Consider the following 69542-nt stretch of genomic DNA (forward strand, 5'->3'; position numbering starts at 1 on the left):
AGATCTCCCTTTTGTAAGGGTGTCTCCCTCTCTGTACCAGGAAGAGAAGGACAAGGCTCTAAATCCTGAGAATCTTACTAACCCAGAGGCACCCACGTCAGTCTGCGTAACAAACCTTACTCTTATTTGCCTTACTTTTCCTGGTCACCTCTCCATTACTGGCCTTCCCCCACGCCTTTCTTTCTTTTGTCTTTAGCTGAAGATAGTATTCAGGACTGAATTCTAAGTCACCTCTTGAAGTTACTCATTTCCCCTGTATACACATTCTCTCCGAAAACTTGTTTGTTTTCCTCTTGTTAACGTGTCTTTTGTTAAAGGGTTCCCAGCAGAGAACCTAGAAGGGTAGAGGGAAAATCGTCTTCCCTCTCCTACTTCACCATGACCCCAAATCCCCCACACCAACAGCCAAGGCTCCCATGTCACTTCAGCTGATTTGCTTTTTCTCTGGAGTCTTACCATTTCTAGAAAGATGAGGTTGGTTATGAAAAGGGAAGACCAGACATCAGCAGAAAATAATTGAATGATGGCTGCCTCTGACCTCCAGGAAGAGGAAACCTACAAGGGGTCAGCTCCAGAAAAATGTGTATGAGGGCTTGTCGTTGGGACTGGCTCACATTTTTGTTTTGAGTTCTGCCCCCTTCCCGCCTTCGGGATCCTCACCTTCCAACAGACAAGGGTCCGGCCAGTGCTTATCACTGCAGTGCTGCCCCCACTGGGGATGCCACACCCTGCACTCTCACTGCTTGTCTCCCCAACAAGACCCCGTTCCCAAGAGTGTGTCCATCTAACCAGACTGCTCTGTGACCACACACCCTCATCAGCAACAGCCCCTCAGCCCCCAGTCCTGCCCATCACTTTACCCTCCAGTGAAGTCTTCAAGGTAGATTTGTATTTTGGTGGCTCTTACACTTTATCAGCATCACCATCATCTAGAGCACTTGTTAAAAGAGAGTCTGAGTGAGCCTTGAGCTCTGAGGAACCGTTCCCTCATTAGGATGACTTCAGACAGAGCTGGAAAATATTAGGGGAAGGAGCAGGAGGGCAAGACAAAGGAGGAAAAGCCTCATAGCAACTTCCTGACCCTTAATCATGCCTTTAACACAGGAGGGGCCCCGAGGGTAGGTGTGGGGAGGAATAGAGAAAACTGCAAGGCTCTCGTTTCCTGGAACCACTTCCGCTGGGGATCCGCTCTGTGCTTCCCTAACCCTGGCGCCACCCTTGCACTCACATTCCCAAGTCCCTCATTCCGGAGAAGCAGGGAACCTGATCCTTCACGGAGCCTGCATGCCTTTTGTATTGTGCCTGCATTTCCCCTTCCTTTCCTCATAGCTGACTGGAACAATTCTTGGTTTAACCTTGCCTCCCTGGTTCTTAAGGTCAGTGTGCATCACTAATCACACTTGGGGGGCGTGCACCTTGTAGAACAGGCTCTTAGGCTTCTTGGCTAGAGATTGGGTTCCATATCCAGAATGGGACCCCGGAAATCTGCTTTTTATTTTTTAAAGATTTTATTTATTTATTTATTTATTTATTTATTTATTTATTTATTTATTTATTTATTTATGGGTGGGGGAGTATGCATGCGAGGGAGGAGTAAAGGGAGATGGAGAGGGAGAGAGAGCATCCCATGCAGACTCACCTGGAGCAGGGAGCCCTCAATCTCACATCTCACGACCCTGAGATCATGACCTGGGCCAAAATCCAGAGTTGGTGGCTCCACCACTGAGCCACCCAGGCGTCCCGAAATCTGCTTTTTATACGAACAATGCAACTGGTTCTGAAGCCGTACACTGCGGTTGGAGAAAGCCTAAGAACCAGCCTCAACACTGTTTCTGTGAGATGCTCTCTCCCTACACAGACCGGGCCATGGAGATGAGCCTAGGGGCAGAAGGTCCCAAATCACGGGCATTCTGGCCAAGGGCTCTCGGATCTGTGGTTTGGCATAATCTTCACAGCAATCACAGGGGACGGGGATTATTACCCTGTTTCACAGACGAGCAAGTTCTGTGCTCTCTGGACAACTCTGCTGCTCCTTCTAGTTCTAAAAGTACAGTTTCATGACAGGAGGTCAAATGCCACCCCTAAGCCTTATGTCCATCACCTTGTGACCTTGGGTGGGCTCTCTTCCCATCCAGGCCTCCAGCTCCCACATGAGGATAATAAAGCCAGCTGCATCATCTCCAGGGCCTTCTATACAGGCTATCGAGAAATAGGTTAATCAATGGGGGCTTAACTTTGTCGTCACTGGGTTTGATTATGACTCTAATCTTCTGTCACCCAAACTCAGTCTTCATACTTTATTGCTTACATTGCAGAATTAAGTCATACAGTCTCAATTAAAAAAAAAAAAAAGGAAGAAGAAGAAGGAAGAAAACAAGGTCTCAGAGGAATTCCACCACTGGCTTTATCTGGGAGGGACTGTGCCATTAAGCCTGAGAGCGGGTTAATGCTACAGGGTGGGTATGGGGCCAGATAGTAAAAGTAAAGAAGCACGGCTCTGGTCTGGCCGACTGGCAGCGAGAACACAGGCCTTTGCATCAGCAGGCTCAAGTGTACGTGGTTTATGGCCAGGTCCCACTTTAGCATAACCACAGCTGCTATTAAGACCCTCAAATGCACCATCCGTGGTTCTGAACTTTGCGTAATGCCTGAACTCTGCCTTACCATCAGAGGGGAGGAGAAGAACAGCGTTGGAAACCAAAGGGGCTGAAATTTCAGCTGCTGCCAGGCAGCCCGGAGCTCCAGCACAGTCCCAGAATAGCGCGGCTAGGTTCCCGGCAGCGTCGGGCTGCACGGCAGCTGGCCTTCCGGCAAGGGAGCCCCAAGCTGAGCGGGGGGGATCAGCTGGGACTGGACACCACCCAGAAGCCAGCTGGCTGGGCCTGCCCCGCTGGAGCGCCGTCTCTGGTGAGTGCCGTGAGTCTGGCTGTCCTGTGGCACCCTGGCTTTCTCCATCACCTCGGGGTCCTGGCTGAGTTCAAGAGTCAGGGTGCCCTCTGATCCCAGGCAAGCGGGTGGGGGCAGCGACTCGGTCTTTTGAATGCTGTTGAGAGAATTGTGTTGGTGGCTGGCGGGGCTGGTGAGCGGGCCCGAAGGCAGGGCGGGCTGCAGTGTGTGCGGAGGGGACGGGAGTGACCGTAGGGGCCAGCGGCCACCCAGAGAACAGGGCTGGAGAAGGAAGAAGGGGTTAGAGAGGGAGACAGGTGGCCCTGCCGTAGGCCGGGCAACTGTCTAGCACAGCACTGGCGGGAGGCTGGCTTCAGAGGGTGAAGGGACTGTCAGGAGAAGGGACAGAGTCAGCTCGACGCCAGGGGCTCTGTTGCCAATGTCTCTCCTGTGCAGGCCTGTCCAGATCCTTCCTCTATTTCCTCCCTCACAAATATTGATTGAGGCCCTACTATGGGCAGGGCACCAAGGGAACCAAGACGGATCAGGTACACATCTTTCCCTCAAAGAGCTCACACCCTGGTTGGGGACATAAGACACATACATTAATAAGGTGGAAAAGCTAAGAACCATAGGAGAGATGAGAAAAAGCACTTTGCGGGCACCCCACAGAGAAATGCAAGTCCAGTGGAGTTCAAACAAATGGGTTTTAATCCACGGCACATTGCTTGGCCTTTATGAACCTCAGTTTTTACATCTATAAAATGGAGAGTGTATCTGCTTTATTGAACTCATATGGTTATAAGGATCGAATATATATAAAAGACACTTGAAAATCATACAGCGCTACACAGAGGCAAGCTGTGATGAGGATTGCATTATCAGACCAGCTAGCATTTCTCTGAACTTCCTGGCCTGGAATTCTGGGAGCCAGAGGGAGCCAGGGATCTGAGTAGGGGGTTCATGACCACCGCAAGGCCAAGGCTAGACCCTGAGCCTGCCCTTCCCCTTCAAGAAGGCAGCCTTACTCAGCTCCCAGCCGGTCCGTCCGCTATTCTGCTGATATTTATTGCCTTATTTTATTGTGTGTATAAAGCACTATCCTAGGGGCTGCAAGGAAGGACAGACATGAAATCTGAATCCAATCCCCACCAAGCATATCAGCAATTAGAAAGGCAAGATATTTATGCATAAGATACAATTAATGATGCAGAGTAGTACTAGGCTAGCAAATTCGCCTTAGAAGGGGAGCTCTAGGAGAGAGTGGGAGGAGGACTGAGGGGTGGGGTCACCAGCCAAAAATTCTGGGAGAAGCACAGGACTTTAAAAGGGGACTGGAGCAGAGAGATCCAGAGGGGGCTTTCCGGACTGAGACTTGGGCGGGGCGTGTGAGTAAAGCCACAGGAAGGCAAGTCCAGTGGCCAGACTGGGAGCTGACCTCTCAGGCTGGAGTGGGGAAGAAGAGGGGTTGAGGCTGGCGCCCGGGGTTGAGTGCAGGTTGCAGAGGTCTTGACTGCTGAGCAAACAAGCTTAGTCTTTCACTTCAAGGCAGTGGGAGCCGGCCAAGTTGTCGGCAGAGCGAGGGGGTGAAGTCAGGGAATGTCCCCTGATGGACGGCAGTTTGCAGGGTGACTGGAGGTGTTGAGGAGTGGAAGACTGTAAGCGAGGTAATCAGCTTGGGGCCAGGTAGCCGCTGGAGTGAGGTAAAAGGTACCCCATCCCTGAAATGTTCTCAGATGGGGGTGAGACCCTCCCTCCCCCGAAGGTAAGGGGGAACTAGATGCAGCACTGTGTGCACATTTGTTTTTCATTTTTGGAAGGGGCTCATGGGGGGAGGGGCCTGACTCCTTGGACCCTCTGCTTTGACCCTGCTTCCTAGATCCACTGTGTGTTGATGGACACTCTCCAGACCTGGGCAGCTCAGAAAATCCAGTTCTCTCCTCCACAGGGAAGTGGTCAGTGGCCACTGAGCCATGGACAGGGAGAGGGGATAAGGAGAAGCAGATTTGTGGCCACTGAGGATGGGCTTGGCAGCAGGTGACATTCCAGCAGGCTCTGCCCAAGGCCCACTTCCGGGTACATTTCTAGAGGGATCATCCATGGGTAACCAGTTGTGGGGAATTGCTGTTCAACTTGCCCGCTCCCAGACCCCTGGCTTCCTGTTTCTTAAGGTGCCACCTTGGGACCTGGGTCCTTAAAAAAAAAAAAAACGGGGGTACCGACTAGTGCAAGCGTCAGTCCTATAAACCTAAGAGAAAAGGAGACTTAGCCAGACACCATAGGCTGGGCAGTAACCAGTTAATATGGAGCCTGGGAGCAAGGAGAAGTCAAATGCACAGTCTGTTTACCAGCCAGTTGTGGGGCACCCAGCCGCCTGGTACAGGATTCCAGGCACCTACCTGTCAGGGAGCCAAGAGCCTCCACCCTCAGCTCAGGGAGGGACTGTTCTCGCTTCACTGGGGCCAGGCCACAAGACCAAGGGCACTCAACCCTGGTGGGGGTGAGGGGGCAGCCCTCCCCCTCCCCGGAGAAGGAAATGGCTCCTGAGAGCAATTCCACCAGCTGAAGCTGCAATGTGTACTCCTGCTCCCCATGCAAAAGGAAGTCCCTCTACAGAGCAAAACTGACCTCTAGCCTCCTCACCCCCTGTGCCCCAAGCCAGGTGGTCAAGTTCCTCTACCTGGACTCTGAATGGAGGGCATTGTTGGCTCAGGGGCAGTGGACTTCTCCAAAAGGCAATGGGGCTTGCCTGCTTCCCAGGAAGGCCTTGTGCCGTGGGCAGGGCAGGTGTGGTGGGCAGGGCAGGTGCATACGGCTTGCTCGAGGCCCGTGGTTTGAGGGGAAGGTCGGCGCAGTGGTTTGAGGGGAAGGTCGGCGGCAGACTACTCTCCAGGGGCTGGATCCCCACTCTTACCACTACGGTCCTGACCTTAAGACAATGGAGCTACCCCCAAGTGACCGGCTCTGTGCCAGATGTCAGGGACCACAAGATGCGTGAAACATGTCCCCCTCTTGAGAAGGGCACAGTCTAATTGTGGAGACAACAATTGACAGGCCTGATGAAGATACACTGGGCTAATGATAAATAAACAAATGCATCAAAAGCTGTAGGTAAAGCAACTCCCATGGTTCTTTCTGGGGAAGGTGAGGAAAACTTCACAGAGGGACACTGGGGCTGACCTTTGAGGCAGAGGTGATTTTTGCAAGAATTTTGGTCAGAGAAGGGGGGGGTGGGAGGGAGAGGATGTTGGAGGAAAAAGAAACAGCAGAGGCGAAGGCCCAGAGCATGGCATGATAAGGGTATTCCGATAACCGTAAAACAGAATTGAAAGGTCAGAGAAGACAGGACTTTAACTTGACAGGACTAAGATTAGAGGGGATGCACCAGGAAAGGAGAGGCTGACTGCTGGGCACCTGGGGCACCTGTGAGGGGCCAGCTTGTGTGAGGAACATTCTAGACTCGGAGTCATCTGGATGTTACAGCAAGATGGAAGGGTGGGGTTATCGTGCCCATTGTACAGGAGAGGAAAGTAGGGCCCAGGGTGATGCAGTGACCCATCCAGATCACAGATGGCAGGTGACAGAGCTGCTTCTGACCCTGGGGCCTTGTCAGTCCCTAAGCCTCTAGCAGCTCAGAGAAGGAAGGCTGGGATGGATGAAAGGAGTTTCCATGGCCCAAAAGGAACTCAAGCACCAAATATAAGGGGAGGGAGGGATCCAGACACTCCCCGACAACCCATTAATCCAGGATCTCTCTGCACAGTGGGTGGGCAGTATCCATAGGGGCTTACTTCACAAACCGTTATTTTCTGGTTAAAACGGGAGTTCATAAAGGCTTATATGCCTACGGGTCATTAAACTGGGTGAATGGCATTTGGGGACACAGACAACGCTGTACCCGGAGTTTTGGAAAACAACACACCTCTCACATGACATCCCTTCTAACCAAGGAAGGCTGCTGGTGTCCAGAAGCACCCCCCACCCTCACAGTGGGACTCAGGGGGGCTGGAGTGGGGTGGCGCTCTCAAGATCTGGACCTCCAGTCCCACCACCCCACAGCCAGCCAGGCCCTGCCCCAGGGACTAAAGCAGAAGGCACCAGGGATCCTGGAGGCTCAAAGGGCTGGGTCATCTGCCCCGAGGGCCTTGCTTTGTTTTGAAGGCAGATCTTGTTCCAGAACGAGACGGGGTGAAAAGGGACCCAGCAAACCTTTCTCAGAAAGCTGTCCTACATTTCCAGTGGTGCCTACTGCTCAGGGCTGGCAGGCCTCTTGGCCCACTCCCAGTGGGTGGCCAGGCACCCCATACCCCAACCTTACCCCTGCCTGGGCAGGAACTGATGGGGGAAAACTTGCCTCTTGGGAGAGTCCTCTGTACCTAAAGGAGTTCCAGAAGCTTGAGAGCAACCTGAGAAGATGGGTTGGATCCACAACTCATCTGCCCCCGGCCCACTTCCCCTACACCCATCCCCGGCTCTCAGAATTGGCTTTTCACATATGCTAAGGAGCAACCCTCCCAGCAAACTGATATGGACAATACCTGCCTTGTTAATGAAAGCTACAGTCAGAGGCCAGAGGGACTTACCCGCTCACTTAGGGCTTGCCTTCCCAGCGCCGGCACCTGCCTGCTACACCCTCACAGGAGGGTCCGGGAGACGTGGGACCGGGGTGGAGTTAGGGGAGGGAGACCGAGAGTAACGCACAAAACTTTGCACCAGAAACGCGCTCTTAATCTTAATATTTAAAAAGAACGGAAACAATTCAGTGATCACCGCACTTCCCAGACTTGCAAGCGAGAGCAAGACACAGGGAGGGAGGCAGGTTCTAGAAAACGCAGGGCCCCACCGCCGACCCCGGCCGCGAAGCACACGTTCCCTCCTGGACTGCGAAAAGCCGGTGCGCGAGGGGAGGGGCAGGCCTGAGGTTTATCGCTCCAGCAGCTCCTGGTGATTCATTGAGTTTGACTTCTGCCTGTCGTAGATTGAGGCACACAAACAGCCCCGGAGGTACCCCTCCCCTTTCCCCGCGCCCTCCCCCCAACCTTCCCACCCCCGAGCCCGGGACCAGCCGCTCCCCCCGCCTCCCGCGCGCTCCGGGCTGTGCAAACACGCCCCCCCTGCAGCCCCGCCGCCGGCTGGCTCCGACCGCGCGCTGCTGGCGATCCCCCAGGCAACTCGGCGTCACGAGAACCAGCACCCCGGAGACCCGGCGCCCTGCCCTCCCTCCGCGTCCCCTGGGCCCCGGCCAGGCCCAACAACATCTCCCTTCCCGGTGCGCCGCGGCCCCTCCCGGCCTCCCGTGCAGGCCAACTAGGCCCCGCTGGGAGCCCCCCGGACCGCTCAGCCCACCTCCCGCGGAGCCCGCCAGCCCCAGGGGAAGGCGGCCGGAAAAAATCTGTTGTTTACTGGGCCGGGGAGGTCCCAGACTGGATTCACTAGCCCAGTTCTGCGGTTCCCTTTCTGCTGAATCCTGGGGCCGGAGGGGAAAGGGTGGCAGCTGGCTGATCCACCCCGGGGCAGGGAGTGGGGGTGGGACGCGGAGTGGGGCGGAGGATACCCGAACTCGTGGAAAAGTCCGCGGGCGGCGGGAGGGCTGGACTCGGAGTCAGGGCCGTTGCGTCCCAGAGCGCAGGGACCGCGGGGGCCGGGTTAAACACTGTACCCCGGGGAACATGACCGTGAAGGCTAATTAGGACAAGTCGGAACAGGGAACGGGGACGCGGGGAGGGGAGCGCGCGCTCAGAGTCGGACCGTGTCTGAGGCGGTCGCAGGAAATCCGGGCGCAGGGGAGTCCGGCCCAGGGCGACGTTTGCTCACGGTTCCGAGGGGTTCCGGGCCCGGCCCACGGCGGTAGGGGCGCTCGCGGTGTCCCCCCCCCATGCATGTTTGGTGACCCAGGTGCTGGGGAAAGGCCGCGCGTGTTAGAGGCGAAACAGTCGGCGTGTGGTGTGTCCACGTGTGCAAGCTCGGGGAGGGGAGGGGGCGCAGAAGGCGTGACAAAGACGGACTTTGTGTCTTGAGTGTGCGCCTCGCTCTAGCCCAGAGCAGCGAACTGTGCCCGGCGTGTGTCCCTCACGGGAGAGCCAGGACGAAGGTGACGAAGGCTCGGTGAGACGCACCAAGGTGGCCCCCGCGCGTGTTCGTGTGTGTGCGCTGGGACATGCGGGGCAGGAGAGGTTGCCCCAAACCGCTTTCCGGAGGGAAAGCCGAATCGTGAAAGTGAGTGCGCGTGAGTGCGCGTGAGTGCGCGCGCCCGCGTGCGGGGGCGTGGCAGTAAACAGCAGCAACACTCTGGCCAGCTCCGCCAGAAACTCCGAGCTCCCTCCCCGGCCGGAAAGTGCGCCTAGCCGGAGCCTGGAGGTGAGTCGGCGGGGGGGAGGGTCTGGCGGGCTTTGTTGCTGTGCAAACGGATTGCACATACCTGGTGCGCTGCGGCCGCCCGATCAGCTCCTGAATGGAGGTGATGTCACGGTGATGCAGGCGCCGGCCCACCCTCGCCCGGAGAAAGGAGCCGAGTGCGGGGAGAGGCCAGCGCCAGAAGGAGGGACCGAGAGCGGCCAGCCCAGCCCAGCCCAGGCTCCCGGGAGAGGCAGGCCCTGCGCCCCGAGCCCCCGCCCGTGCCCCGCCATCCCAGGCCCGGGCTTCGCCTGGCTCCGCGCCCTCCGCCGAGCCCTTCTCACCCCGCCCGCGCTCCGCTTGGAGCTGGAGGTGGCCCCAAACGCCGCGCCGAGTGGGGCGGGCGGCGCGTCCCAGGTAAGGGCTGCTGCCTTCCCGCTCCGCCCTCCCCTCCGCCGCCCGGAAGAGCCGGGTCGGGCCGGCGGGCCGTGGGCGAGGGCAGAAGCCCGACTGTGGAGGACCGGGGGAGGGGGAGCGCGGAGGACGCCGCGCCAACTCTGCTTGGTCGCAGAAACTTTACAAACCCGCGCAAGCTGGGGACCGGGGGTGGGGGAAGCCCGGCGCTGTCCCGAACTCCACAGTCGGTGCCCCCTCCACTCCCGCTGCCTCTCTGCGTGAGTCCGCGGTTAGCAGCGACTGGTGGGCCAGCCTCCTCTCCGGTGCCCGAGGATGGGGAGAGCAGGTTTCTGTGGCCAGAGGGAATGCGTGAGACAGGCTGGGGTCCCTACTCATTCTGCATCCAAGGCCTGGGGAGCGCCAGTGTAGACCCCCGGGGTGAGGAGGGAAATTCTCAGAATCTTCCTGTAGGAAGTTTGGATTCAGACCATAAAAGAGCCGCTACTTCTGGCAGCTTGGCTTCTAGATCCCTCCTACCCCCCAGGGCTTTTCCAGGGCCCTTTGCAGCCGCAGGGGTTGGGTAGCGCCCCTCCATCCTGAAGCCCGCAGTTTTACACCCTGGAAAAGCCAATCATTTAAAAGCTCCATGATCTTGATCCTAAAGCACAGGAACCAGAATGTGTCAAAATAGGTTTTTTTGCACTTGGTGGTCCCCACCTTGTGTCTTATTACGTGTGTGGGGGGGGTTGGGGTGTGGGGCGCATTCCAGAGTGGCATTCCAGAGCAGACCCTTGGGTTGAAGACTTCCACGTTTCAGAATGCTCAGGAAATTTTGGCCCAAATGTCCACGTAATGCGGAGGTCTAGGCTGAGGTTCCCGGAAGCCCCTCCCTTCCCAACCTGATCTCTGATCCCTCTTATTGGTGGGTTTAGTCGCCAGAGCCCCTGGACAGGAGTAAAATGATAAGGCATAAGTACAGGACTCCAGACAGGGGGGTGGGATGGGGGAGAAGGGGAGGGGGTGGGAGGGCTGTTGGTGGGTCCATCCATCTCTCCTGATAGGCTGCTGAGTGCTGGCAGTCGAGGAATGAGGATGCTCTGTGGTATCCCTGGGTGAGCCTAGGTGCCTTTGAGAGGGGGCTGTCAGGGGTCATGGCACCCTTATATGTAACCACAGGCTGTGTGTCTCTATCTTACTCTGTCCTTGAGCCTGGGAGATGCAGACCAGGGCGGCACTGTGAAGCCCATGGTGTCCTCTTCAGGGTGGTCTCCTATGCCCTGGGGGTTCTTGGGTTCTGGTGTGAATGGTGGGAGGTTAGGAGGGGGTTGTTCTGGAAAGATGAGAGGGCCTGACCGCCTCTGATCAAGCCAGTCAGTGCCAGCTCGCCTCTGAACCCACCCCACTGCTGAGGCCTCTCTGCTCCTCCTGGAGAGGGAAACTGGGAGGAAGGGGATTCTGGAACTGGATTGGGCTGACTCAGACCAGAGCTGGGGTGCTGAGTGGCTGAGCTGGGGAGAGGCCGATTTCAGAGGTGATTAAAAATATCTGTATGACTGATTCCAGGGAGGTGAAGCAAAAGGGCCCCTTTGTCCAGGAAATAATCCGAGACTGGGCTGTGCTGCAGTGTTGGTGTTGGAGAAATTCATGGGGCGGGAGGTGGTCCCCCTCCCACTCCCCTCCTTGGTCCCACTGAGAACCCTGAAACAGAAGATGTGACTCCACACTGAAGAAGGCAGGGGAGAAGGGGGCACTGAGTCTGTTCAGCGAAGTCTTTTTTAAGTGCATGCTCAAATGTCTACTCTGTTCAAGGCACAGCACGAGGTGTTTGCAGGGATGCTAAGTTAATAATACGTCTTGTTCACTACCCTCACACACCTTCCAGCTTGGTAGGGGAGACTCATGCACAGAAGAGCCCTCAAGGCTCAGAAGACAGCCAGGAAGTGCAGGCTTTAGGGACCCGCGGGAGGGAGAGCCTCTTAGGCAGAGCTGGGTCCCTCTCTTTGCCGTGCTCTTCCCCTTCTCCGCCGTGTAAAAAGTGGCATGGGTTGCCTGGCTGAATCTGCACTCGGGGAGGTCAAAGGACAAATGCAGAACTCTGCTGAGCTTCCTTTAAATCTGCTGGCCTCCACGGATCACTGCCCTAGGACTGAGTAGGTGTATTCCTGTCTCCATACTCACCCTTGCATTTTTCCGGGGAACAGAGAAATGGATTGTGTCCGGTGGGAATGGTTTGTTTCATCTGGGGCTGGTAAGTTTCAGAGCCGCCCAGCAGCCAGGTACCTGGGCGGGGAGGAGCAACAGCAAGAACAGGTAGGTTCCTCTTTCCTTCTTGGGAGTTCTCCCCGCATTGGTGGGGCGGCCAGAGAGCTGCGAGGTTGCTGGATGCTGGCAGGGTAAAGGCGTGTACTTCTAAGAGCAAGATGGCTCAAGAAGAGTAAGTGACCAGAAGGGTTGTGGAGCTAAATGGGACCTGGCTTGGTTTTGTTTTGTTTTTGCCATGACATGGCTGTTACCAGATTTAAACTTGTAGTGTGGGCTTTGATATCCTTTCCCCCTACGTCCAGTCAGTCCTTAGATTTTATCCGGGAAAGGATCTCTCAGATCTGGCCATTATGGCTTTACCTTTGGCCTCGATCTTTAAACGGGTGAATGTGTCCTCAGTAAATCGATTGCCTGTGCTTTTGGCCAGATTCAGATCTGAAAGCACAACCCTAGTTATGCCGTGTTTGTGCAAAACACAGCTTTCAGTTGACTCCCCATTGCCTTTAGAATGATACCCCAACCTCCTTCCCTGTAGCATTTCTAGTCTGTGTCTCCCCTTACAAACTCAGTTCATACTTGAAGGTGATAAAATACTGAATAAAATGCTGTTGAAAGGTCTTCTCCGTTCTGTCTTTTCTGACCCCTCAGTGGGAAGAGCTTCCTCCTCTGTGTTCTTGGAGCACCTTTCCCTCCCCCAGAGGCAAATTCTGTTGTGTGGCACTTACCATTTTCTCACAGACCTACCTTCTCTCTCGTACTGGATTTTAAAAACCATCAAGTCAGGGAGAAAAACAAAAACAAAAAACAAACCGTCAGGCCAGGGACCGTATTTGTTCATCTTTGTATTTCCCAGAGCTCTGAGAACGACTGGCTTTGTCGTCCCCACCCCCCCACCCCCGCCGCCAAAATGCACAGTAAATATTTTCTGATTGGGAATAATTGCCTGTATCTAATCTGATACCTGGGGGCTAACTCAGGGTGGCCTTTCTCAGGGCTCACTTCCACATCTCCAACTTTACCAGGAGTTCTGGCTGCTTTGCTATGAGCCCCAAACACCCAAGATGGGGTTGAAGGCTTAGGAACCCATAGCGTGTAATTTGCAAATTACCTCTTCCCTGGAGTGGTTCATTGTTTCTCCTTACCCATCAATCCTCCACCCTTCTTTTTTCTTTTCCAGCACTTGTAAATACAGTTTATGCTTTATTGATTTACGATTGCACAAAGTCCCCTACGAAAGCTTATTTAAATCTCGATGCAGGGGAAACGTGCTTTTGCGTTAGAAGTCAAGAGAAACTGAGTTCTGACCCTGCAGTTACTTAGGAAAACAACAAAGATGTTAGCTTATTAAGATTTTATTTATTTATTTTTTAACAGAGAGAGGGAACACAAGCAGGGAGAGTGGGAGAGGGAGAAGCAGGCTTCCCGCCGAGCAGGGAGCCCGATGTGGGACTCGATCCCAGGACCCTGGGATCATGACCTGAGCCCAAGGCAGACGCTTAACGACTGAGCCACCCAGGCGCCCAAGATGTTAGCTTATTAAGAGTTAATGATAGGTAGTATTTGGAGGAAAAGCAAGCTTAACTGAAAAATGAAGTACCTGAGGGCACCTGGATGACTCAGTGGGTTAGGCCTCTGCCCTCGGCTCAGGTTATGATCCCAGGGTCCTGGGATTGAGCCCCACGTCAGGCTCTCTGATCCACGGGGGGCCTGCTTCTCCCTCTCCCTCTGCCCGCAACTCTGCCTGCTTGTGCTGTCAAATAAATAAACAAAATCTTAAAAAAATTTTAAAAAATGAAGTAGCTGAGAAGGTCGAGATACCTGCAGTATTTTCAAGGGGCACTTTGGGTCTGTAGGATACGTTAAAGGACTTTGAAAATTGACGATCTTTATTATGTGGGTTTCACTTAATTTATGGGTTTTGTTTTCCTTGATCCGATAGCACGTACTCTTCCGCTTATCAATTACAGAGAGACAGTTTCCATTGACTGAGATTTAGTACTTTTGTTCGCCTGTTAGAAATTAGGTAACTAGGAATGGTGAAAACTTAAGGGGGTAGACTATGCATCGCTACCCCCAAGGGAAGAAGAAAAGAGGTGGGAAGAGGTGGAACGTGCCATTCCCCTGAGAGCCACTAGTGGTCACGGTCATCCTGGAAAGCTTGGTTGCCGTCTTTCCGGAGAGTTCCGGGGACCCAAGAAGTGCGAGAGGAAGAAGCAGGGTTATAACTAGTTACTTGAAGTGTAAGGGGTAATTTAATGTGCATATCTGTATTCTGCAGTACTTTTGAACTTGGCTGTTTCGAACATCGAGATTCTCTGTTCTCCAAGTAAATTTAAAGTCTTTCACTGATTGGATATTTAATTTCTCTTAACCTGCCACCTTCTTTATCTCTACACCACACAAGGACAGTCCAGCTGGTGTTGAGAGCAGGGGTTCCGTTTTCTTCGCTGCTCATCTACAGGCCTTGGTAGAGCCGCCGTCATCGGGACTGGTCAAATGAGGAGTACGTAGAGTAATAGGGTACCTTCCTGGTGTGAACGAAAGATCCCTTTTTTGCCTTCTGGCTACAGTGCCTTAACGTCTTCCATGACAGATGAGTTCCTTTGGGCGTTGTAGTGCCCTTCCCCACTCTTGCTTTTAAAAATGTTAATGCCTCGGGCGCCTGGGTGGCTCAGTTGGTTGGGCGACTGCCTTCGGCTCAGGTCATGATCCTGGAGTCCCGGGATCGAGTCCCGCGTCGGGCTCCCTGCTCGGCGGGGAGTCTGCTTCTCCCTCTGACCCTCTTCCCTCTCGTGCTCTCTATCTCTCATTCTCTCTCAAATAAATAAATAAAATCTTTAAAAAAAATAAAAAAATAAAAATGTTAATGCCTCACAGGAGGATTTTTGCATGAAGTCATTAACTCCCTAGCTAGGAAATTATTTTATCCTTCGCTTCAGCAACCGAGCTAGACAAAGAAGTTTGGATTCTGAAGAGGAGAGCTGGTGTGAAAAGTGGGCAAATGAAGGGCAGAAAAGGGAGGTGGTAGGGAGGAATCCCAGAGAACTGTCTCTTCGTTTGCTGTGGCTGCAGGTCATGCTTTTCGGGTGCTTGTGAAGTACCTGCTGTGTGAATGAGTGTGTGGCAGGTTGGCCATGGATGTGGGCATCACAGGGGCAGAGTTGAAGGGCACAGTGTCAAGGCTTCTTGAACTCTGAGAGTGTTAGGGCAGGGAGAAAGTGTGGAGTGGCTTGGTTTTGACTTGCTCTCAAACCCTATCACCCTCAACCCAAACCTCAAGAGCTCAGGGAAGGTTCAGATGCTGGTTATGATAGGGGAGGGGGAAACCTGAAAATTTCAGTGACAGATTCCTCCTTTTCCGTGAGTAGGACCAGAGATGACAAATGGGCTTCATCGCATTTGCCTCTCTGGTCAGTTGATATGCCTCCCAGGAGTGCTGTGTCAAGAAGGAATCCGAAGCCCGTGGGGACGGTCTCGTGATCAGCTCGCACTGTCTGCCCCGGTTCAGGACGGGGGCAAGCAAGCGACTTGGGTGTCAGAGCCTGGCCTTGAAGGACTGATTTTGCCTTCTCCCTCTCTGTCTCTAGGGACCCAGCCGGAGCCTGGCCTGGGAGCCAGCATGGCCATCCCCAAAGCCTTGCTGACGTGCCTGGGGCTGCCTGTCTTCCTAATCGCAGGCGCCCAGGCCCAGAACCACGTGCCACCTGGCTGCAGCCCGGACCTCAACCCCCTGTACTACAACCTGTGTGACCGTTCCGGGGCCTGGGGCATCATTTTGGAGGCAGTGGCTGGGGCGGGAGTTGTCACTGCTTTTGTCCTCACCATCATCCTTGTGGCCAGCCTCCCCTTTGTGCAGGACACCAAGAAGCGGAGCCTCCTGGGGACCCAGGTCTTCTTCCTGCTGGGGACGCTGGGCCTCTTCTGCCTCGTCTTTGCCTGCGTGGTGAAGCCTGACTTCTCCACCTGTGCCTCTCGGCGCTTCCTCTTTGGAGTCCTGTTCGCCATCTGCTTCTCCTGCCTGGTGGCGCATGTCTTTGCCCTCAACTTTCTGGCGCGGAAGAACCACGGGCCGCGGGGCTGGCTGATCTTCACAGTGGCGCTGCTGCTGACCCTCGTGGAGGTGATCATCAACACCGAGTGGCTGATCATCACGCTGGTCCGCGGCGGCGGCGAGGGTGGCCCTCTGGGCAATGACAGTGCCGCCTGGGCCACGGCCTCCCCCTGCGCCATTGCCAACATGGACTTCGTCATGGCGCTCATCTACGTCATGCTTCTGCTGCTGTGTGCCTTCACGGGGGCCTGGCCTGCCCTGTGTGGCCGCTTCAAGCGCTGGCGGAAGCACGGGGTCTTCGTGCTGCTCACCACGGCCACCTCCATTGCCATATGGGTGGTGTGGATTGTCATGTACACGTACGGCAACAAACAGCGCAACAGCCCCACCTGGGATGACCCCACGCTGGCCATCGCCCTCGCTGCCAACGCCTGGGCCTTTGTCCTCTTCTACGTCATCCCGGAGGTCTCCCAGGTGACCAAGGCCAGCCCAGAGCAGAGCTACCAGGGGGACATGTACCCCACCCGCGGCGTCGGCTACGAGACCATCCTGAAAGAGCAGAAGGGCCAGAGCATGTTTGTGGAGAACAAGGCGTTTTCCATGGACGAACCAGCCTCAGGTAGGCGGAGGGATACCCTCCCCGCGTCCCCCGTCTGTCATTCTGCATCCTGGACGGCAGGATGGGGGGGGGGTGCTGGTCTCCTGAGGGAGATGGAAGGTTCTCGAATGATCACTGGTGTTCTGCCTTCAAGCCCCTAAATTCCATTTTTAAGTTTTTGTTTTGTTTTGTTTCTAGTACTCCTGTAGTTCATGAATATATTTTCATTGTAAAATTTCAAAGACCACAGATAAAATTCCCCCCAGCTGGCTCCTCCCAGTTCTACCCTGTTCTTTCCTATTCTGGGCCACCTCTGACTGGTATTTTACCTCCACGTGCCTCCGTTTCCTCATCTGTAAAATGGGGATGATAATGGTTCCTGTTAAATAGGGTTCTTGTGAAGATTAAGTTAATGCACGTGCCCAGCACTTAGAAATTACAAGTATTAGCTGTTAGCTGTGTGTATTCCCATCCTTTTACTGTGATTACAACCACCCTTCCCGGACTTGTTTCTCCATTGTGTACGTATTCATAGTCTTAGTTTCCTTTAAAAGTCTTCTCAGTTAAGATTTTGTTCTTTTTTTTTTTTTTTTAAGATTTATTTCTGTATTTTAGAGAGAGTGCGCCAGAGCACATGTGCAAGCTAGGGGAGGGGCAGAAAGAGAGGGAGAGAGAGAGAAGCAGACCTCCCTGCTGAGTGCAGAGCCCCACACAGGGCTCCATCTCACGACCCTGAGATCATGACCTGAGCCCAAATCAAAAGTTAGTTGGATGCTTAACCAACTGAGCCACCCAGGTGTCCTGATTTCGTTCTTTTTAATAAAAGCACTGTGCCACATCCTGATCTCAGCAGCACCCACTCTCCAGCTGGCTTGTCCCCAGGCTCCTGTCCCGGCTCGTTGTTAATGGGATGGGGCTTTCCTGTTGGAGCCCAGCACTAGGGACACCGGCCAGCCGTACAGCCTCGGAGGGGTCAGGCTGAGGGTGTCTGGAAGTGGAAGAGGCAGAAATGGGTGAAGCTTCTGCAGCCTGTGCCAAGCTCCCCTCCTCCCCTTTGGAAGCAGCTTGAGAAGCAGGTGGGCTGGGGGGGCGGCGTGAGGGGAGATGCTTCTCTGGGACACTTGGCCAGTTGAGCTCCTGGCTTCCAAAGGGAAGAGTATTTCTCTGGCATTTGTTAACTGTAAGTAAGGACCCCTAGCATTCATTGAGCACCTACTATGTGCTCGGTGTGCATGCATTTCCTGATGTGTCCTGTGGCGTACTGTCCTTAGTCAGCTGCCTACAGCCCCTTTATCCGATGTGACTGGGAACTGGAGAGCAGAAAGCCCAGGACAGACCCCTGACCCCAGCCGCGGACTGGGCTGAGCAGGATGTTTGGGGGCTTAAGACTTCAGCTGCTTGACTGTCGGTCACCAGCTCTGGGGTCCCTGCCAGAGGGCTGAGTCAGCGATGGGAAGTTCCAGAAGCAGAACTCCCTGCCTCCTCTCTACAAACTGGGGACCCCCCCATCATCTCTGTTTTGGGGAAAGGAGTGACCTTTGTCCTGTCTGGCACCTGATCTGTGATCTGCCCACGGGGTCCACATAACAGAGTGGGACCAGTTGAGTGGGGGTGGGGCTTGTGCACCCACGTCTGCTCCCGCCCTGTGTCTGGCCATGAGGCCCACGTAGTACTACTCATCCTTTGTCCTCGCAAGGCAAACATTCCTGGGGCTGTGAGGGTTTTTTTCTTTTCTTTTTTTTTTTTTTCTCTAAATGGAAAAATCAATCGAGTGGGCCCAGCACTTAGGAAGCCAGCCCTGTATAGTTGTGGTCCCTCGGAGCTGCAGTCCAGCAGCCTGCAGGAGACAGACATCCTTCCACCTGCCCTCACGGCACAGCCTGCCCTCGGGCCCCAGGTGTTGGTCGTCAGCTTTCCTCGGACACCCTGGGAACCCCAGCAGGGTAGAACAGATCGGGACACCAACACACCTGAAGGCACGGGGAGGTATTCTTGGAGCTGAAAACAGTACCGGAATCTTGCCAGGGTGCCACAGGACAGGAGGAATGTACATTCAGTCCTCCTGGTGGGGCTCTGGGTTGTGGGGTCCTGGAGGATCAGCTGTGCCCCTGGGCAACTGGGAGTCTCAGGCTGTGGGGTGTTTGCTCTGCTTACCCTAGCGCCTTGCAGCTGTGGTCTGCAGTGGTAGAGGCCAGAGCTGGAGCCTGGCTGTCTTGGAAGGCCGCCGAAGGCCCATGTGCCCCTCTTGGCCTCTGGCCCCGGAGGGCGCACGGGGATATGAAGGTTGCTGACAGGAGCATTTTTCTTGGCTAAAGGTGGGGGAGGGGTCCTCGCACTGCAGGAAAGCCCGAGCAGAAAGCAGGCAGCATCATGCTCTTCTTGACTCCTGACAAAGGCATGTTGGACTCTGGAGGGGCCCCCACGCCTGCAACCCTGCCCCCCAAGTGGGCCACCCCTGGCCAGGCTTCCTCCCTGGGTTAGATGCTATCCCAGGGCAGGTGAGCCCCCTCTTCCTTGCCCGAGCCCCCTGGGGAGCCCTGCCTGAGAACGCAGCCTCCAAACGGCTCTATGTTTCTTTACAGCTAAGAGACCGGTGTCACCATATAGTGGGTACAACGGGCAGCTGCTGACCAGTGTGTACCAGCCCACCGAGATGGCCCTGATGCACAAAGGCCCGGTGAGTGGGGTCCCCGGGTCTCTGTGACCCCACTGGGGGCCGTGGAGCTCAGCCTGAGCCGGCTGGTGCAGAGGCCCTGTGGCCGGTACAGGCTGGGGTGGAGGTGGTAGGGAGAAGGCAGGCTTCTCTGTCTGGTGCATCAGCCTCAGGGAACAGAGCCCCTCGGCTCCTAATGCTCTTTTCCTGGAGTTGATGTCTCTACTGCCTTCAGCTGCACTGCAGTGGGACCCGCCCTGTGTCATGGGGCATCACACAGGACTGGGGCCCCGGGCTGCGGAGAATGCAGAACAGGTCCTCTTTGAGCTGATGGGAGAGTCCAGCTTTACCCTAAAGGAGCTTAGGGAGGGACAAAGGAAGGTCTCAGCCAGGTAGGGAGGTGGCAATCTTTGGTGCCCCCGTAAAGGCACAGAGGACCAAAAAGTAGGTCTGGGTGTGTATTTACTCCTCAACCACAGCTGTCCCAAGAGGGCCTTGGCTCCCCTCCCCCCACAAGCAGGCTGCAGCTCTCAACCTCATACCTCCCCTGGGTTCTGGAAACCAGATGCTCCATTAGCCAGTGGGCGGTGGGAACAGGAAGACTGTTGGGTTAGATTCTCCCTCCGTATATGTTCCTCCCCCTGGGCTGGCAGTCGCTGTGGGGAGATGTCAGTGACCTGCCTTGGCAGGATGCTGGGAACAGGAAGCCAGGGAGGTCAGCCGGGTGCTGTTCTCATCCCCCTCTGTGCCACGAGCCCCCGGGGCACGGTGCAGTAAATATCAGAAACTTCTGATTTAGATATGAAGGGGCTCCAGCCCCTTCCCTCTCCCTAAGCTGAACCTGCTGCCAGGCGCAGGGGAGGGGCAAGGAGTCTCTGGAGGACAGCAGCAGAGTCTGCTGGTCCCAGCCACTCAGACTGTGGAACCCCCCCCTCCCCAGGGTCCTTCCTCCAGCAGCTGTCTCACCCTGGCCACCCCTCATTTGCCTGGCCACATTCAGTCCTGCTGCCCCAGGGGCCCGAGGATCTGGGTGAACAAGGATATTTTATCTGACCCGGTGATTCTCAAAACATGGTCCCCAGACCCCCCAGCCTTACCATCACTAGGGAACTTGCAGAAAATAGAAGTTGTGTGGGGCCAGGGGTGGGAAGGGCTGATGGTTAGCATCTCTTCAGTGGCATCATCGTGATAACTTGGAATCTGCCGGGTTGGGAGTACCCACCCACGGAGATGAGTGGTGACTGCAGATGGTGGCTCCCTGCCGCCCCGCCCCAGTTAAACATTGACCAGGCCACCACTGGGTAGAGCCTGACTAGGTGTGGCTGTGGCTGAACCAACTGCCCAGGTGATTCTGAGGCACACCCAGGGTTTGAGCCCCACCCGCCTAGATGTTCCAGGAGCTTCCAGGGGCCTGCAAGCTGGGGATTGCAAACCAGCGGGAGGACCACCCGGGTCTGATTCGACTGAAGGTGGTGGGTGGCTTGGGGCCCTGGGGTTAGGGATAAGGCAGGTGGGGCCAGGAGTTCAGCTTGCCTTCAGGCCAGGAGCTGGGATGGGGGCCTTTGGACCTTCCCCACCCCACAGCCATCTCTACCCCACACAGGAGCAGGGCACTGCAGCTCTAGCCAGGGTCCAGGCAGAGAATTTGGGTTTTAAGTCTCCACATCTGATTAACCCGCCCAGGCTTCAAGATAGGAAGTGTGGGCATGCCCAAGGCCTGCCGGCTGTCCTCAGCCACACAGACCTGCCGCTCTGATTGCCACTGGGTGTCCTATTGCCATTTGAGGGCTCGGGGAAGGGTCTGGGGAGAAGGGAGCCTGGGACCATTACAGGCACGTAGTAGCAACTCAGTGTGGTTCACTCTGCCTAGGGCCCCAGGATTCCCCCCCAGGAGTTAGGAGCAGGAGGGGGGAGGCTTGAGAAGAGGATCCTTCTGAAAACAGGGATGCCCTGGGGCCATCCGAGGTGACCAGAGCCCCCTTCTCATGCCTAGAGGCCTGGCGCTCTGCAGGGTGAGGGAAGGGGCTCGAGGTCAGAGGCCAGCCCCTCCGTTTCCAGAGGTGGAGTTACCTATTCCAGGCAGCCGCTGAGGCCCTGCTGGGGGGGCTTGGGGCGGGGGGGGCTGCTGGCAGGCACAGCCCTGCAGGAAGCAGAGTGTTTGTGCATCCGCCCTGGCGGAACCTGGCTGTGAGACCTCCTGTCCTTCCTTCCAGTCCGAAGGAGCTTACGACGTCATCCTCCCACGAGCCACCGCCAACAGCCAGGTGATGGGCAGTGCCAACTCCACCCTGAGGGCTGAAGACATGTATGCGGCCCAGAGCCACCGGGCCACCACACCGCCGAGAGACAGCAAGAACTCCCAGGTCTTTAGAAACCCCTACGTGTGGGATTGAGTCGGCGGTCAGGAGGAGGCAGGCAGATTTCGGAAAGGCCCTTGGGACATGGCCTGGGTGAGGAGCCCCTGGCTCTCCTACTGCCCCTGCCCCCTCCGTGGCTCAGGGCAACTGTGCCTTGGAGCCAGGAAGGCCATCCCTGTCTGCCAATGTCTGTGTGGGTGTCCCAGGGGCTCCTACTCGCGCCTCAGTGTTTGTGGAGCTTCGTGCTCCAGCCAGATAGTGTTCTTCTTGGGGTGGTGGCCGGTCAGTGCCAACATTTTCTGGAGTCTTAAGAGAGATTCCTGCAACCTCGAGAGATTTCTCAGGCGCGTCTGTCCTGGGTCTTGCTCCTCTGTGAGGAGCAAGGGTGCCTAATAAACACGTTTTTGCTTTACGAGCCCTTCCTCTGGGAATGTCGTTTCTGACCCCAGGCTCTTGGTCACTGATGAGCCTCCTCCTCCGTGGGCTGGGGGTGGTTCCTCTTTCTCCTTCCGAATCCGGTTCACAGGAACGTTGCTGCTGATTTTTCCTTCCGTGCAATTAAGTAGCTGACACCTGCCCACAGGGAAGGAGTCTTCAGCGGAGCCTGTGTACCGTGTCGTGTCGCGGGCAGTCAGAATGAACTTCCGGGCCCAGCGCCTGTCCAGGGTCTAGTCCAGCATCTGGGCTTATCTGAGATCAGGCAGCTTTTCCTCCGGGACCCCTTCCCATCCCTCCCCCCCCCCCCCCCCCCCCCCCCCGCCCACAGCCATGCGCAAGGCCAGAGTTGGGAGGGCAGGCCCACCATAGGGCAGCTCTGCAGAGGGTGTGTGTAAGGGAAGGCGGACCAACTTCAGACCCTCTTAGCGGGGATGGCCATTCAAGTGCTCCAAGAGACGTGGTGGAGAGTCACCGGCCTGTGCTGTTAGATGGTGCTGTGCCGAGCATGGGTGGAAGCGGACAGCTTGGAGAACATTGGCACTTATTTACAAAGTGGGTTTCCAAAGGTGGGAAAGGGTGGGCCGGTTCCGGTTGGTTTCATTCCTGGACAGTTATTAACGTGTCCACTGGCTCAGTCCTTTATGGTAAACAAAGCCTTCCCATATCAGCTCCTTTTAAACCTCGTGGCTGCCAAGAAAGGTGGACAGCGCAGCATTCTGTCCTCTTTCCCGAGTCAGAATCCCAGAATCGTGCCATTTTAGGGTCAGACATGGCCTTAGAGGCAAAAGGTGGGGGCTGTCCCTCTCCCGGCCCCTGACAGAGGTAAGCAGACTGACCCACCGAGGCCACAACAGCCTCTAGAGGTGGCCCCACCAGTCAGGTTTTGTTGAGCTCTGTCTTCGAGGCCCACCCTGGGGCCGAGCCAGTGGCCTGGGCTTGGATGAGCAGCAGTGCCGTGACCCTTGGACACTGGCTCCGGGCTTTGCAAAGGGGCTGCCAAGCCCGCCCCTCCCGAGCTTGGGAATGTTTCTACCCAACGAGTCAGAAGCTATTTTCTGACACTGGTCGTAGTGGGGGGAGGAAAAAAAAAGTCTCTGTTGGAAGGGAGAGAAAGGTTGCCGGAAGAAAAACAAACTTCTCCCAGAGTTTCCCTTCTATGTCAGATTGCACCAGCCCCGCTGGGACTCAGACACTGTTTTTAGTAGAAGCCAGAGCTTGGGCCCCTGAGCGGTAGGGTCCCCTTTGACTCTTGTTCTTTCTGGTTACTTTAGGCTCAGTCCCCGCAAAATAAAACGAGATGGTAGAAGCCCTCTTCCCTGAGCCACACGTCCATCCTGATGTCCTCATAACTCTGTCTGGGCTGGGCAGGGCCCAGCACCTTTCCCGCCCTTGTCATTGGAGCTGGGAGGGACCGGAGGCCACCAGCCAGAAGCAGGGGACTGAGTGGGGGCCTGTGAAGCCCTGAGGTGCGTGGCTGGGGCCCTGGGGCCATTCCCTTTGCCTCTCCTGCGTCCCACGTGACTGAGGCCACAAGGATCTACAGAACTGCCCAGCCTGCCTCCATCCCCCGTCGACGCCCTTCCCCTAGTCACAGCCCATGTGTCCCATGCTGTGGTTCTCCAGATGGCCATCCTCAGATGCCCTGTCTTCACACCACGGGCCTTCCTGGCTGTCTTGGTGTCCAGCATCAGCTTGTCCTGCCTGCGCCTACGTGTTTGGAGCCAAGCCCTGGTGGAAGTGGGCTTTCTCATCAGGGCTTCCTGCTACCACCTGGACCGCGGAAGGCCCCTGAGCTGGGACAGAGCTTGGCCCGAGGCCTGGGCAGACGCTGCTCCCCTTCGTGGCCTGTGGGTGCTGGATCTTAGCCCCTTTGGTGCTTCCCTCACGTGCCCCCTTATGCCATGGCCCCATGCCTTCCCCACCTGCAATGAACTGGGGCCCATCAAGACACAAGGTGGGGTTGGGGCTGCATCCTCAGGGGCCAGCTGAGAGTCTTGGATCACATGGGCTGGGGTCTCAGCTGCTCACAGAACTGGGACTCGTGCCATGTCCTGCTGGGCAGGTGTACAGATTTCTGCCTCACCTTGGGCACCGCAAACGTGCTGGCACTCTTCTCTCCCACGACATGCTCCAGAGGGTCCTGACGGCCACCCAGGGAAGTGGGGGGCATCCTTTAGGACCCGATGATGGTGGTAGCAAGGGCGGAGATGTGCACAGCTCCAGACTCACGGGAATGAGATCTCTGTAGCATCATCTCCTGGTTTTGTCCTGCGCTCGGGTACCAGGCAGAGCTGGCTGCCCCAAGGGGGCTTCCCCAGGCGTGCCCCTGGAGCTCTGTGCTCAGCGCAGAGTCACCTCCGGGTGCCCAGGGTGGGGGGAGAGAACAAGAGCAGGGCCCGACCTCACCCTGTGGTCAGCCCACAGCTCTCCAGCACCACCCTCCTGCCCCCAGCAACCTGTGCCTTTGTTACTGGAATATTTCTCAGGCCCCACAGAGAGAGTAGGGCCAGACAGCTGCCTGTGACAGCCCCCTACCCCCCATTGCCACCATTGACTGATCATGTGCTGGGTTGCTTAGCTCCACAAACAGAGTATTACTTCTCTCTGATGGAGGGACGAGGGAGCTCTCTGCACCTCAGACTTTTCTTGATCTAGGTTAGTGGCCCCAAGATCCCTTACAGTGAATAAAGGCACTGTCTTGCTTTTTGAAGTGATAGTCTCATGTGAGTCCTGGCCTTGCCAGGCGGCCATGAAGAGCAGCCTGCAGTGAATGTGGGTTTGTTCGTCTGAGTTCTTTGGGGATCTGGGTGTTGGCTTGGGAAGGATGGGCTCCTGAAAGCTGCAGGCCACCCTGGCTCAGGGACACCCAGTGGCCCTGCTCCCTCCAGGCCTTGGCCAAGTGGAGAAGACAGAAGACAGGTGTGTTTTTAGGAGAGAGGTGCCTTACCCCAAGTGGTCCAGCCGCATCACAAATGAGCCTGGGATGGAAAAAACTAGAAGAGGCCAGAACCTATTGCAGGTAACGTCAGACCAATACCTTGGTAAATTTCACACCCACTCTGTCAAGCTGGTTCAGCTCGAAGCAGAGTAGTTTGGACCCTAACTGCTCAGAATTAAAGGACCTTGTCCTCTGTTACTGAGGAATTCCTGTCACAGAATCCCCATGTGTTCACTGAGATTTTTTCTGGGATTTAATGCATATTTTTAACCTAGTCTCTTCCCTTATAGACCAACAAAGGCTGTTTGATTCCAACTAACTTTTTCTCGGTTGGGGATTTATTCTAAGGGAGGAAACCAAGCCTCCAAAAACAGCCAAGATTTGTGCCTGTGCCTCTCCCCCCTGTCCCCCCAAGGTCTGGGAATGTAGGGATGGGGCAAGAGAGGGGGACGAGCCCTATCATAGTTCTGCTGCGGCCTGGCGTGCTGGAGGCGCACCACTGAGTGACATCCTGGGCTCGTGGGAAGACAGACGGGGCCAGGGGGATGATCAATACCTCCCCTGAGGACCTGCCAAGGGCCACATCCACTATTCTGGTTTACACACTGGTTTCCTGCACTTGATCACACCTCGCATAAGAGCTAGAGGCAGCAAGAAACAGGTGAAGTCACTTGCCTGGGGTCATGCCCTCCAACCCTTTGTTACCAAACGAGGCACTTTCTCCAGCCCCATGGGGTTTGCAGAGATCAGACTCAGGTGCAAGTAACCAGATTTTGTTTCCTGTCTGCTGTGTGCCTTCTACACCCTCCCGGAAGCTGCAGCCCCCGCTTCACAGCAGACCCATGAATTATTTAGCATCTGCTCCAGCCGGGCAATGCTCTGACCTCATCCTCATCCTTGGGCTGAGGGCGCGGCTCTGACCTTCGTCTCCTTGAAGAAGGGATATTGATGGATGGAGGCTGGGGTGGTGGGTCTCTCTGTGGGCTGTGGGTGACTGAAAGGTACAGGGAAGGAAGTGAGGACCAGAAACCAAATGCCCTTTTAGCAGGAGGCAGTTCTGCAGAGAGAACATGACCTAGGAATCCAACAGCTATGGGTTCGGATCCCAACTCTTGCTTACTAGCTTTGTAACCTTGGGCAGCTCAGTTTCCTCGTCTGTAAAATGGAAGTACTAACACCCTGAGTTCATATTTAGTGTCTAGTTCCTCAGGGTCACTCCGTGAAAGTCACAGTCAAGGCAGAGCATCCAGGAGCTAGCTGTCCAGTGTTTTCTGCCCAGACACACTGCCTTCAGGGCCAGATTTCACTGTGTTTTTCCCCTCCGGAGATGCCTCCTTCCCTCATGCATGAGGTCCCCAGCGTGGGAGGGAGAACAGGTTGCTAGGATTGGAGGGGGATGCTACAGAGAGAGACAGACCCTGACTGGCAGGGGTTGACCATCAAGGTGTTAAGAGGGTCACTTGTGGCACAGGGAAGTCAAGAAACTAGGTTGAAGATGGGGGATTGGACTGCTTTCAGTCGACAGCAAATGTTAACCAATACTGAGTTCCTACTCTGGGGACAGAGAGAAGCAAGATCTGGTCCCTGCCCTCTGGGGGCTCGCAGCCTAACTCCTTCTTTGGCAGGTCAGTCCCAAGGGCTGAAGTGGACGGGGTGTTAGTGGGCTCCCTCCTGGATCCATACGGGTTGGCATCCCGCTTTCACCAGCACCCCTCACCCCGCTCCTCGCGTGGGACCTAGTTCTTACTAGCTCCCCTGACTCACTTCCCTCATCTATAAATTGGACCCTGAGCTTCCAGCTCTGCGTAAGCCTTGGAATTGGGACCCCCCGAGTAGCTGAAAGGGGACCCTAAAGCACAGGCTGTGCTGAGGGTGAGACCTCCCAGCCCGGATTCAAGGGCTGGTGCAGAACTGGGGGGAAGCAGAGACGCGTGGGGGGCCAAATCCCAGCGGCTCTCCGCTCGCACCTGGGGCCTCTCCAAGCCAGGGCCCCGGGGCGCCCCGTTCTGACTCGGTCGCCCCGAGAGCACGAAGAGGTCGGCTTCAGCATCCGACGGCGCCGGCTGGGGCCCGGGGGACAGCGAAGGTTTTATGGCGTCCCTAACAGAGCCCTCCCGCCGCCGCCCTGCCCTCCCGGGCTTGGGGCTGACAGCGCGGGTTCGCGACTCCCTCCCGCCGCCTCCGCACCCAATCCACCTTCCCCCACGCACCTGGGGGGCTGGGACGTAGGGGTGGAGACCGACTCAGGGCTCTCACGTCACTCCAGCGGGGGCCCGCCCCCAGCCCCCAGCCAACCCGAGGCCCCTCCTGCGCCCCGCCTCCTGCGCCCCGCCTCCTGCGCCCCGCCTCCTGCGCCCCGCCTCCTGCGCCCCGCCTCCTGCGCCCCGCCTCCTGCGCCCCGCCTCCTGCGCCCCGCCCCGCCATCTCTGCAACCTGATCCCCGCCACCCCGAGGAGCCGGCCCCGACCGGCTGGCTCCGCTTCCGCGGCCGGCTGGGGTTTGGTGGTGATGCAGGTCCCTCCCCAGCCTGGGGCCTAGCCGAGACCCTCTGCTTCCGCTCAACCTCCCCTCTGGGGATCGCGGTCGCCTGTGACCTTTTTCCTGTTCCCTCCCAGGCTGTGAGCCCCAGACCCAGGCCAATAGCTATAGCATTCATCCCTGTGTCTCTGGGCCCAGCACCAAGCAGGGGGCCCAGGCAAGTGGGTCTTTGTCCCCAAAGGGAGGAGGCCCACTGGACTCATTATGCTTGCATGGATGGGTGCAATGGGGACCAGCGCACAGAGAGCCCCCGTGCTGCCTTGGGTCTGCTTCTAGGACAGGGTCCCTCAGCCTTGAACCACTGACATTGGGCCCGGATCCTTCTTTGCGCTGGGTGTTATCCTATGCATTGCAGGATGCTGAGCAGCAATCCCTGGCCTCCCATCTACTAGATACTCAGTAGCAACACCATCCCCCTAGGTGAGACAACCAAAAATATCCCCAGATATTGCCCAGTGTCCCCTGGGGGCAAACTGTCTTGGGTTGAGAAAACACTGCTCTGGGGTGTTACAGGGATCGCGAAGCCTGCTGCACACAGGGCACCGGGTCCAAAGCCGGAGGCTTCTGCTAGCCAGGACTCTGTAATGCTGTTCCCAGGTCCGCTTCTCCACGCTGGTTTACAGACGCCTCCGGCCAGCCTAGGGACTGTGACCTTTAGCCTGACAACATTTGGGCAGCATGTGACCAACCAGCTCCTCTCACTGTGCAAACAGCTTCCGGGCTCCTGCCTTGATGTGGGTGCTGAGCGGAGTCCTGGGACAGAGAAACTTTTTCTGTCCCTGGCAGTCAGTGTCGTTGTGTTAGAGGTTAATTGGACCCTTAGGTAGTCAGGGTCAGGGTCCCCAACAAGAAAGCAAAAAACCGGGACAGCTAAGACAAAACCGCACTAGCATCCTGTTTTACAGCTTAGACAGGACCACAATGGCATCCTGTCTAGTGGCCTCTGCAGGAGTCACTTCTGCAAAACATCCTGAAACAAAACAATGAACCATAAAACACGGGTCACTATCACAAGCTGAGGCAGTTAGTCTCCAGATGTCAGCCCCAAAGACCAGCAACATGTGAACAATAACCCCTTATGTAGACAGGTGCATGATCAAAGCCCTTTCAGCCCCAAAGACCAGCAACATGTGAACAATAACCCGTTAGGTAGACAGGTGCATGATCAAAGCCCTGATTGGCACACCTTAGCGGTAAATCCACAGGGGTCCACACTCAGGATGCTCAAGATAGTTCCTCAAAAGAGCTTATAAATTTGAACACCAAAACGGCAACCCTCTCGGGTCCCCTCCCTCCCCGGGAGCTTTGTACTCTTGCTCAGTAAACTTTGCTTTGCTGCCCAACACTCTTCCTCTGGTCTACCTCTTCATTCTTCGAAGCAGCAGACAAAGAACCGAGGGCACTAAGGGAACAAAAATCCTGTAATAGTCGGTACCTGAAAGAGACCGGAGGTGTCTAATCCCATATTTAGGATCCAATCCCATACTTAAAGGGGAAGGTTTTAACAGTGCCCCCTCCCCTTGGATATTCATATTCACCTGTATTTGCACAAAGAGTCAAAAGACACTATAACAGGTTAAAGTGGAGGTGTTTGTGTGGGGGTGTCCCTGGAGCCAGGCAGATGAGGGTCAGGAAGACTTTTTACTGGTTCTTTCTCCCTCTCTCCTTCCTCTTACTCTTTACTTCTCCATGAAAATCAATTTCATATATATATATATATATATATATATAAATTCATCTGAAAAAAGAAAAGGAACCCCAAGGTGAGCTCAGCCTGTAGCAGCTCCCCCCCAACCTATCAGTGTTACCACTGCCCACCCTTCACGAAGGCCAGACCCCAGCAGTGCTTGGCCACACCTCTCACTCCACACCCTCCAAGAAAGATAGGCAGCTTTCACCCTGCCAATTTTTTCCAGCGCATTCTGCCCTTGAGAGGACTTCGGAGGAGGCTGAAGATGGAGGCTGGGGGAAGACAGAGTGTGTTCTTTGCATGTAGGTACATGGGACCCCCAAAGTCCATTGCCCACCCCAACCTAGCTAAATAACTGCAATTTTGAGAAGACCGAGTTAAATTTGCGTTCACAGACCATGCAGGCGCATCAACACCGCTTGTAGGGTTTATGTGTGTTGCTCATGGTTAGAAAGCGTGGTGTGTCCCTCAGGGCAGAGAATACAGCCGGGATTGACAGCTGACCCATTCATTCATTTGCTCATCGGCTCTTCATCAATATTCATTAAAAGCTGTTCCCTGCCTGCCACCATGTCATCAACATCAGTCCCCACCGTGAACTCTGGCACATAATTCTCCCTCCCCCATCATCCGTGGACCCCACCTCCCATGTCTGTTCAGCCCCGTGCCTGCCCAGTGTCTCTGGGAGGAGCTACCTACTCAGCTACTTTACCATATCGATAAGGTCCTGGCCTGGCCTGAGTGGGGTGGGGGGGAGCAAAGCCACCGTGTGTGTGGCTCTGCGCACACATGCGCACGTGCATGCACCAGTGTACTTGTGTTGGGGGGTGAGGGCTTACCTGGGAGAGGTTGTGTCTCAGATTGCAAAGTGGAGCCATGGGGGCAGCCTGATCTGGGTGAGAGTTTCTCCCTTGGTCATAATCGCGGAAGTCAAGAGGGGAGTCTCTGAGTCATCGGGAGGTCCCTTCCTCTTGGGGACCAGTGAGCAGGGAACCTGGTGTATTAGTTTGGGAGAGCCATCTGACAAAGCAGCACAGACGGAGTGGATTCAACAACAGAAATTTGTCGTCTCAGTTCTGGAGGCTGGGAGTCTGAAATCAAGGTGTGGGCAGGGTGAGCTCCTTCTGAGGGCCTCAAGGGAAGGATGTGTCCAGGCCTTGCTCCTCAGCTTGCAGGTGGCCGTCTTGTCCCCGTGGCTCTTCATGTCATCTTTCCTCTATGTGTATCCCTGTGTCCAAATGTTCTCTTTTTACAAGGACACCAGACATACTGGATGAAGGCCCACACTAATGACCTCCTGGTAACTTGATTATTCCTGTAAAGACCCCCATTGCTAAGTCGTGTCCCCTTCTGAGGTACTAAGACTTCACCATATGAATGGGGTAAAGATGGAATTCAGCCTCTCACACCTGGGCCGGTCCTGGGCGAGGTGAAAGGAGAGTGGGCCTGTCGACGCAGGCCATAACCAAAGCAGCTTGAGGAATGCAGTGGGCCCTGGGGAGAGGTTCCGTGCCCAGAGTATGTCCTTCACAAGTGTAGTCTTGCAAATGTGGGGGCTTGGTTCTCTCAGGCGGGCCATGGGATACCCCCACATGGGGGGCTGAGTCTCCCTGGCACCGTGTTGAGATTATTTTTCTCCTCCAGGGAAGCAGATGGCATTAGGAAATGGAGAGAATTATCTATTGTCCATAGGCCAAGAACATTGAGATCTGTGTACCCCTTCCCAGATATGGGCAACAGATCTGGGTCAAGGGAGGGCTGTTGGTGAGCAAACGTGAAGAGTGAAGTCCCTCCGTTGAGAAAGTGTGCTTCCTCATCTTTCATGTTTCAATAAAAGAATAGAGAAGTAACTGCCCCCTCAGCATCCCACATGAGGCAAGAGAGCTGTGATTGGATGACGATGGGCCCACAGTCACCCCCCAGGAAAGCCATAAAAGCCAGGGGCATCTGCCCACCTCGGGTCAGAGAGGTGCCGCTGTGTCAACCACTCCCAGGAGTGAGCCGTGCCAGCCAGCTCTGGGCCTAAGACCACCTGGCAGGAGGTTGGAGAACCCCGTCTTCCAAGGAGACAGGAGCCTGAGGTAATACCTGGATGCAGTGTTGTGCTCCCACTGGAAGGCACAGGGACAGCTGGTCCTCCTTACCGGTTTCTGGCTCATTGTGATCATAAAGGGAGTTCAGCCTTGCAGGGCAGAAGGGAGGTCCCCCAGCCCGGCATTCCCAGGTACAAGGTGCTGACTAAATGCCCTTTAAAATGGCCGTCCTGGGGCATCTGGGTGGCTCAGTCCGTTAAGCGTCCAACTCTTGATTTCGACTCAAGTCATGATCTCAGGGTCATGAGATTGAGCCCCCAGTCGGGCTCCATGCTCTGTGCTGAGTCTGCTTAAGGATTCTCTCTCTCCCTCTGCCCCTCCCCCTGCTCGCTCTCTCTCTCTAAATAAATAAATAAAATCTCAAAAAAAAAAAAAAAAAAAAAAGGCCATTCTGCCTCAGCTGTCCTAACTATGACCAGGGAAAGTTTTCTGGCCACCCTTGGGCCAGCTAGGAGGAGGGACCTGGGGACAGAGTCAGGACTTCTTGGAGGAATCTTTTTTTTTTTTAAGATTTTATTTATTTACTTGACAGAGACAGAGAGACAGCTAGAGAGGGAACACAAGCAGAGGGAGTGGGAGAGGGAGAAGCAGGCTCCTGGCTGAGCAGGGAGCCCAATGTGGGGCTTGATCCCCAGGACCCTGGGATCGTGACCTGAGCCGAAGGCAGACGCTTAACAACTGAGCCACCCAGGCGCCCCTCTTGGAGGAATCTTGACAAGAACCTGGGAAGTTCTGGGTTTTATCTTTCCGAGGGCCATAGTTTCTTTAGGAATTCCCTCCGTGTGCAAATTTCAAATCTTGAAATCCTTAAAGAGGCCATAACCTCTTTACCTCCAGCTGCCCTTCTGGGGCTTACTTCCCCCTCACTGGGGTCTCCCAGCTCCTCCTCGCTCCCAATCCACAGTCTGCCAGGACACCGGCCTGGACAGAGTCCACCGAGCATCCCTGAGCAAGCTGCATGCCCAGGCTTACGGTCTGTAAACAGGGATGTTGCCAGCCACAACCTCACCCATGACCCAAAGGTGGTCCTAGACATCCTACACTGTTCCCTATTTTTTTTAGAAAATACTTTATTTATTTTTATTTATTTTTAAAAGATTTTATTTATTTATTTGAGAGAGACAGAGAGAAACAGCATGAGGGGGGGAGGGTCAGAGGGAGAAGCAGACTCCCCGCTGAGCAGGGAGCCCGATGCGGGACTCGATCCCAGGACTCTGGGATCATGACCTGAGCCGAAGGCAGTTGCTTAACCGACTGAGCCACCCAGGCGCCCAAATATTTTATTTATTTTAGAGGCAGATAGAGAGCACAAGCAGGGGGAGGGGCAGAGGGAGAGGGAAAGAGAGACTCTCAAGCAGGACGTGGGGCTCCATCTCATGACCCTAAGATCATGACCTGAGCCGAAATCAAGCGTTGGAGTCTTAACTGACTGAGCCCCCCCAGGCGCCCCCTGTTCCCTATTTTTAACACAGCTTTGAAAGGATCTGGACTGCCAAACCACAACCATTAGATAGCTTTCCATTGCTCGCATAAGGCTTTAACAAATACTTCTGACGCTCGAGGACGCAGAGGCACAGTGAGTGCAGCACTTAGCTCCTCACTAAGACTCCAAGACCCTCCTTCTGGATGGGACTCTCACCCTAATGCCCCCAAGCTCAAGGGAAATCCAGAGAGACTGTCCGGGGGAAGCTGCGGAGCTGCCCATCTCCATCCCCCTGCACGGTCCCGAGAGCTCTTCTCACCGGTCGTGTCATTCCACAAGCATCTGTTGAGTTGCCTGTCAAGTGCAAGGCACGGCCCCGTCCTGTTCTATTCTATTTTCCCGGGATCCAGGACCCCGGGGCCACTTGTCTACACCATTTCCTGTGTCCGATAGAAGGGAGAAGCCCTCTCCCACTCGGGCCACTGGGATTTTTTTTAAGTAAAGATTTTATTTATTTACTTAGAGAGGGAGGGAGAGAGAAAGAGAGAGAGAGAGGAAGAGTGCACCAGCGGGGGGGTGGGGGGTGGGGGTGGGGGGGTGGTGGCGGAGAGGGGCAGAGAGAGAGGAGAGAGAGACTTTCAAGGAGACTGTGTGCTGAGCATGGAGCCCAACCTCACAACCCTGAGTTGAAACCCAGAGTCAGATGCCCAAGTGACTGAGCCCCCCAGGCGCCCCTGTCCTATCCTAACCTATCTACCACCTCTGAGGACAAGTAGAGCCCCAGGCATGCCAAATTCTGCACAGTAGAGTTTCCTAAATGTGTTTGATTATGGGCATCATCTTGGGGAGCTTGTTGAAACGACAGATTCCCAGCCCCAGTCCTGGAGAATCCTGATGCTGGAGGTCTGAGGTGGGCCCGGGCATCAGTATTCCTACCCAGGACCCCCGTGACTGTTACAGTTAGCCAAGCCTGGGGCCCTGTGGTGGGGACCCAGATGAGCTGTCCACCGTCCCCACCCCTGGCTTCCTTGACGCTCCTATGAAGGTTGCTTGGGAGCGTTGGGGCTGCTGGGGCACTGGCCCACAGGGAAACTTTCAACCACTTTGTCACCCTTTGGGGATTGCTGTGGGGGCAGGGCATGTGTGGTAGAAAGGGGAAGCGTCAAATGACCTTAGGCCTGTCTTCCCCTCACACCTCCCAAGAACTGAGGCTCCCTTTGGGCTCAGGCTGGATATCCTTCTGGAATTTTCAAGGGCTCTGTTCATCCTCCTCCCAGAATTCCTGGAGAACAGAAATCAGATGGGACTGAGAGGGGTAGGGTCGCAGGGCTGGGATCCAGGACCCCGGGGCCACTTGTCTGCACCATTTCCTGTGTCCCATAGAAGGGAGAAGCCCTCTCCCACTCGGGCCACTGGGATTTTTGCCTTGACCTTACCTTGTAAGGTAAGCCTTTGTTTTCCTATCTATGTGCTTCCTACCAAACTGTGAGCTCCCAGAAAGGAGAATTGTCACCATTTTATCTTCATGTCCCCAGCACTTGGCACAATGTAGGCGGTCATTAAGTATTTGTCAGGTAAGCCAATACACTGTGCCTGGGCATAGAGTGCCCCCTGGTGGATTCGGGAATACGGCGGTGTCTTGGGTCTTGGCCCGAGCAGTCACCCTGGAGGGACGCATCCTGACCCTCTGGTTCTGGGCAGCCCATCCAAGTGTGAGGTCATGTGGGGCTGGAGTCCGTATAGTGGTCCCTGGAAAGGCATGGCTATCCTAGGATGATGAGGGACAGATGAGGAAGGGACACCAAAGGCAATGGGGAAAAAAGAGTGGGGAAAAGAAGGGTTGAAAGGAGTCTGAACTGTGGTGCAGAAGAGCGAGGACCAGGAGGGCTGCTCTGTTGGCCTTGGATGTTAAGGAAGTGGCACAAGCTGTGGCCCATTTCACTTTCCCCTCGAGCACCGCAGGATGGTGGTGATGTGCTAAAGCCAGTAGAAATAACAACCCCAAACCTTTATGGAGCACGGACACTGGGGAGTCTTGTGATCATTAGCTTCATTTTATAGGGGGAGAAGCTGAGGCTCAGAGAAGTTAATAAGTCAACCAAGATCACACAGCTTGTCAGTGGCAGGACTGGAATTCAAAGCCAGGCCATGAGTATAAGTCCCTGCTCCTTATCATCATCAGCATATTCATTTGCTTTCAGAGACAACCTGGTGGGTCAGATGCCAGGGAAGGGTTGGGGCTGGGACACCAGATCCCATGAGCTTTGCTGTTATGTCGAGTTCCCCTGTACGAACGCCTGCCCTCTGTCTCTGGAGAGTTTTGGTTATCCAGGGGTTAGAGTGGCTCCCTGAAGTCAAGTGCATGGCTAACTTCTGTGCCTCCTGCCCCTGCTCCTGGGCATGTCCAGGGTCTGTCTGAAACCTCTCTTCTCTCCTGCATCCTCCCTCTTCCCCAGGGCGTGGGTGCCGTGCCAGGGCTCCACCCAAATCAACGGAGTCAGAACTTCAGGGTGCGCTTGGGTGGGGGAAGGGGAAGGAAGCTGGAAAGGTGGCCCAGGCATGGGTATTTTTTTTAAAAAGCTCCCCAAGGGAGTCTAATATGCATCCATGTTCGAGAACCCTTGCGGGCTTCCGTGTAAATAACTTTAGTCAGTGGGACTGGAAAGCTGTATGGGGATCACTCCCCTTTCTGCTTCATCCGCGGGCCCACCCTAGTGCTGCGCTGTCTCTTCTCCATCCCCACCCCTCCCTGGACAGACACACACGTGCACCCCTGAAGCCACCCACCACGAAAGCCGAGCCTCCTATTTCCTAGAGCTGGAAACTCAGGAACGTGCGAGCTCTCATCCTCGGGTCTCCTCCCCGCGTGGCCGAAACACACGTTCAGAAAGGGGCTCCAGAAAGGCAGCCTTGGCATGCTCGGGCCTTGAACCCAGAGCCTTCCAGGAGAGAGCTTAACTGGGAGAGAGGGCAGGGAGGTTGACGCGTTTCCCTGCCTCTGCCTTCTCAGTCCCGGAGCTGAGGCTGCTGCTCTGCCACCCCCACCTGCAGCCTCAGCCCCGCCCCTCTTCTAGAACAGTCCAGTGGGGCAACCGCCTGCTCAACCTAACAGGCAGCTAGGCAGTCCCAGGTGGGCCTCAGAGCTGGCCGTCTGGATGAGCATCTGAGCGTCCCCTGGGTCTCCCGGGCTGGGAGCCAGGAGCCCGAGAGACCCCCGAGCCTGAGTTCCGGCGTCTTCCATCCCCCCTGGGCAGCCCGGCCCGAGAGTGGGCTCTGTCCTGTTCTCTCCATACCTGCCCTCCTCCCTGCCCCGGGTCCTCGTCCCCCACAGAGGATCCCCCTGCCTCTCTGAAGCCCTCACGTTCTCTCTCCAAGGGGCTGGAGCCTTCCCCTTCTTCCTGGTCTACTAGGCTGGAGGATCTGGAGGGATCAGGGCCACACACCTGGATATGTGTACAGAAGCCTCTCGGCTTCCTGGCTTAAGAAACAAAGTTACCATCATGGTGATTAACATAACAATAAAAAATTTAAAAAAAAAAGAAACAAAGTTACCTGAGAAAGCCGGCAGTGCTGGCAGCCACCGACAGAGGGCGCTATGGACCGCCCATAGCTGGCCAATTCCAACTTTTCCTGGATTTCCTTAGGATTCTAGGGAGAGCAACTTCTCTCTACCGGCAGCCCATTGCACTGCCGCTTGGCTGCCGGGTCCGCTGCCTGATTTGTGTTCTCTAGTTCTGGCCACCTGTTGGATCTCCCTGGCACCGCCCCACAGCCTGCCTACTCCAAGACTGGGTTTGGCCATCAGGCTCACCCCAGCTCTACTCTGTCCAGTCTGTGCTCACTCCCCACCCCACCAGCCCATTCTCTGGGGCCTTTATGTGTTCCCTAGGGCCAACCAGAGCCGGGGCAGACAGGCAGGGATGGGCTGGGGTGGAGCCCAGGTGGAGCCAGGGGGCAGTCAGGAGTTGAGCATGGAAGGTGCTAGAATTCAGGAGTGCAATGGAGCCAGAGAGGAGTGAGCTGGGCACACGAGAGGCCAGGCCAGGGCAGTGGCTCTTGCCTTCAGCGCTACTGACGAGCAGACCCTGCACTTCTGCACTTTTTCCCTCACTTCCTTGGGAGAGGTAGACACCCATTCCTTCTGTTGAAGTTTTAACGACTTTGGTGCTTGGTTTGTAGACAGCCTTCCCCATTCCTCTCACGTTGCAGGAAGGAGGGAATCAGCTCTTTGAAATATTAACATTTGGTTAGTGCCAGGTAGGGTCTGAGGGGGATTGGGGCAGAGGAGGGAATAAAAAACAAGAGGGACCTGGGACGCCTGGGTGGCTCAGTTGGTGAAGCGTCTGCCTTCGGCTTGGGTCACGATCCCGGGGTCCTGGGATCGAGCCCCGTATCGGGCTCCCTGCTCATCGGAGAGCCTGCTTCTCCCTCTGCCTGCCACTCCCCCTGCTTGTGTGCTCTCTCTCTCTGATAAATAAATGAATAAAATTTTTTAAAAAGATAAAAAAAAGAAGGACATACAAAGATCAAGATGGATAGATGGCTGGGGGTGGTGGTGGAGAGAAGGTCTTTGGGCTCACATTCACAATGGGCTTCAAATTTGTTTTTTAAAGATTTTTTTATTTATTTGATAAAGACAGAGTGTGTTGGGGGGTGCAGAGGGAGAAGGAGAGAGAATCCCAAGCAGACTCCATGCTGAGTGCAGAGCCCAATGTGGGGCTTGATCTCACCACCCTGAGATCATGACCTGAGCTGAAACCAAGCATCAGACGCTTAACCGATGGTGGCCCCAAGGTGCCCTGAAATTTGTTTTTTTTTTTTAATTTAGGTATAACACCATAATATTTACTCATTTTGTATGTGTACTTCAATAATTATAAGTAAATTTACAGTCGTGCAACCATCACCAGAACTCAATTTTAGAATATTTCTTCAAATTTAGTATTGACATTATTCCTAAGTGAGTTTGTCCTTAAAGTCCCAGAGTTTATGGGACTTTCCCTGCTGGGAAGGAGAGAAGGTATCGTTCCCATAAGCTCTGCACCTGGGTCCCATTGCCAGCCCACACCGTGTGTTAATATTTTATAAACTTTGTAACTGTGTGTGTGCTGCATGTCAAAAGCCTTGATTTGTTAAATGCTCTCATTTTCATTAATCCTTTTTTGGACTTTTCATTTTGTAATATACTAAGAGACTCAGGTAATGGAAGTGGGTCAGACCTGTCTGGATCCTGGGGAGGCACAGAAAAACCAGAAAGAAATAAAGAACACACCAGACTCAGGCAAGGCGAGGCAACACGATGAGCTTCACGTTCACTACCAGGCAGCATGTATATTCCTCACCTGCTGCCTTGGAACAGGGAGGAAGACACGGTCCTGTCTATAGTTGCCGCTCACCTACTGCAAAGTCCTATGAACTCTCGGCTTGCCTGAGTTCTTGGCTTTGAAATACATGCATTCTGGGCAACCCTCTTGGGTCCCCTCCCTCTTCCAGAGCTCCGTACTCTCAATAAACTTGGCTTTGCTGCCCACCAAAAAAACAAAAACCACATGCATTCTACCAGCTTCTGGAAATGTCTGTGGGAAGGCTGCCATGGGTGCTGGGACAGAAAAGCAGGGGGGTCAAGGAGGTTATAGGAGTGTGTACGTGTGTTTGAGGAAGCTGCTGACCTTCCTGAGGTGGGGTCATTTCCAGAGTGTCAGAAACTCACATATTCTGGGTGCCTGGGTGGCTCAGATGGTTAAGCGTCTGCCTTCGGCTCAGGTCATGATCCCAGGGTCCTGGGATCGAGTCCCGCATCGGGCTCCCGGCTCAGCGGGAAGCCTGCTTCTCCCTCTGCCTCTCTCCCTCTCTCTCTCTCTCTCTCTCTCTCTCTCTGTCTGTCTCTCATGAATAAATAAATTTAAAAAAAATCTTTAAAAAAAAAAAGAAACTCACATATTCAAGCCAAATGTGCTTCCCGAAGCCAATATTAGAAGTGTTTGAACGGACCGCTTGTTGGTTCTTTCCACACCCACCCTCTGTCAGGAGAGGGGCAAGAGCCCACAGGGACTGTTTTCCATTTGTCTGGCATCATTCTAAGAGGCCTGGGGCTGCCCTTGGGTGAGGAAGGAGGAGGAAGCAGAAGGTGGAGATGGGGAGTCTGAGGGGAATGAGAACTCCCGGGCAAGCCCATCGATTTGTCGGCCGCAATTGCCCAACATCCTCTTCCCCATCGCACTCCCAGGGTGGCCGTTTGGTGCCCTCCACTGCTTTCTAGAACCAGCTCTCCCCCTGCCCTGAGCAGTCACCCACCGGAGAGGCGTGGTATGGCGGACAGAAGTTGGGGTTCTTGCAAGTAAGTCATCTCATCTCTCTGAGCGTGAGGGGCAGAGGTGAGCACGGTTCAGGGCGTGACTTCAGTAACCAGCAGCCTAAGTGACGGACAGGTACAGTCACCTCTCTGCTGTCGTGGTGAGCCTCCCGTGGGGGGTGGGGCGCAGGGCCGGCAGCACAGCTCCCATTTCACAGGAGGAAGCACTGATGACCGGCTGAGGCTGCGCCTGCAGCTGGGATGCAGCTCAGGGCCAGGACACAAGGGCCGGACCTCCGTACTCTGCTAACCCCCGTGTCACAGGCAGGGGTCCTCCGGGGCTGGCTCCCCTCACCCACCCCCTAGGCTATCAGCTGTGATTCAGGAGACACAGGAGGCCACTGCTGGCTGGAGGCTGCCCCTGGGCATCTGCCCACTTCGTGTGTCCCTGGGGCTTCGGGAGAGGACAGCCCATGAGCACTGGATGCTGCCCCTGCCACCCCCTCTAGGTGTGCAGACTGCTGGTCTCTGTCGGGCCTAGTTTCTGCTGAGCAGTAGCTTAGGGTAAGTGCACAAACCCTAAGCGCTCTGTTGGATGGATCTTAACATGCTTGCACCATTTTAAGTTCTATTGCCTTTCCTCCTCCCGAGGATGGACTTTGGCACGAGGACGAGAGAGGCCTTGACGGCCTGGGTTCTCTGTATCAATCCCCCCAGTTCTGGGCAGTGTGGTGGGCATGTGAGCCTGGGGCTGCAGGGGCCTGTGTGGTCCCTGCTTTCATGGAGTCTTACCGTGAAAAGGAGGGCATTCAGTGACACCCCGGCGTGGGTGAGCAAACACAGAAACAGACGTTGCAAGGGATAGGGACACAGGAGGGGGTTCAGAGGGGCCTGGGGGAGGCAGGCATATCTTCTGAGGGGATGGCTTGAGTGCAGCCTTGAGTGAGTGAGTGAGTAGGGGGGCATGGAGGAGGCTGAAGGTGAAGGAATGACCCTGAAGAGTCACCCATGCCCCTCCCGCTGCTGATGCCCCAGTCCCTGTGACTGGGCTTTTGAGGAGCCCCAGGGCCACCCCTCCGGGTAGAGCCCAGAGCAGACCCCGGGTGGATGCTCTCGCTGAGTTCCGCAGGCTCCCGTGGGACCAGGTCTCAGTCTTGGTCCTCTCTCTAGGGTGCAGACATTCTCTCCAGGTCCAGGCACCTGTGAGGGGGGCAGGGCCTGCACAGAGCAGCAACTCTGTGGATAGGAAGCCCCGGGAGCACTCTGGGGGACAGAGAGCGTTCTCAGGCCTCTGGCCAGGACCACCACCCATCTGTTCACCCACAGTTTCATCTCAGGCTAGAACACCGCGTGCCCAGGGTCAAGCCAGAGAGTGTGTTATGGGCCACGACCAACTGATTGTGGACTGTGACCCTGGGACTATGGAATGCACTGGAATATGGGTTGGTCCAGCTTGCCTGGGCCCCTGGAGGATCTGGCCATGTTGGAGTAGCTTCTCTTGAGATGGACAGGAGGGTGAGGTGTGGGCAGTCCCAGGGAGTCCAGCGGAGAGGCAGGCTGGGCCAGACTGGGAAACCAGAGGCTTCCAGGGCTCTGTCCTCCTTCCCGGCTGCCCTTCCCCCACTGCTTCTCATTCACAGTTATCCCTTTGCCTCCAGGGATCCTGAAGATATTAACCCCCTGGAGACAAAGCATCTGGTACATAGTAGGTGCTGGTTCTCCCCTTCCCTCTCATTACGGACTCACCCAATGGTCAGCTCCCTTCTCTGGCCAGCCGGTCGTGGGGCCACTTCCTGCTGGTCAGCCCTCAGTGCCCAGCCTCTTGGTTTTTGGTCACACTTGAGGGGTACCCACAGTGGGTGAGGGGACCTGGAGCCCCGGAAAGGAAGAGGCAGAGTGATGGGGAGCCATCGACTGTCCAGGAAAGAGGGCAGCTCTGAGATTGTGCCCCCTTGGAAAGGGAAGTTCTGCCGAATGGCCCCACAGCTAAATGGCCCCCAAATCTTTTCTGGGGCCCCTACCGTTCACAGGACTCAATGTGGTGGTTGCTGCTACTACTTTGTCTGCCCAGAGAGCCCCCATCCAGCACTGTCCACCCCGTCCCCACTGGCCTCCAAGCACCTGCGTCCACACTGGGAAGACGCTCTAAACCTGATGAGCCCCAGGCCTGCAGGTCTCGGGCTTGGTCTTCCCCTACATCATGTCCACTAGTGGTTATTAGAGAGTAGGGTGAAAGTGTCACTTCCCTAATCTTCTAACAGCATGTGGCAATTTTTTTTAAAGATTTCATTTATTAATTTGAGAGAGAGAGAGAGAGAGCAGGGGGAGAGGCAGAGGGAGAGGGAGAGAATCTCAAGCAGACTCCACGCAGAGCGCGGAACACGAAGTGGGGCTCAGTCTCGTGATCCTGAGATCATGACCTGAGGTCGGACACTTAACTGACTGTGCCGCCCAGGTGCCCCAGCATGTGGCAATTTTGCATCAGTTCGTTTCTTCTTTAGTGTTCGTGGACAGGTTGGGGCCGGCAGGATAGAGTCCCCTGCCCTTCCTCCTCCAGGAGTCCAAATGTTTCTCTGTGCTCCCAAGAGGAATTGCACCCCACAGATTATTTGTGAAGCACACCTCCCCCTATTGAATCCTATTTTCCTATTGCCTTTCTTTTTTTTAATTTTTAAAATTTTTATTTTATTTATTATTTATTTTTTATTTTTATTAAGGAAGCTCCACACCCAGCAGGGAGCCCAGCGCAGGGCTTGAACTCACAACCCCGAGATCCGAGCCAAAATCAAGAGTTGGACCCTTAACCCACTGAGCCACCCAGGTGTCCCCCTTTTGCCTTTCTTTAAAGATGTATTCCCTGGGGGAAAGACTGACCGAACGACATTATTACCTCACATTTGAGTATATTTATAATTATTACACGGTTTATTCCCACAGATTGGCTGTGATCGTCGGCATTTTGAAGGAGCCCCAGATTTTACCCACGGTTGTACCAGCTCTAAGTGGACCAGCCACAGGAGATCCCAGTCTCCTGCTTCTCAGTCTGGTGCGTCCCCTTCTTAACCTTGACATTCAAGACCGTCGCAGCGCCTTTTGGTGGTTGAATTGGAAAATATGCACTTCTGGGGAAGCTTTATAATTATTAGGCCAAGTAAACCACCAAGTATGACACCTCTCCCATAGTCTCCTGTTCCGTTCAAGATCTTGATGTTGGATCTCCACGAGCTTTAGTTAATCTGTGACTGCATTGTCATAGAAATTCTTCTGATGCCTACCTAACTCTGTGCTTGGAATCTTCCAGAGCAGAATGGGCAAGTCTTCTTGGTTCCCTTGTGCTTTCCCCGGGGAAGGTATTCCTGTGGCCAGAAGGGAGGAGGAAAGTGAAAATCCTCCAAGGGGCAGGGAAGGAAGGGCATTCTCGGGACTCCAGAGCTAGTGCAGGACTCCTTCTGGGTGACACTCAAGAGTAACCATAAGCACTCGTGATGTCACATGTCAGGGTTGGTTTCCTCTGCTCATGTGGCCATTCTGTGCAAGCTGAGGGCAGTTGTCACAGGAAATGTGTGTGTGTGTGTGTGTATGTGTGTGTATGTGTGTGCATATTTAGCATCTGAACTCCAGGGGGACCAGGGCAGGAGGGGGTCCTTGTAAGCTTGCTGAGTCCCCACTCCGTGCCCAGCCCTGAGCTGGGACTAGTAGGGGCTGCGGAGGAAGGAAGGTCACAGCCTGGGGACACGTTTCCAAGAGTAAGAACCATTCAGGGACTCTGAGGTCACTGTTCCAGCTTGGGGGTCTGGGCCTTGAGCTGGGGGCTCATAGAAAGGGGAGCTCCCTGGAGCAGCCTCACTGTGGGTGCAACCAGGGCTGGAGAAGGACGCTGGCCCTGGCTCCACCCCACTGGGTGCTCACCCTGACCACAAGGAAACCAGAGGAATTAATGGGCCCAGAAGGAAGGAAGCCAGGCCCTGTGGTCTTGGGGGTGTGATGGAGGGGGGGTGGGCGCAGGCCTGAGGCGCTGTGGTAAAGCAGGGGTCCCGGCCCTGGAAATGCCTGTAGGATCTGTGACACAGCTGGGATGGGTCAGAGGGTGCCTGGGTCCTCGGGGTCTCAGCCCATCACGGTCCCCAGAGGCTTTGCTCCCTCGGTGCCCTTCATTTTCTGACCAGCTCAAGGAACAGAACCTGAAGATACTGAACCAGGAAGCAGGCGCACAAAGAAAAGCAGAAGTGGAAGACTTGGAGACTTGATCCTCCTCCTTGAAGGGGCCTAAAGCCGCCTGGTGCTGTTGCCAGTGACACCTGTGCGGGAGGGATGACCTGGCAGGGCCGGGTCGCGTGGCTGCCTTGCGCACTGCTGCTTCTCTGGGGCCCAGGTGAGGGGCTGCCCGGACTGAGTCTTCCCCGGGGAGGGAGGCTGTGGGGGGCAGGGCTGCAGGGGAGGTGGCGGCGGGTCAGCGCTCGAGTCTGCGCTCCGCACAGATCTCGGAGCAAGGTGAGCTCTGTCCAGCACGGACGTTGACGGATGGAAGGACTGCACCCTGGACGGGCCAGGTGTGACTCAGGGTCATGCACCCCACCTTCCCTGAGCCACAGCAGGGGGCCCAGAGGGGCTTTGTGGGAAGTTTCGGAGGAATTATTACAGGAAAAAGGAGAAGAAAGCCGGTGGCGGGAGAGTGGGTGGGAGAGTGGCGGCTGAGCCTACCAAGGGGAGGGGCCGGAGTCTGGTGCAGGGCGCGCGGGAGGGCCGGAGACTGGCGGGGAGCAGGCCACGCTGTCGGGGACACGGAGGTGTGTAGCCAGGGCAGCTCGAGGGGCCAGACCCGAGGGCCAGGGGCTCTGTCTCCCCAAGACAGGGAGATGGGGCCAGAGCGGAGGGGAAGGTGGTGGGGATGAAGGGGAGGGCGGAGAAGGCACGGGGACGGAAGGGAAGTGAGCTTCTCCGTGGAGCAGAGGGCTCCCTGTTTCTGGGGATCCGGCTTCTGTGTCTCTCAGGAGCTCGCCGCACACAGGCATGCACAGCCTCATCAGGTCTATCCCTGGGATATTTAAAATCCTTTTGGTTGTTTTGATGATAAATTGCACATTTTCTCTGGCTTTATTTGCTGACTAGTTGTCCACAGGAAAGCTATTCTTTTGTGTATTAATTTGGAAGCAGGTCACCCCCGCACGGCTCATCTGTCCCTTACCCTCTAGTGTGTCCTCGTGTTATGAGATCTGTCTGCAGTGGGAGTTTGTGGTTCCTTCGGGATATCCGCTTGTCTCCTTTGTTTCTCTCATCGGCCACAGGCTGGTACGGCCAGAATGATGCCCAGGACAGAGGTGGCAGGGACCATCCCTGCCTTGTCCCTGATCCTCGAGGGTAGGTGCTCAGTGTTTCCCATTAAGCGTGAAGAAGGCGCCCCCTTTTGTCTCTTTACAAAGTGGTTTTTAAAAACAGTAGCAATGGGTGTTGGATGCTTTTTCATTATCTATGGAGATGATTATTTTTTTCTTCTTTGAACTATTAAGCTGGTGAATTATATTAAGAAATTCGGGCCAGACTTTAGTCTCAATATATCATGCTGCCTTCATGAAGAGAATTAGGGAGGTTTCCCTGCTTCTATATTCTGTACAAATGTTTGAAGGTTTGAGAAAATCAATTTATAAAACTGTCTGGGTTTTACTCTTTTTTTTGGAAGACAACTTTTTTGTTTTGGATTAACCCCCAGCTTTATTGAGGTATAATTACCAAATAAAAATTGTGCATATTTATGGCGTACAATCTGATGTTTTGATATACGTTGCACCTCACATACTTATCCCCGGGAAAGGTCTCCTTGGTAATACACATCTTCACTGGTCTACATTAAAAAGAAATATATTCCGGGCCAATATTGGTAATTTATATTTTCCTAAATATAGAAAATGATTGGTTTCATCTAAGTTTACAGACTTACTGGTAGAGGCTTGCAAATAACTCTGGTTATTTTTCTTATGAATTGTGTATGTGCATCTCCTCCTGTTTTTCTTGATTTGGCTACCACCAGAATGTTTGTCACTCCCATATGAAAAATCAGTTTTCCAATGTATATGCTAATTCCACTGCTTTTCTGTTTCCTAATTCACTAATTTCTACTCTGACCTTTTTCTTTCTCCCTGGGTAGGGTGACATGCATGTGTTCCTCTCCTGACTTCCTAGGTTGGAGGATTCACTTGTTCATCTGGGGTTTACTGGGATGAGATTTCATGACCCTGAGCAACCAGAAAGGAGGCTGGGGGCTGGAAGAAGGGGCTGCTGTGATAAAAAAAAATCTTGGAGGTGACAGAAAAGGAGGGGGGTGACCAATGTGAGATGGGGCAACTTTGGGGGGTGATTCCCAGGATGCCCCTGACCCAGGCCCATCTGGTGAAGGACCACACTTGGCTGTGTTTTCCAGGCTGTTCATCTCTGAGTGGCCCCACCTCTGTGACGGGCACCGTGGGGGGATCCCTGAGCGTTCAGTGTCAGTATGAGGAGAAATTCAGAGACATTACCAAATACTGGTGCAAGAGCCCATGTGTGTGGAATACTCTAAAGACCAAAGAGGCAGACAGAGAAATGAGGAAAGGCCGTGTGTCCATCAGGGACCATCGTGCAAACCTCACCTTCACAGTGACCTTGGAGAACCTCACAGAGGATGATGCAGGAACATACCAGTGTGGGATCGATACATCATGGTTCCTAGGATATTTGCTCGACTCCACCTTCCCTGTTGTGGTGTCTGTGACCCCAGGTGAGCTGTGCACCCTCCTCCCCCAGTGCCAGCACCAGGGCTGCCTGAAGGGTCTCAGTTTGGATTGGATGAGGCAGAAATCAGGCCAGAGGCTTGGAGCAAACTCTGAGGGTGTGTGTGTGGGGGGGGGGGGGGCAGGTAGTAGTAGGAGAGCGAAAGAGAGTCAGGGAGGCTTCGTGGAGAAGCTGGCCCCTCTGCTCACTCTTGAGAAGACAGGGTGTGCAAAGGAGAGAGGGAGAGCCTGGCACCAGCCCTGCGGACACCCAGAGCCGCGCTGCGGGAGGGTGGGAGCCGAGTGGAGAGGCAGGTGGCACCCACCGGGCGGTGAAGGTGCTGTGTGCAGCCGGAGCTCCAGCTAGGCGGTCAGATTTGCAGGTTAGACAGAGGTCTCGGGCAGGCAGCCTGTGGCTGTGGCCAGAAGGGGACGAAGCTGGAGTGCAGGGGTGACCTAGGGGCTCTCCTGAGGTCCTGACCCTCCTCCACAGGTTGGAATCAGGACTGTTGGGGGCGGACAGTGCCCGTGTCCCATTTGGAAACGCTCACTTGGCTCAGGAGACCTCTGGGGAGATGTTGGCCCCCGGGGTCCTCCATCCTGCCCCAACCCTGAGTGAGCATTCTGTGTGAAATCAAACCCCAAAGGTCCTGGCAAGTAGTGGGAGAGTCTGAGAGAGCTATCCTGAGTCTGATTTGTGTTTCTGCACCAGCAACAAAGTCCACCCCACCTGTCAGCATCACTGTAACCCAGATGTCGAAAAGCACAGCTAAAATTATGACCACACTGGCCCAGCACTCCTCTGCTGCCCCAACCACCATGGGAGCCACCCGCAGTGCAAGCAGCCAGGAGGAATTCTCGCCGAGCCAGGGCCTGGGGTAAGGCGCCTTGTCCCCTGTCCCCCGACCCGGAGTTGGGCCCTCTCCTCAGGAGTTGCTCCAGGGCCGGGGAGAAGCTTCGGTGGGGATGGAAGGAAAGAAACTTCAGCAAGCGCCGATGATCCTAACAGGCACCTGCTACATGCCCTCTGTGCATGTTCTCATTTCACCAGAACCCGGTCCCATTACTGCCCCTGTGTTCCAGAGGAGCAGACAGAGGGGCTCAGAGAGGTTAAGCAATTCACCGGGTCACATAACTATGGGAGGCAGGCTGGGCTTCAGCCCACGTTTATGTGACTCAGAGTCTTGGGTTCTTCCTTCTAAACCTGCAGTTCTTGACCTTTTGGGGCACAACCCCCCAGGAGAATCCCACAGTGTTTATAGACTCTCTCTCCAGAAAAATATGCTCAGGTGTAAACCATTTCGGAGGTTCTCAGACTCCTTATCCCGGCACCACCTTGTGTCCTGGGATTCAACCCTGGAGCTGACCACCTGGAGTTAGCACAGACCCCAAAGGCAGAGGGCTCAGTCCCATAAGACTGCCTGACTTGGGATGCCGGAGCACTTTGGGGATCCCCAAGCCATCACGTTTCTGGCCAACCGGTTACGAATTTGGGAGTTCCCATGACCCCCTTGGGTTCTTAATCTGCTAGATAGCTCACAGAATGCAAGAAAACGCTCACTGTACTTACAAATATGGTTTTATCATAAAGGATAAAGGCCAGGACCAGTCAATGAAAAGACACATAGGGTGAGGTCTGGGAGGGTCAGTTCTGAGCGCAGAGCTTCCCTGCCAACTCCCAGGGGAGTTGGGGCACGTCACCCTCCTGGGACATCGATGTACTCACCAACCGTGAAGCTCCTGCGAGCTTTGATGCCCAGAATTCTTACTGGGGTTCCTTACCATGATTGGTTGAATCATTGGTCACGTGATTGAACTCAATCCCCAGCCCTGCTCTGCTCCCTGAATTTCAGGCTGGCTCAGAGCCTCAAGTCTCTATAATCGTAGGATCGGTCCTTCTGGTGACCAGCCCCAACCCTGACTCACCTCATCTCTTAGCATAAACTCAGGTGTAATCCAAGGGGTCCTTGAATAACAAAGGCACACCTACTATTAGGGAAATCCCAAGGATTTAGAGCCTTCTTTCCAGGAGCCAGGGGCAAAGGCCAACCAGATTTTTTTTTTAAGTCATCTCTACACCCAACGTGGGGCTCAAACTCACGACCCTGCAATCAAGAGTCCCATGCTCCACCTACTGAGCCTGCCAGGCGCCCCCATTCAGATTTTTTATTATATGACACCCTGAAGCCCTTCCACAGGCCTCCTGGTCAACCCAAGTGGCAATCTTAACATCAGGCAAGGTGAAATTCAAGCCCCGAACACACAACTTCCAGAATTGACGGCAGATACACACACGGGGGCAGAGCTAGGTTCGTGCGGCTTGGAACCTGTGCAATTTGGTGTATGTGGGGGACGAGGTGCATCGTTAAGGAAAAGACTAGAACATTATGAAGGCAAACTGGCCATAAAAGGAGGCCTGGCAAATGAGGGACCCAAAGTCAGCTTCCCATCTGCTGTGGTTTGTTCACAGGAGAAACGGCAGAGGTACCAGGCACCTGGGTGGCTCAGTCAGTCGAGCGTCCGACTCTTGATTTCAGCTCAGGTTGTGATCTCAGGATTGTGGGACTGAGCCCTGTGCCCGGCTCCACACGCAACAAAGAGTCTACTTGAGATTCTTTCTCTCTCTCTCAAAATAAATAAATAAATCTTTAAAAAAAAAAAAGAAATGGCAGAGTTATAAGGCAGTTTTTTTGAGGCGGTGTTTGTAATTACAAGAGACTGGGGGAAATGCCAATGAAGAGGGAAGAATTCAATAAATGATGGTCTGTCCATGCCATGGAATGGTAAGCAGCTGTGAAAACGTGTGGGGTCTTCTTCATGCACAGAGATGGAGAGATGTCCACGATGTACTGCTAGAGATGTCCACGATGTATTTTGCCTCCTTTGTGTGAAAGAAGGAGGAAAATAATGTACATTTATATTTTCTTGTTTCTGAATAAGTAGCCTCTGGAAGGTTCTAAAATACACTGTTTGTGTGTAGAAAGGAGACTGTACTATCTTTTTTTTTTTGAAATGTGACCTTATCTATCTATTGCAAATAAGGGGGGGCGCTGCAAGCTCCCCGCCTGCTCAACACCGCCCTGTGTCCCCCTCTAGGCTCCAAGTACTCCTCTCCTTGTTGGCACTTCTGCTGCTTCTGCTGGGGGGCAGCTCGCTGCTGGCCTGGAGGATGGTTCGCAGACAGGTCAAATGTGAGTCAGTCCCCGGCCAGGTGAGGGGGTGGGCCGGCACACCCTATGGTGGATACAGGCTGTGGGGGGGGCTCCCTAGAAGGTTGTCTGTGAAGCCGTCACCCTCTTCTGTTTAAAACCCTTCCATGACATCCTCAAAAGTCCAGGTGTCTCCACAACCAGTCCCGCCCACTCCTTGCCCATCGTTACACTCCAGACGGCAGCTAATCCCAACTTCCTACAACCTGGCGGGAGCTATGACATCAGTCTCCCCTTCTGCGTTTGCTCTGGGCCCTTGGAGTGCCTTCCTTGCCTTCTTTTGCTGGCTCACTCCTAGAGGGCCTCCTGGCCCTCAGACTTCTTTTCTTCTGGCTCCCTGAAAGTAACTGGGGGGCCCCTCCTGGCTGCACCTCTGGACATGCACCATCATGCCCTTTTCACTGCAGATATTGTCCCCACCTACCTCCTTGCCCGTCTCCCCACAAGCCTGGGCTACTCCTCAAGATCAGGGAGTAACTCGAGAAGGCGCATAGTCAGTATTTGTTAAATTAACGTATTGTTTAATATCTCCAGCCACTAAGGGCACCCCAGATGCTTTGGGCATCCTGGGCCCCACTTGCTCTCCTCTGGGCTCAAATTAAAAGAGAGAACACGTGTGGTGCACCCAGCACCCTGTCCGGCACTCAGTAAGTAGGGGCTCAAGAAACTCAACGAGCCAATTAAATAAAATGAGGCACAGAAGAAGGCAGATGTGACCTCCTTGTTGCTGGCCAGAGGCTGTCACCCGAAGGAGCTCAGGTTTCTGCCTGAGTTGGAGTGTGAGCCTTACCTTTCCTTCTTGTTCTGAAACTTTTTGACTCTATGAGCAGCCGGTTCTCAGGGGAATCTTTGTCCAGCCTCAGGGGACGAGGGGTGTGTGCTCCACAGAGGCAGTGTTCTGGGGGTGAGCTGGAGTATGCTAAGGGCGGGGGAGGGGAGAGGGGAGGCCCGGCCACCCTGAGCTCTTGCCTCCTGCGGCCCCTCCCCACGGTGGGGGTCAGGCCTTTAGAAGAGAAGTCAGCCCTGGCTTGTGTGTGCTTGAGGTAGGGAAGGAAAACCACATCTTCTTCCCCATCTGCTGCTCCCACATCACTTTTGAGGGCCCTCCGCCATCACTCGGGCCCATGTGGTGTGGGCCTCCCCGGGAGGATTTTCCCAGCCCCGATTGCCTCAGACCTCTCTGCCCTTTCACCTAGAGAGCCTCCCTTCTAGAAAAGGGATATAAGATGGTTCAAAAAAATAAGTAAAAGCACAAAGAAGAACTAAATCCTCCAGAATAAATAAGAAAGAAAACTCCCACCATTCGGAGAAAATCAACCACTGACATATGAGGTGTGTCCTTCTAGCTGCTTTTCTTTTTTTTTTTTAAATTAAATTTGATTAATTATTTGAGAGAGAGAGAGCATGTGCACAGGCACGTGTCGGGGGAGGGGCAGAGGGAGAGGGAGAGGGAGAGAATCCTCAAGCAGACTCCCTGTTGAGCACTGAGCCCAGTACAGGGCTCCATCCCACGACCCTGAGATCATGACCTGAGCCGAAATCAAGAGTCAAACACTCAGCCAACTGAGCCACCTAGGGGCCCCCCAATTGCTTTTCAATGCTTTTTTTTTTTTTTTTGCACTTAACCTGTTGTATCATTTTCCCTGCCGTGAAATGTTCTAGAAGTCTCTTACTGCAGAGTTTAACGGTGCGTGTGTGTGTGTCGGGGGGGGATTACACCTTGCTTCACTGAACCTCTGTAACAAGAGAAAAGCCTTCTGTTCAAATATCCTGACTCTCCCTCCCCATCCCTGCGAGTCTCAGCTCCTGTCCCCTCACTGTCCCCTCGCCTCTCTGGCAGACTGATGCTTGCCCCTGTCACACCCGCTGGCTGGCGGTGTGGCCCCATCAGCCCGTTTGTCATTCAATTGCTCATTCACTCGCTCATTCACTCCCTCCCTCCCTCCCTCACGCACACAGCACTGCTGTCCCTAGCACCTGCTGTGACATCGGGCTCTGGGCGACACCGTCATGACCAGGGTAGACGGGGCTCCACCATCAGCGTGCTTCCTGTCCAGCTGGCTCCCATCCACATTCCTTCCCTGGTGATGTCCATGCAGCTACACGGTTGTGTGTGCCTCCCACGCAGCCCACCCGCTCCTGGGGCTCCGGGTGACAAGGGCCGGGGTGCACAGAGCCTGACTCAGCAGCAGGACGCTTGCAGAGCAAACTGCAGGCGCCAGGAGCCCAAGGTTGTGTGCCCCGAGCTGTGATCCCCCCGAGCCACACGGTGTCCTATATGTGTGGGACAGCCCCCCAGGCCAGGGGACTGGAGCAGACGATCCCCATGACCTCTCCTGGTTTGAAACAATTCTAGGTCTCCAGAGGTCTTTTTTTTTTTAATCAGAAAAAATTTTAGGGCTTCCTAAAACACAAACCCATCCCCAGCAATTCTGATTCCGGACCTCTGGGGCAGGGCCTGTGGATCTGTGTTTTTGTTTATTGTGGTAAAAAGTACATACCGTGAAATTTGTCATTTTCACCATTCTTGAGTTTATAGTTTGGTGACGTTAAGTATATTCATGTTTTGGTGAAAGAGATCTCCAGAACTGTTTCATCCTGCCGACAGTTCCTTCTAAAGGGTGTCCTTTACTTTCTTCTCCCACCCGGGAACATTGTTTGAGTGACTGTTTTGAGAACTAGCTTTGTTTGGCCAATCTCCCCAGGCCAGTGCGCCTTCCTTCCTACTAGTTCATTTCTCCACGCCTCCACTCCCTCATTCATTCGTCTTTTCCCTCTTCACCAATTCATCCTCCCGGCAAAGCCTCGAACTCCTACCCAGTGGCAGACCCGAAGTGACAGGTCCCTGGGGCCAAATTCTCTAGGGAAATTCCTTCCTCCCGATAGATCATAGGGATCCCCATTCCATTCCTGCCTTGTTCTGGGATTCAAACTCCTAACTCTTCTCCTGTCTCTTTAGATAGTGAGAATCTAGAGCCACTCCGGACCCCTAGTCAGGTAGGACAAGCTGGAGGTATACCGGGGTGGTTGGTGGGGAGAACAGAGGACATTGGGGGCTTGAACAACCCCACTGGCCAGTGGAGGTCTGAGTGCATGGTCGATGGATGGAGTGGGGTGCTCGCCCAGAGCAGGGAGAGTGATCCCTGGGAGATCTGGTCACTGGGTCTTGTCTTGAGCTCTGGCCAGTCTGTCCCTACCCATACCCCCCATAGGAAGTGAAACTGGGGAGGGTCCTTCGATGCTGACCTGGGGGGCAGTCAAATATTTCCCAGAGAAGACCAGAGTGAGGGATGGAGGAGGCAGGTGGGGAGGCTGGGGCACCCAGGGCATCGAGGGAAGGGGAGATGTCCACACACAGGCAGGAACAGAGTCCCCTCTGGGCTGGACCATGGAGGGGCTCTGTGGACACCCACCAAGTCCTCCCATCTCTTGCCCACCCGGGCTACTCAGCAAGGGGAGCCCCACTATGAGAATCTGGAGCTGCAGATGTGGCCCCTTCGGGAAGAGCCTGTGCATCCGAGGCAGGCGGAGGTGGAATACAGCACAGTGGTGAGTGCCAGCGCCTGGCTCCCACACGGGGGTCCTGGGCTCTGCTAGGGGTACCACCCTGGGGGGTGGCAGCAGGCAGAGAGGGAAATGAGGGGCTGGCTTGCTGATCTTGTGTCTCTTCAGCACTGGCCACACAGAACCTAGGGCAAGTATCGATTCTGCCTGAGCTTGGTGTCACTGTAGCTGGAGGCTGGCACGGGAGATGAAGGGGCTATCAGGGTGGTCAGTGATAGTCAGTAGTCAGTAAAGCATAGCATTTATTAAGCACCTACTGTATACCACATGCCAATGTGAAAGCCTGAGATTTCCCACTGTTTTGGGTACCATTATCTCTTCTGTATCATCTCTGCTTTTCAGGTTTTGAATCAGTGACCCCCTGTAGGTCAATCCTTAGGCACAGAGACTGTAAAGTGACACATGGAAGAGGTCCCCCCGTCACCGCGGTCAAGACCCACCTGCTTGTGAAAGAGTTCAGGGAGAGGTTAGGGGACTAGTTGTTGGAGAAGATGAGGGGGAGATAAGCATCAGACACGTGGGCCTGGGACTAGCAACGTCCTTGATTTTCTAATTTGGTGATTAGTGATCTCGAAGTGGATCCTAGGCATTCTCTGCCCCCCAGCCCCCCAGCCCCGTGCCTGGGTCTGGTGCTTGGGACTTTGTGCTGTGTTTTCACAAGTGGGGTGAAGCAGGCGTGTGGGCAGGACAGTGGGGAAGTCTGGACACTCCCACCGTGAAGGCCCCCTGCTCCAAGCCTCCTGTCCCTCGGGGGTCCCCCGTCTCCATCCTGAGCTGGGGGTCCGTGCTTCTCCCCCCTCTCCCTGAGCCTCCCGTCTCTCTCTCTGCAGAAGGCTCCCAGGGAAGAACTTCACTACTCGTCCATGGTATTTGACCTCCAGAGTGGGGATTCTAAAGCCAAAAAGATTCGCTCCCAGAGGACCCTGGAGGAGACACAGTACGGTGTGATTAAGAAGACATAAGCCTGTGTCACCAGCCCCACCATCTGGAGGTCTCTGTGGGCCACAGAAGCCGAGGACCAGCCCCCTCAGCCCTCACCCATGTCCCCCTCAGCCTGCTCCCCTCGAGGGTCACCAACAAGGCAGCTAGGCGCCATCAGCCTGGCTGGCTTCGCTGGGGAGGGGTGGAAGCAGGATTCCAATGGGGACCTGTAGGAACCCTCCATCCCACAGGCTCTTGTCACATCTTTCCTCTCTCCTCTGCTTCCTTCCAGCTGTGTGTGGAGGGCAGGAGCTCAGTCCTGTGCGGCTCCAGGAAAAGACGTGACCCATGTGGGATGGTACCTGCAAAAACCTTTATAAATCACAGCTCCATGGAAGTGTCTGGATTGCTGCAGCTTGGGGAGAACCAGCAGAGGGATCGGGAGAATACAAAAGCCCTGCAGATGGAGTCTCCCTTGTCTCATGGACAAGGATGCTGAGGCCCAGAGAGCAGAGGCTTGCCCATGGTTCCAGAACCAGGGGCACATTCCTCTGGACTCTTAGATAATTTTACTTTTAATATTAAGAGATATCAGTACAGTTTAAAATATCTTCGGAGAGAAGAAAAAGGTTATTTAAGCCATACCTGCCCTGTGCCCGCAATCCTGTATTAAAGAAAGCTCCTCCCTTTTGAAGGCTGAATAGAGTTCCATTGTGGGGATATAGCACACTATACTCATCTTTTCATCCATCGGTGGACACTTGGTTGGTTTCTGTGTTTTAGCTATTGTGAATTTGTTGCTATGAACATGGTATATAAATATCTCTTTGAAACCCTGCTTTCAATTCTTTTAGATATATACCCAGAAGTGGAATTGCTGAATCATTAGAAAAATCTATTTTTAAGCTTTTGAGGAACTGCCATCCTGTTTTTCCACAGCAGCTGCATCGTTTTACATTCCCACCAGCAGGGCACAAGGCTTCCAATTTCCCCACAGGCTCTCCAACACTTGTTTTCTGTTTTTGTTTGTTTGTTTTGATAGTAGCCATCCTAATGGGTGTGGTATGTCATTGTGATTTTGATGGGCGTTTCCCCGGTGATGAGCAATGGCGAGCACCTTTTCATGTCCTCGTTGCCCAGCTCTGTGTCTTCTTTGGAAATGTCTGTTCAGGTCCTTTGTCCAGTTTTGAAATGAGATTTTTTGTGGTTGAATTTTAGCTGTCTATTTATTCTGGATAGTAATCCCTTACCAGATATATAATTTGAAAATATTTTCTCTCATTTTGCAGATTGTCTTTTTATTCTGTTGATAGCATCTTTGATGCACAAAACTTTTTTTAAGGTTTTATCTATTTATCTGAGAGAGAGAGGGAGAGCAAGCAAGCATCAGAGTGGGGAGAGGCAGAGGGAGAGGGAGAAGCAGGCTCCCCACTGATCAGGGAGCCCAATGCAGGGCTCGATCCCAGGACCCTGGGATCATGACCTGAGCCGAAGGCAAATGCTCAATGGACTGAACCACCCAGGCACCCCTGATGCACAAAACTTTAATTTTCTTGATGTCCTATTTGTCTATTTTTTCTTTTGTTGCTTTTGCCTTTTGGGTCAGATCCAAAAAATCGTTGCTGAAGTCAATGTTGTGAAGCTTTTGCCCTATGTTTCCTTCTATGAGTTTTATAGACTTATGTCCTATATTTAGGTCTTTGATCCATTTTGAGTTTGTTTTTGTATATGCTGTTAGGTAAGGGACCAACTTAATTCTTTTGCATGTAGACATCCAGTTTTCCCAACACTGTTTATTGAAAAGACTGTCCTTCCCCATTGAATGGCCTTGGCCCCTTTGTTGAAAATCATTTGGCAACACTTAGGAGGGTTTATTTCCAGACTCTATTTTACTCCATTGGTCTCTATGACTGACTTCATATCAGCATCACTGTGTTTCAGGTGTTTTTTTATTTTTTAAGATTTATTTATTTATTTTAGAGAGAGTGTGTGTGTATGTGTAGGGCAGAGGGAGGGAGGGAGAGAGAGCGAGAGAGAGGGAGAATTTCAAGCAGACTCCTTGCTGAGTATGGAGCCCAACACAGGGCTCAATCCTAGGACCCTGAGATCATGACCTGAGTGGAACCAAGAGTCCAGTGCTTAACCACTTGAGCCACCCATGTGCCCCAGCATCAGTCTTTTAATTACTGTGGCTTTGTAGTAAGTTTTGGAACCAGAAATGTGGGTCCTCCAGTTCTTTTTTAAGATTATTTTTCCTAGTCTCATGAGATCTCACAAGATTCTGTACAAATTTTAGGATGGGTTTTTCTATTTCTGCAAAAAATGTCATTGGGATTTTGATAGGGATTGTATTGAATCTGTAGATCACTTTGTGTAGTATTGACATCTTAACGATATTAAGCCTTCCAATCCATGAACATGAGATGTCTTTTCATTTATTTGTGTCTTTAATTTCTTTCAGCAATGTTTTGTAGTTTTCATGGTACAAGTCTTATACCTCCTTGGTTAAATTAATTCCTAAGTATTTTACTCTTTTTGATTTTATTGTCAATGGAATTGTTTTCATAATTTCCTTTCCAGATTGTTCATTGTTAATGTCTGGAAATGCAACTGATTCTTGTGTGTTGGCTTTGTATCTTGCTACTCACTGAATTCATTTATTTGTTCTAACTTTTTTTTTTTGTTGAATCTTTAGGGTTTTCTACATGTAAGACCATATCATCTTCAAACAGAGTTAATTTTATTTCTTCCTTTACAATCCGGATGCCTTTTATTTATTTTTCTTGCCTAATTGCTCTGCCAGATCTTCCAATGCTATGTTGAATAGAAAAGGCACAAGGGGGTATCCTTGCCTTGTTTCTGACCTTAGAGGAAAAGCCTTTAGTCTTTCACAGTTGAGCGTGATGTGGATTTTTCATGCATGGCTTTTACTATGTTGAGGTAGTTTGCTTCTATTCCTAGTTTGTTGAGTGTTTTTGACCATGAAAGAGTGTTGGATTTCGCCAAATGCTTTTCCTGCATCAACTGAAATGATTTTTTTTCTTCTTTATTCTGTTAATGGAGTGTGTTCCATTGATCAGTTTTTTCCATTGAAACATCTTTGCATCCCAGGAATAAATCCCCCTTGGCCATGGTGTGTAATCCTTTTGCTGTTTTGCTGAATTCAGTTTATTAGTATTTTGTTGAGGATTTTTTTGCATCAATGTTCATAAGGGATAGTAGACTGTAGTTTTCTTTTCTTGCAGTGTTTTGTTTGGCTTTGGTATCAGGATGATACTGGCCTCATACAAGGAGTCTGGAAATGTTGCTTCTTTCTCTGGTTTTTGGAAGAATATAGGAAAGATTGGTATTCATTTTTCTTTAAATGTTTGCTAGAATTAATCTGGGAAGCGATCTGTTCAGACTTTCTCCTCCTCCTCCTCCTCCTCCTCCTCCTCCTCCTCTTCTTCTTCTTCAGAGAGAGAAAGAGCATGTAAGTGGGGGGAGGGACAGAGGGAGAGGCAGAGAGAGAATCTCAAGCAGACTTTATGCTGAATGCAGAGCCCAACGTGGGGCTCAATCTCACAGCCCTGAGATCATGACCTGAGCCAAAATCAAGAGTCGATAACCAACTGAGGCACCCAGTGACCCCAAGACTTTCTTTTTCTTGATTCAGTCTTGCTAGGGTCTAGGAATTTGCCCATTTCATCTACATTACCCAGTTTGTTGGTCTACAGCTGTTCACAGCAGTGTCTTGTAAATCTTTCTGATCTTATGGAGTCTGTAGTAATGCTCCCAATTTCATTTCCAATTTTGGTAATTTCATTATCTTTCTGTTTTTGTTTTGTTTTGTTTTGTTTTTTAGTCCGTCTAAGTCAAATTTTGTCAATTTTGTTGATCTTTTGAAGAAACAAGTTTTGGTCTCACTGATTATCTCTATTTTTTCCCCCTATTCTCTAATCTGTGCTCTAATCTTCACTATTCCCTTCCTCCTGGTAGCTTTTGGTTTATTTTGTTCTTTTTTTTAATTCCCTAAATTGTGAGGTTAAGCTTTTTATTTGAGATCTTTCTCATTTTTTAACGTGAGCCTTTACAGCTATAAATCTCTCCCTTAGCACTGCTTTTGTGCATCCCATGTTTAGTATGTTGCACTTTTGTTGTCATTCATCTTTGAGTATTTTCTTTTTTTCTTTTTTTTTTAAGATTTTATTTATTTAATTGACAGAGAGAGACAGAGAGACAGAGAGAGAGGGAACACAAGCAGGGGGAGTGGGAGAGGGAGAAGCAGGCTTCCCACCGAGCAGGGAGCCTGATGTGGGGCTCGATCCCAGGACCCTGGGATCATGACCGGAGCCGAAGGCAGTCGCTTAACCAACTGAGCCACCCAGGTGCCCCCATCTTTGAGTATTTTCTAATTCCTTCTTTGATCCACTGGTTGTATAAGAGTGTGTTGTTTAGTTTCCACAAATTTGTGAATTTTCTGGTTTTACCTCTGTGACTGATTTCTAACTTCATCCTGTAATGGGCGGAGAAAATTCTTTGTATGATATCTATTTTTAAAAATCTACTGAGATGTAGTTTATGGCCTCACATATGGTTGATCCTAGAAAATGTCCCATGTGTACTGGAGAATGTGAGTGCTGTTGTTGGGTAGGGTGTTCTGTGTATGTCTGTTAGACCTCGTTGATTTACTGTGTTGTTCAAGTCTTCTCATTTATCTCCTGTCTGGTTGTTCTATCCATTATTGAGAGTGGGCCATTGACGTCTTCAACTATTATCATAGAATCTATTTCTCTCTTCAGTTCTGTCAGTTATTGCTTCATATATTTTAATGGTCTGTTGTTAGGTGCATAAAGATGTATGATTGTTAAATCTTCTTGCTGTCACTACCTATCCGACTTTATGCTGTATGAGAAATAAACCTGAACGTGGTTTAAAACAGAAGGACATGGTAGAAGATAGGATCTAAGACCTAAGGGATTATTTGAAGGACTGTTTCTCTCTCTCTTTTTTTTAAAGATTTTATTTATTTATTTGAGAGAGAGAGAGAGAGAAACAGTATGAGAGGGGAGAAGGTCAGAGGGAGAAGCAGGCTCCCCGCTGAGCCGGGAGCCTGATGTGGGACTCGATCCCAGGACTCCGGGATCATGACCTGAGCTGAAGGCAGTCACTTAACCAACTGGAGCCACCCAGGCGCCTGGACTGTTTCTCTTTAAATGCAGTGGATTTTAAATCTTTATTTAGTCTGAATTTCCACCAATTAGGAAAAAAATCCTCTGTAAAATGCAAAGTTCTAGAGTATAAGCAAGTGTAATTGATGCTAGCTGCTATAACAACCACAACCATGCCAACAAAACTGGTTGGAGTGGCAGTGGGGAATAGATCAAGAGGGTATTTCTATCATAGCCACACACTGTCCCCACCCTCCTGCCCCATGAATCTCTAAGGTGGGGGAGGAATTTCCCAGTGTAGACTGCCTGTCATGGTGGCTACCCTTTGGGAGTCCTTAAAATCACTTCCCAACAGTGGGTCTCAGTTAGGACCATTCCAATTCTCCAGAGGTCTAACAGCACAAGGGAGTGTGCTGGCTCTCCATCTTTTCCCCCCAGAAGCCTTGTTGCTTTAATCTACACGAATTTGTCCAGCTCCCATTCAGGAAACTGTGCATACCAAAGGACTTTGGGAAAGGCAATCTCTGTCAAGTCAGATTTCTTTCTTTTTTTAAAAAAAGATTTTTATTTATTTACTTGAGAGAGAGAGAATGAGAAAGAGAGAGTAGAAGAAGGGAGAGGGTCAGAGGGAGAAGCAGACTCCCTGCTGAGCAGGGAGCCCGATGCAGGACTTGATCCTGGGACTCCAGGATCATGACCTGAGCCGAAGGCAGTTGCTTAACCAACGGAGCCACAGGTGCCCCTCAAATCAGATTTCTTAAAAGCTCTTTTATATAGCCTTCTCCCAGAGCCCCGGGTGGATGTGCATCTTATAATCACATCATGAAGAGCAGCAACCTGGTGACTCTTCCCTGAACAAAGATTCGTTCTGGGGCTATTTGTCAGGAAATGTCACAACCAACATTTTATTTGATTTCATATTTTTAATTTTATTTATTAGAATTAGGCAATGTATTACATGACTCAGAACTCAAAATTTAAAGGAGAATGGGGGGGCAGAGCAAGATGGCAGAGGAGATAGGAGACCTGGATTTCCTCTGGTCTCAGGAATTCAGCTGAATAGGGATCAAACCATTCTGAACACCTATGAACTCAACAGGAGATCAAAGATAAGAAGAGTAACAACACTCTGAACAGAAAAGCGACCACTTTCTGGAAGGTAGGACGTGCGGAGAAGTGAATCCAAGGCGATATTCGGGAGCATAGACGGTGGGGGAGGGGGCCTCCGTCGGCCGCTTCTGGCAAGTGCTAGAGCCGCGGAGCACAAAATCAGAACTTTAGAAGTCGGCTCCGCTGAGGGATGTCGCTCCAGTGGCTAACTGGGGGGGGTGGAACCCTCGCAGGACAGTGTGGTCTCAGGACCCTCGGGGTCACAGAAAGACCGGGGGTGCCTGAGTGCGGCAGAGCTCCCAGGGATCAGAGCGGGGAAGCCAACTGCAGAGACGGAGCCGAGGAGCGGGCTCTCAGCTTGGGGTTGCCGTAAACTGTGATCTGCGGCCCAGTAGGGCTACTGCTCCTCCAGCAGGGACACAACAAGCGGCAGAGCGGAGGAGACTCCCCTTCCTCCCCTGGGAGGAGTGGCGTGGGAGCGCACTGCAGGGATCTGCTGGGTTTGGAGACTCCACACGGGGTCGGGTGCCAGAGATAGAAACGCTCGGTCACAGGCCGGGTGAGCACGGAGTGCGGCTGGAGACCGGGGAGACGGGAGTGACTGCTTTTCTCTGGGGGCACACTGAGGAGCAGGGCCCCGAGTTCTCAGCTCCTCCGGGCGGAGATTGGGAGGCCACCATTTTCACCCTGGTCCTCCAAAGCTGTACCGAGAGCTTGCAGGGAACAAAAGCTCCTGAGAGCAAACCCGAGCAGCTTGCTTAGCCCGGACTCACAAGGGCGGGGCAATTCCGCCTCCGGCAAAGACGTTTGGGAACCACGGCAACAGGCCCCTCCCCCAGAAGATCAGCACGAACAGCCAGTAAGCCAAGACCAAGTTTACCGATCAAGGAGAACGGGAGAACTTCAGCGCTAGGGGAATACTGCACATAGAATTCAGGGCTTTTTTACCATAATTCATTAGTTTTTCAAAGTTAATTTTTTAACTGTTTTTTTTTGAATTTTTCTTTTTCCCTTTTTCAAACAACATCTTATCAATCCCTTTTTAAAAAAAACATTTTTTATTTTTCATTTTTAGAGTCAAATTTTTATCCCTTCATACTAGTTACCCTTATTTTTGGCATATATATATAAGTTGTTCTCTCTTTAAATTTTTGAGATACAATTTCTTCTAACAGATCAAAATATACCCTAAATCACTAGTGTATGGCTTTGTTCTAGTCTCCTGCCTGATCACATTCTCTCCCTTTTTTTTTCTTTTTTTCTTTTTTTTAAATCTTCTGCTTTCTTTTTAAAAACAACTTATCAATTCCTTTTATAAAATCTTTTATAATTTTCATCTTTACAGTCATCTGCCATCCCTTCATTGTATCAACCCTTATTTTGTACATATATAAGTCTTTCTTCCTTTAAAATTTTAGCAGGCACTTTTTTCTAACAGACCAAAATATGCCCAAAAGCTAGTGTGTGGCACTGATCTATGCACTAGCCTGATCATATTTGATCATATTCTGTTTTTTGTTTTGTTTTGTTCTGTTTCTGTTTGTTTTTATCTTTTTCTTTTTCCCTTTTTTTTTCTTCTCTTCTTTCTTTCCCTTTCTTGTCCCCTGGTTTCAGGTCTTTTCTGATTTGTATAGAGTATATTTTCTGGAGACGTTGTTAACCTGTTAGCATTCTGTTCTCTCATTCATCTGTTCTCCTCTGGACAAAATGACAAGATGAAAAAAATCACCTCAGCAAAAAGAACAGGAGGTAGTACCGTCTGCCAGGGACCTACTCAATACTGACATTAGTATGATGTCGGACCTAGAGTTCAGAATCATGACTTGAAAGATACCAGCTGGGCTTGAAAAAAGCGTGGAAGTTATTAGAGAAACCCTTTCTGGAGAAATAAAAGAACTAAAATCTAACCAAGTCGAAATCAAAAAGGCTATTGATGAGGTGCAATCAAAAATGGGGGCACTAACTGCTAGGATAAATGAGGCAGAAGAGAGAATCAGCGATATAGAAGACCAAATGATGGAAAATAAAGAGGCTGAGAAAAAGAGAGAGAAACAACTACAGGATCACGAGGGCAGAATTCGAGAGAGAAGTGATACAATAAGACAAAACAACATTAGAATAATTGGCATCCCAGAAGAAGAAGAAAGAGAGAGAGGGGCAGAAGGTATATTGGAGCAAATAATAGCAGAGAACTTCCCTAACGTGGGGAAGGAAACAGGCATCAAAATCCAGGAGGCACAGAGAACCCCTCTCAAAATCAATAAAAATAGGTCAACACCCCGACATCTAATAGTAAAACTTACGAGTCTCAGAGACAAAGAGAAAATCCTGAAAGTGGCTCAGGAGAAGAGATATGTAACCTACAATGGCAGAAACATTAGATTGGCAACAGACCTATCCACAGAGACCTGGCAGGCCAGAAAGGACTGGCATGATATCTTCAGAGCACTAAATGAGAAAAATATGCAGTCAAGAATACTATATCCAGCTAGGCTATCATTGAAAATAGAAGGAGAGGTAAAAAGCTTCCAGGACAAACAAAAACTAAAGGAATTTGCAAACACAAAACCAGCCCTACAAGAAATATTGAAAGAGGTCCTCTAAGCAAAAAGAGAGCCTAAAAGCAGCATATTTCAGAAAGGAACACAGACAATATACAGTAACAGTCACCTTACAGGCAATACAATGGCACTAAATTCATACCTTTCAATAGTTACCCTGAATGTAAATGGGCTCAATGCCCCAATCAAAAGACACAGGCTATCAGATTGGATTAAAAAACAAGACCCATCCATATGCTGTCTGCAAGAGACTCATTTTAGACCCAAAGACACACCCGCACTGAAAGTGAGGGGGTGGAAAACCATTTACCATGCTAATGGACACCAAAAGAAAGCTGGGGTGGCAATCCTAGCCAGACTGTTTTAAACTAGATTTTAAAACAAAGACTGTAATAAGAGATGAAGGACACTATATCCTACTTAAAGGGTCTATCCAACAAGAAGATCTAACAATTGTAAATATCTATGCACCTAACCTGGGAGCAGCCAATTATATAAGGCAATTAATAACAAAAGCAAAGAAACACATTGACAACAATACGATAATAGTGGGGGACTTTAACACCCCCCTAACTGAAATGGACAGATCATCTAAGCAAAAGATCAACAAGGAAATAAAGACTTTAAATGAAACACTGGACCAATGGACTTCACAGACATATTCAGAACATTCCATCCCAAAGCAACGGAATACACATTCTTCTCTAGTGCCCATGGAACATTCTCCAGAATTGATCATATCTTAGGTCACAAATCAGGTCTCAACCAGTACCAAAAGATTGGGATCATTCCCTGCATATTTTCAGACCACAGTGCTTTGAAACTAGAACTCAATCACAAGAGGAGAGTCAGAAAGAACTCAAATACATGGAGGCTAAAGAGCATCCTACTAAAGAATGAACGGGTCAACCAGGAAATTAAAGAAGAATTAAAAAAAATTCATGGAAACCAATGGAAATGAAAACACAACTGTTCAAAATCTTTGGGATACAGCAAAGGCAGTCCTGAGAGGAAAGTATATAGCAATACAAGCCTTTCTCAAGAAACAAGAAAGGTCTCAAATACACAACCTAACCCTACACCTAAAGGAGCTGGAGAAAGAACAGCAAAGAAAGCCTAAACCCAGCAGGAGAAGAGGAATAATCAAGATCAGAGCAGAAATCAATGAACTAGAAACCAAAAGAACAGTAGAACAGATCAACGAAACTAGGAGCTGGTTCTTTGAAAGAATTAACAAGATTGATAAACCCCTGGCCAGACTTATCAAAAAGAAAAGAGAAATGACCCAAATCAACAAAATGAAAGAGGAGAGATCACAACCAACACCAAAGAAATACAAACAATTCTAAGAACATATTATGAGCAACTCTATGCCAGCAAATTAGATAACCTGGAAGAAATGGGTGCATTCCTAGAGATGTATCAACTACCAAAACTGAACCAGGAAGAAATAGAAAACCTGAACAGACCTATAACCACTAAGGAAATTGAAGCAGTCATCAAAAATCTCCCAACAAACAAAAGCCCAGGGCCAGTTGGCTTCCCAGGGGAATTCTATCAGACATTTCAAGAAGAATTCATATCTATTCTCCTGAAACTGTTCCAAAAAATAGAAATGGAAGGAAAACTTCCAAACTCATTTTATGAGGCCACCATTACCTTGATCCCAAAACCAGACAAAGACCCCACCAAAAGGAGAATTACAGACCAATATCCTTGATGGACATGGATGCAAAAATTCTCACCAAAATACTAGCCAATAGGATCCAACAGTACATTAAAAGGATTATTCACCATGACCAAGTGGGATTTATCCCTGGGCTGCAAGGCTGGTTCAACATCCGCAAATCAATCAACGTGATACAATACATTAACAAAAGAAAGAACAATTATCATGTGATCCTCTCAATAGATGCAGAAAAAGCATTTGGCAAAGTACAGCATCCTTTCTTGATCAAAACTTTTCAGAGTAGAGGGATAGAGGGTTCATACCTCAATATCATAAAAGCCATCTATGAAAAACCTACAGCGAACATCATTCTCAATGGGGAAAAGCTGAGAGCTTTTCCCCTAAGGTCAGGAACGCGGCAGGGATGTCCACTTTCACCACGGCTCTTCAACAGAGTATTAGAATTCCTAGCCACAGCAATCAGACAACAAAAAGAAATCAAAGGCATCCAAATTGGCCAAGAGGAAGTCAAACTCTCACTCTTTGCAGATGATATGATACTGCATGTGGAAAACCCAAAAGCCTCCACCCCAAAACTGCTAGAACTCATACAGGAATTCAGTCAAGTAGCAGGATATAAAATCAATGCACAGAAATCAGTGGCATTCCTATACACCAACAACAAGACAGAAGACAGACAAATCAAGGAGTCGACCCCATTTACAATTGCACCCAAAACCATAAGATATCTATGAATAAATTTAACCAAAGAGGCAAAGGATCTGTGCTCAGAAAACTATAAAATACTCAGGAAAGAAATTGAAGAAGACACAAAGAAATGGAAAAACGTTCCATGCTCATGGATTGGAAGAACAAACATTGTGAAGACGTCAGTGCTACCTAGAGCAATCTACACGTTCAATGCAATCCCCATCAAAATACCATCCACCTTTTTCAAAGAAATGGAACAAATAATCCTAAAATGTGTATGGAACCAGAAGAGACCCCGAATAGCCAGGGGAATCTTGGAAAAGAAAAGCAAAGCTGGCGGCATCACAATTCTGGACTTCCAGCTCTCTTACAAAGCTGTCATCATCAGGACAGTACGGTACTGGCACAAAAACAGACACATCGATCAATGGAACAGAATCGAGAGCCAGAAATGGACCGTCAACTCTACGGTCAACTCATCTTCGACAAAGCAGGAAAGAATGTCCAATGGAAAAAAGACAGTCTCTTCAACAAATGGTGTTGGGAAAATTGGACAGCCACATGTGAAGAAGGAAACTGGACCATTTCCTTAGGCCACACACAAAAGTAGACTCCAAATGGTTGAAAGACCTAAACGTGAGAGAGGAGTCCATCAAAATCCTAAAGGAGAACACAGGCAGCAACCTCTTCGGCCTCAGCCACAGCAACCTCTTCCTAGAAACATCGCCAAAGGCAAGGGAAGCCAGGGCAAAAATGAACGATTGGGATTTCATCAAGATGAAAAGCTTCTGCACAGCCAAAGAAACAGTCCACAAAACCAAAAGACAACCGACAGAATGGGAGAAAATATTTGCAAATGACATATCAGATAAAGGGCTAGTATCCAAAATCTATAAAGAACTTATCAAACTCAACACCCAAAGAACAAATAATCCAATCAAGAAATGGGCAGAAGACATGAACAGACATTTTTCCAAAGAAGACATCCAAATGGCCAACAGACACAGGAAAAAGTGCTCAACATCGCTCGGCATCAGGGAAATCCAAATCAAAACCTCCATGAGATACCACCTCACACCCGTCAGAATGGCTAAAATTAACAAGTCAGGAAACGACAGATGTTGGCGGGGATGCGGAGAAAGGGGAACCCTCCTACACTGTTGGTGGGAATGCAAGCTGGCGCAACCCCTCTGGAAAACAGTATGGAGGTTCCTCAAACAGTTGAACATAGAGCTACCATACGATCCAGCAATTGCACTACTGGGTATTTACCCCAAAGATACAAATGTAGGGATCCGAAGGGGTACATGCACCCCCATGTTTAGAGCAACAATGTCCACAATAGCCAAACTGTGGAAAGAGCCAAGATGTCCATCGAGAGATGAATGGATAAAGAAGATGTGGTATATATACACAATGGAATATTATGCAGCCATCAAAAGGAATGAGATCTTGCCATTTGTAACGACGTGGATGGAATTGGAGGGTGTTATGCTGAGTGAAATAAGTCAATCAGAGTAAGACATGTATCATAGGACCTCACTGATAGGAGGTATTCTTAATCTCAGGAAACAAACTGAGGGTTGCTGGAGTGGTGGGGGGTGGGAGGGATTGGGTGGCTGGGTGATAGACATTGGGGAGGGTATGTGCTATGGTGAGCACTGAGAATTGTACAAGACTGATGAATCACGGATCTGTACATCTGAAACAAATAATGCAATATATGTTAAGAAAAAAAAAGAAGAAGAAGATAGCAGGAGGGGAAGAATGAAGGGGAGTAAGTCGGAGGGGGAGAAAAACCATGAGAGACGATGGACTCTGAGAAACAAACTGAGGGTTCTAGAGGGGAGGAGGGTGGGGGGATGGGTTAGCTTGGTGATGGGTATTAAAGAGGGCACATTCTGCGTGGAGCACTGGGTGTTATGCACAAACAATGAATCATGGAACACTACATCAAAAACTAATGATGTAATGTATGGTGATTAACGTAACAATAAAAAATTATTAAAAAAATAAAGGAGAATGGACAGTGAAAATCAGTGTCTTGAATATTCCTATCTCCAGTCATCCAGAGATAATGTTATTATTTCTTATGTTTCTTCCCTGGGCTATTTAATAATACTGTACATCTATACAGCATATATCTGTATTCTATGTACCTTCCTATATATAGCTATCATCTACTTATCAATCATACATATGAATATATGATACACATATACATACACATATATACATATGAGGTCTCTCTATCTATCTATATCCCTGACCTTCAGTTTTCTCGTTTGTAAATGAGGAAATAACCGTATAATTCTCCATATGTTTGTGGTGAGGATACAATGATATAGCAGGGTGTTGGCTTAGATCACATAATGCAGTAATAATATAGGCAGCTGATATAAAATACTGCCCCTGCCCACTTAGAGTCTACAGTCTGCCCCCTGTTGGCCTTCACTCCCCAGTACTCTGAGTCGAACCGTCATGCCCCACACTGACCTCTGCTAATCCTTCTTATGCTCAACCAAGTGATGCTGAAGATGTTGAAAGGTCAGAGGCTTAACCTGAAAAGAGGAATCCTTGAACTCAGAACTGTTGCTTCCTGCGGGCAAGAAGGGGTTGGGGCGAAATCTTTCTTTTACTAGGGAGATGTCCACTGCACTTTCTTCCCCCCACAACACACACACACACACACGCACACGTGCACACGTGCAAAAAACAGAATTAAAGAAAACATACTCTGTGGAGGGAACATAGTTGGAAATGGTACCCAGTGCATTTCTGTTGTTCTTGGTTGTTCTTCTAATCCATTCATTCCACTAGGCCTATTGCTTTCATTGCCTCAGGATGGCACGGCATAGCGGGAAAGCAGAGGACAAAGGCTGCTTGCCTTTGTCGTTCCAAAACCTTCAAGGCTTCGCTGGAAGAAGAAGAAATGTGCCCAGACCAGAGATTTTGAGTGAACAGTTAGGAGCAAGAGAAAGCTTTCGAGCCTCAGACCAGGCAAGGGTGGCCTGGATCGGGAAGGGGGAGAAGGGGGATGGTGGCCAGGTGTGCGGCTGGGCCCTGACTCGGAGTTGCCCAGAGAACCCACACAAAGACCTGCACTGTGCAACTCCAGGCAGCCACTGGCCACAGGTGGGTCCTAGCTCGTGAAATGTGCTAGTCTCAGGTGAGGTGGGCTGTGCGTCTAAGACTTACTACAAATAAGAGAAAGTAAAATCTCTCACTGATAAAATTTAACACAATGATTACATGTTGAAATGGTTATACTTTGGATATATTGGGGTAAATAAAATATATTACTAAGATCAGTTTCTTTTTCTTTCTGGGAATGGGTGAGCTGAAGTTTATTCATGCAGTGGAAACTTTATATTAGTGGAAACAGATGGCTTTCTTTATTTTATTTTATTTATTTATTTATTTATTTATTTATGTATTTATTTAAATATTTTATTTATTTATTTGACAGAGAGAGAGAGAGAGAGAGCACAAGCAGGGGAAGTGGCAGGCAGAGGGAGAAGCAGGCTTCCTGCTGAGCAGGGAGTCCAATGTGGGGCTTGATCCCAGGACCCTGGGATCATGACCTGAACTGAAGGCAGTCGCTTAACTGACTGAGCCACCCAGGCGCCCCGGCTTCCTTTATTTTACAGAAGAAGAACCACTGGCCAGAGAGGTTACCTGAAATGACAAATACCAAGAAGAGGGGTAATAGAAAGTCTGATTCTTGCATCCAGGACTCCTGGATCTTAGTGTTTTAAAAATCTTTATTTTGAAACAATTTCAAACTTACAGAAAAAATATGAAAACAATACCAAAAAGTCCTATATATCCTTTACTTAAATTCACTTACTTTTTAAAAAAGATTTTATTTACTTACTTGAGAGAGGGAGAGGAAGAGGGAGAGAGCACAAGTGGGGGAACAGCAGAGGGAGAGGGAGAGACGAGCTCCCCGCTGAGGAGGGAGCCCAATGCAGGGTTCCAACCCAGGACCTTGAGAGCCTGACCTGAGCCGAAGGCAGGTGCTTAATTGACTGAGCCACCGAAGAGCCCCCCCACTTTTAAAGATTTTATTTCAGATTCACCTATTTTTAAAATCATTTTGCCACATTTGTTTTCTTAATCTGTATACACACATTTTTATATGTTTATCTGTATAAATATAATTTTTTCCAGAACCTTCTGTGAGTAGGTTACTTACGTGACTTTCATTGGAGTAAGCCTGGGACACCCAGGTGCTGTCCTGCTGTGTGTCCCGTGGTGTCAGATGGCGTCCTCCCGCAGTTTTACCTTGCTTTGTTTTGTAGTTCAGATTCTCCTTCACAGAATGCCAACATGATATATATTTGCAGGATTAAAAAATGTTAGGTTAAGCATCTGTAGTATATTCATAGCTGCCCCAAGGAGGTGGAAGGTATTTCTAAATTAGCCTGAGTCCTTTTGAAAGATGACCCAGGGCTTCTTATCAGGGTTTAGAAAATGATTTCAAGACCATGTTGGTTTGTTTTTAAACCTTACAGCCCAGCAAGTCTGCTCTTTGGGTAAATCCCTTGATGTGGCTCAGCCTTGGAGCGAGACAGAGGAATTGGACCACCGTGTGTCTCCACCCTGTGGCCACATCTGGAATCGGACATCTTGGATTCCAAGCCCCATCATGTATTTGCTCCGGCTGGCAGGCCAGTGCAGAAGGAATTCCGTACTTTCCAGGTCAATGCAGCTGAGAAGGGAAAGGGCCTGACATAGGGAAGGGAGAGGAAGACTCCTGCTTGGTTTGGCAGTTCCCCTACCCAGCCACCCCTTGGGTGTCGTGCTGAAAACTCCATTCCTCCCCAACCTTGAGTTCCCTTATTTTGCACCCAGTTACCGCTTCCCAGGTCCTGGGTTTTCCGCACTGACTTCAGCATGTCAGAGGGAAGGCCAGTCACCCCACCTGTAGTTGGTATGTCACATCTGGCGTCA

At 51.9% G+C, this 69542-nt stretch overlaps 2 protein-coding genes across 10 annotated transcripts; both read left to right on the forward strand.

The window, feature by feature from the left end:
- Positions 1–2882: 2882 nt before the first annotated feature.
- GPRC5C (G protein-coupled receptor class C group 5 member C) lies at positions 2883–25132 on the forward strand. Of its 8 annotated transcripts, none has more exons than XM_027567671.2 (5): positions 2883–2907; positions 15465–16547; positions 19109–19203; positions 21393–21542; positions 23246–25132. In XM_027567671.2, exons 2-5 carry the CDS (start codon positions 15497–15499, stop codon positions 23276–23278), a joined length of 1329 nt encoding a protein of 442 aa, XP_027423472.1. In that variant the 5' UTR covers positions 2883–2907; positions 15465–15496; the 3' UTR covers positions 23279–25132. The 8 variants fall into 8 exon arrangements, with proteins under 8 accessions (XP_027423472.1, XP_027423469.1, XP_027423468.1 ...); XM_027567668.2 differs by lacking the exon at positions 2883–2907 and adding an exon at positions 8032–8155; XM_027567667.2 differs by lacking the exon at positions 2883–2907 and adding an exon at positions 8192–9243.
- Positions 25133–31103: 5971 nt separating this feature from the next.
- On the forward strand, positions 31104–54230 carry CD300A (CD300a molecule). 2 transcript variants are annotated; one of them, XM_027626406.1, is made up of 10 exons: positions 31104–31221; positions 41886–41994; positions 43115–43320; positions 45364–45699; positions 46404–46569; positions 48788–48882; positions 51860–51897; positions 52351–52449; positions 53295–53455; positions 53678–54230. In XM_027626406.1, the coding sequence occupies exons 3-9, from the start codon at positions 43260–43262 to the stop codon at positions 53424–53426; spliced, it is 927 nt and encodes a 308-aa protein (XP_027482207.1). In that variant the 5' UTR covers positions 31104–31221; positions 41886–41994; positions 43115–43259; the 3' UTR covers positions 53427–53455; positions 53678–54230. The 2 variants fall into 2 exon arrangements, with proteins under 2 accessions (XP_027482207.1, XP_027482208.1); XM_027626407.1 differs by lacking the exons at positions 31104–31221; positions 41886–41994 and having other exon boundaries at positions 42952–43320.
- Positions 54231–69542: the final 15312 nt, after the last annotated feature.

The sequence above is a fragment of the Zalophus californianus genome, chromosome 16 (genome assembly GCF_009762305.2).
Source record: "Zalophus californianus isolate mZalCal1 chromosome 16, mZalCal1.pri.v2, whole genome shotgun sequence".
NCBI classification, from domain to species: Eukaryota; Metazoa; Chordata; class Mammalia; order Carnivora; family Otariidae; genus Zalophus; species Zalophus californianus.

Excerpts from the sequence above, each read along its gene's own strand:
- GPRC5C (XM_027567664.2), top strand. The coding sequence starts at position 11,821 with ATGGATTGTGTCCGGTGGGAATGGTTTGTTTCATCTGGGGCTG. Across the intron at positions 19,204-21,392 it reads CCCTGATGCACAAAGGCCCG|TCCGAAGGAGCTTACGACGT; the intron begins GTGAGTGGGGTC and ends CCTTCCTTCCAG. Across the intron at positions 21,543-23,245 it reads GAGACAGCAAGAACTCCCAG|GCTCAGTCCCCGCAAAATAA; the intron begins GTCTTTAGAAAC and ends TGGTTACTTTAG.
- CD300A (XM_027626406.1), top strand. The coding sequence starts at position 43,260 with ATGACCTGGCAGGGCCGGGTCGCGTGGCTGCCTTGCGCACTGCTGCTT. Across the intron at positions 43,321-45,363 it reads GCTGCTTCTCTGGGGCCCAG|GCTGTTCATCTCTGAGTGGC; the intron begins GTGAGGGGCTGC and ends TGTGTTTTCCAG. Across the intron at positions 52,450-53,294 it reads AGGTGGAATACAGCACAGTG|AAGGCTCCCAGGGAAGAACT; the intron begins GTGAGTGCCAGC and ends CTCTCTCTGCAG.